The sequence below is a fragment of the Prenolepis imparis genome, unplaced genomic scaffold (genome assembly GCF_030444845.1).
Source record: "Prenolepis imparis isolate NDT839.2.m4 unplaced genomic scaffold, iyPreImpa1.0 SCAF_39, whole genome shotgun sequence".
Lineage (NCBI taxonomy): Eukaryota > Metazoa > Arthropoda > Insecta > Hymenoptera > Formicidae > Prenolepis > Prenolepis imparis.
The window spans coordinates 180,618-252,706 of record NW_028141197.1 but is presented as its reverse complement, the minus strand read 5'-3'; the positions used below and the strand labels follow the sequence as shown (position 1 = coordinate 252,706).

Sequence of the window (72,089 nt, the reverse complement as noted above, 5' to 3'; positions counted from 1 at the left end):
GACCCTTCCGGGGATGCAGGCCCGGGGGCTTCATTGCCCCGAGCCCTGAGCCTTTTGGCAACCCCGGCCAACTCAGCGCTAGACACCTCGTACGCCTCTTCCCACTCGACAGGTTCTTTTTCGTATAGATCCGGAACCCTGTCACACTGTGGGAAGAGGGTCGACAATATATTTTCGAGTACATCGGTGTCCAGCACCTCCGTCACGGGGGGCGTTCATCCCCGCAGTTTTTTTATTACCGCATTGTAGGGACGCCCCCAAGGGTCCGCATTGAGGTTCCTGAGTTGCTCATCCCAGGACCTCGCCTTAGCCTTCCTAATGGCAGCGCTCAAAGTGTTACGTGCTTCCCTGTAACCCTCGAGCGCTTCTGCCATGCCCTCGTCCTCATTGCCGAGGCCCCTCCTTCTTATTATCTTGAGGCGGCGCCTGGCCTGGACGGAGGCGCGTCTGAGATCCGCGATCTCCTCCGTCCACCAGTACGCCGCCCTCAGAGGCCTCGGCTTGGCTCGGGGCATAGAGATGTCACAAGCATCTCTCATTGTCTCCCCGAGCCATGCCACCTGATCCTCGATACCCATCGGTGCATTGTCTGCACCGGGCCAGGTAGCCGAGAGCATGGCAGCCACCAGTCTGTCGGAGTCTAGTTTTGCTAGAGCCCATCTTCCGGGCGGATTCCCCCCCTGGGCGCGGCTCAGCACCCCCCGGCAGGCGATGTTGACCCTCATTCTAATATAGAGATGGTCGGAGAGGGTCTCCTCTTCCATCACCCGCCAGTCCTGGATCCTGTCCGCCGCAGAGGGAGACGCCCATGTCAAATCGACAATGGACTCCCCCTGCGGCCTGACCAGGGTGCTGCTCGACCCCTGATTGATTATATAGAGGCCGAGAACCGCTGCGCAATCCTCCAAGACCATGCCTTTGCGGTTCGTTCGCCGGGAACCCCAATGCGCCGAATGGGCATTGAAGTCCCCAGCGACCACAATAGGTTCGGGGAGTCTCCTTTGCACGACGAGTGCAATTTCATCTAGGATATCCCCGAACGTGGCAGGGTCAATACTGGGGGGGATGTAACACCCTATCACCCACAGTGGGCCCCATTCTACGGCTGCATACGAACGCCCGCCTCCGATTTTGGTACACGGAGGCGAGCCCATCTCCTTTCTCCACGTGATCGCGACCGAGCCCGTATCGCTGCTTGCCCAACACGGATTATCCGGTGGGACGCGATACGGCTCGGCCGCGATCTCTACACCACATTTCCACTGCGCCAGGGTGTGCAAGAATAGGTCTTGCGCTCTGGCGCAGTGATTCAGGTTCGCCTGGAGGAGGCCTATTTTCTTCGCCATAATTGGCGATGTCTAGGCCCCCTCCATGACCACCTCCATCGGCTCATTCGCCTGAGCCGAGGGAGTGTCGGCTCCCGCCTTCTCCTGCTTGGAGGCGCCCCTTTCCCTTCTCCTTCTCTGGAGTTTGGGCGCCTCCTTTTGTGTACTTTGAGAAGGCCCGGGGGAGGTCAAACCATCCCCGGAGCCCCCATTGTTCACTCCTCCCTTCTCTTTCTGTGGGCCCTGGGCTGGCGCGGGGGAGGTTAAACCATCCCCGGAGCCCCCCTTGACCCCTCCACTCCTTTCTTTTTGGTCACTGCCCCCGGCAGTCTTCTTCCTCCCTTTCGCGTTGCAGCCCTTGCCGCCCACGCGGTGATTCGCCGGCTTTCCGGCTTCCGCGCACAATACACAGCGGGTGCCTTCTTTGCACCCGCTGGCCTTGTGGGCGGGTGAGCCACAGTTGTAGCAACAGCCACTACGATCTATAGGGCTGCTGCATTGTTCTTTTACGTGCCCTTTCTCCAGGCATCGGAAGCACTGGAGAGGGCGCGTTTCTAGTGGCTCCACACCGGCCACAACCCACCCGACTTTGATCTTGTCCGCCGCGGCCACCTTCACCGCAGCCGCGATAGGGCATTGCATCCATAGGGTGCCCATGGTCCCCTTATTAAATCGGATTTGTCCCGACTTAATTTCGGAGGCCTGGCACCCTCCTACCCTGGCCACCTCCGCCTTCACCTCATCTACGGTGGCCGACTCGTCCAACCCTCTGACCCTGATATCGCCCTTTTTACAAGGGCGGGCCATTCGGACTCCCTCTCTCCCTACGAAGGCCTCCCTCAGCTTTTGTGCAAATAGGTCTGCCTTTTGCACTTTTCCTTCGCCGGGGATCTCGTACAGGATGGCCCCAGTGGCTGTTCTACGGGCTCTGACATCTTTGATGTCGAGCTGTCCCAGGTCAACCTTCTGGCGAGCCAAGGAGATGGTCTCGCCGTACTGGCCTTCGGGGCACGATATTGTCACTGCCGCCGTCCGTGGGATCCTCCTGGTTCTCCTCGCGGAAGCTTTAGGAGCGGCCTTTCCCTCAACACTCTCCTTAGTGAGAGGGGGGGAGGCTTTGGCTCCACTTCCGTTTGCGGAGGAGGGCTTGTTGAACGCCGGTGGTTGCGCCCGGCTCTTCCTCGCCTCTTTCCTCCCTACGACCTTCGTCCAGGCTGGTTCCTGGGAGCTCGAAGGCCGTGGGAGCGAGGGAGGATTATGTGAAGGGGGATCCACTGTTTGGACCTTTGTCACTGGCTTAGGTCCATTCTTCTTCGGGTCTCCCTGGGGGGGGTTACCCTTCTGGGTATTGCCCTTTTTCCCTCCCTTTCTCCCGGCGCCTTCCTTGGCAGGGACCGGTGCCCTTTGTGGCTCAGCGTACTGCTGGTCGACGCCGGGGGGAGGGGCAGAGCGGAGGGAGTCCACCTTCTTTGGGGGAGGTTTTAACAGGGGTGCCTGGACACCCCTTTTCAAATCCTCTCTCTGGTTGAGAAGACTTTGGATGCCCTACGTTAGTTTGTCGTATCTCCTGCGGTCTTCCTCACCTCTAATCTCAGGAGGGTACTTTGAATCCTCCAACCTTTTGGAAACCCCTTTTATCGGGGGTCGCCTGATTGGAAGTTTGGGGTCCTCCTTTGCAATGTCCATCTCCACCTCCATCACCGTTGAAGTCGGTGATGGAAGTATGGGGATGTTCTGCTTCTCCGTGACCGGTTTTACGGTGCGTGGCATCGCTTTGGGGGTAGGTTGGGGTTTCTTCCCCAATATCTTCCCTCCACCCTCCTTGAGGTATTTAGCCTCATTTTTGAGAGTGAGGATTTCAGACCTCAGAATTCTATTTTGTTTCTGTAGGGCTTTTATCTCACTCTCTCCTTCTCGGGGTGCGACACTGGGCGAGGCCGCCATCGACATCGCGGCCAGAGCGGTTAGGGCTGCCTGTAGGTAACAGGCAGCCTCTGATACGTCCTTCTTGGCGGTGCCCTTCAGGTTTTTACTCAAGATTGCCCATTTTTTAAGAATGGTGACACTCTCAAGCCCCCTGGCAGTGACATCCGTTGCCGGAGATTCCACTATTTCCTCGGCGAATTCAGCCACCTTATGGTCCAGCCTACTCCACGCCTGGCTATTGCTCATTGGCAATGTGGGATCCAGCATATTTCTTTCTTCCCTCATCTCTCTTTCGGCCAATTGTTCTGCTTCCTTTTTGGCCTTGAGCCTCCCGTAGTCCCCGATGGTTTCGGGGCGCCCTTGCTTGCGCTTCTTGGGCAGAGACTCCATTTCCACGTCCGGAATATATACGTCGCCATCCGTGGAGACAACGTCTACCGATTCCCCTTCCTGCTCCTTGTCTGCAGTTTTGCAGACAGACTTCTTCGGGAGCTTGACCCGGACGATATTTTCCCTTCTTATCACGATGGAGAATGGTTTCATCTCCTTCATGATGGCTTTCGAGGACTTAGGTCCCGGTTTGGGTCTCTTGGCCTCGACCACCCCCTTAAAGTTATTGTTGGTGTTTATCTGTTCGCTCATCTTCATTGATCCCACTATCCCGCTGCGGCTCCGTCCCCCAGGGTATACCCCCACCGGCCAAGGGGTGTCCCAAAACGTGACCGGCCATACCCCAAGGCCGGGCCCCAAGTTCCCCCGGGGAGGGGACATACGTCAATGGACGGGGGGATACCGCACCCTGGCCAGACCCCGAGCCCCTTACTCCCCCATGAGGGGTTTGACTCCCCCATGGGGTTTCAGATTCCCACACCTCCGACTGTGCGGGCACCGTAGCGGGTGGCGCCACCCGAGAGGCCCCACGGACGCTTTGGACAGGGTCGCCGCTCCCCGGCTCTGCCCTACACGCCATGGCGACCAGCCGTCCCCCCGCCGGTTCGGAAGGGGAAACGGTCCCGACCGGCCAGTACGTACTCTCGCCGCTGGGCCCCGCCTCGGAAACGTCCGAGCGGCCCCAGCGGCAGACCCGCGTGGCACCCTCTGGGCAATGTCCCTTGGGTAACCCCTCCGGGCAAAGCCCCTCGGGTAACCACGCGTGGCCTTCTCCACCGCCCCGGCCCGAGCTCGGAATGTGTCCGAGTGGCCCGGGAACGGCAGCCCCAGGGATGCTGGGACGGGAACCCAGGCTACCCAGCCTGGAGACCCCCAACCAGCACCCTGGGGTTCTGCTCTCGTCGCCGGGCCCCGCCTCGGAAACGTCTGAGCGGCCCCGGCGACTGACCGCCGTGACTCCCTCCGGGCAATGCCCCTCGGGTAAACCCTCCGGGCAAGGCCCCTCGGGTAGTCACGGCTGGTCCCCTCCCCCTGCGGCCCCCGCCGCACAAAAAGCCCCACCCCGAGACCCCGGGGGGAACACCCCCGGGAATAACCCCCCCAGAGACACGGAATAGCACCCCGGCGGCCGAGGCCGCAGACTGCATGGTGGGAGGGCAAGCGCCGAAGTGCCGTGCAATGCCCTCTCCTAACGGTGCAATGCCACCGAGCGTTTGAATTCCGGGTCGCCATCCCTTACCACCTACGAGCCAAGGCTCTGACGGGGAAGTGGGCCCCGTTCCCCCAGACCGTGAGAAGACTCCCACGATCCAGGAGAAACCCCCCGGAAACTGGGGGAAGCCCCCCGGAACCGGGGGAGGGACAGGTGTGTCTCAAGATATGAGGCACTGTCCGCTCTTGGCACCCCTCGCAAGGCTATCCCCTTGCGAAGGGTGAGCTCCCCCACCACGCCAAGATGGCGGACAACGGGGGAGAAGACGGTCAGCCTCTCGTCTTCATTTGATGATAATGATGTTGATGGAATTTTTTTCGTCGAAAACAACGTCTCTGGATACTGAGACTTGCTTTGATTGTGGATCGTAGATCCGGTAGTTCTGTGATTCTCCCTGGTATCCGACCAAGAGCACCTTTCTTGCTTTTGAGTCAAACTTCGTTCTGTGTAATTTTGGAATATGTGCATAGGCTGTAGAGCCAAATACTCGTAGATGACTCAGATCGGGTTTCTTTCCCGTCCATTCTTCAAAGGGTGTGGAGCTTTGGTTCTTCGTGGTGATAGTTCGATTGAGTAGATAAACCGCTGTGTTTACCGCTTCTGCCCACAGGGATTTCGGCAGGTTTTTTCCTCGCAACATTGTTCTCGCACACTTCACTATAGTGCGATTGTCTCCTTCTGCAAGTCCATTTTGTTCTGGTGTGTACGGTGCAGTATTCTGAAATTGGATTCCTTTGGCTGCTTGATATGCTGTCATCTTCTTGTTACAATACTCTAAACCATTGTCGGTACGAAGCGTTCTGATGCTTCTTCCGAATTTGTTTTTGAACAGTGCTGCGTATTCTCTGAGACGATCAAATACATCAGCTTTGTGTTTGAGAATATATACGTGCCTGTAACCGGTAGCTTCGTCTTTGAAATTGACAAAGAATCTCGCTCCTCCGAGAGACTCCACCGACATAGGTCCGCACACGTCTAAGTGCACTAATTCACCGGGTTGTGTGACTGAATTGGAGTTTTGTTGTGCAAATTTGAGTCGATGAGCTTTGCCATATTGGCACGATTCACAAAAGAAATCATTCAGTTTTGACACTTTCAGTCCATTAACTACACCTTTCTTGGCCATTTCTTTGATTGTCCGTTTATTAAGGTGTCCCAGTTTTTCGTGCCAAGTGCATAGGTCTGTGACGTTCGGACGGCGGCGATCACGATCACATGCCCCGAGGGTCTATATGGTGAGATAATATCTTTGGCTCGCCAAAAGGTGGACCTTGAAGAGCTGGGCATCAAGGACGTGAAGGCCCGCAGAGCAGCCACCGGGGCTATTCTCTACGAGATCCCCGGTGAAGGCAAAGCGCAAAAGGCGGATCTCTTTGCGCAGAAGCTTAGAGAGGCGTTGGAAGGGAAAGAGGGGGTCCGTGTGACCCGCCCCTGCAAGAGGGGTGAAATAAGGTTACACGGACTCGACGAATCGGCCACCGTGGAAGAGGTGAAGGTGGAGGTGGCGAAGATAGAAGGGTGCCAGGCCTCCGAAATTAAGGCGGGACAAATCCGCTTTAACAAGGGGGCCATGGGCACACTCTGGCTTCAATGTTCAGTCGCGGCTGCGGTCAAGGTAGCCGCGGTGGGCAAGGTCAAAGTAGGGTGGGTAGTGGCCGGGGTGGAGCCCTTTAAAGCGCGCCCTCTCCAATGCTTCCGTTGCATGGAGAAAGGGTATGTTAAGGAGCAGTGCAGCAGCCCAATTGATAGAAGTGGCTGCTGCTACAACTGCGGCTCCCCCGGCCACAAGGCCAATGCATGCAAGGAAAAGACGCGATACGTCTTATGTGTAGAGGCTGGCTTGCCAGCTAATCATCGCGTTGGCAGCGAAAGCTGCCACGCGAAGAAGAGAGGAAAGGCTGCCAAGAGCAGCGGTCGGAAGGAAGAGAGAGGAGGAACCAGGGGGGCTCCGGGGATGGTTGGACCTCCCCCGGGACCGCTCAGTGTTCGCAGGGAGAAGAGAGAGGAGGAGCTAAGGGGGGTTCCTGGGATGGTCTGACCTCCCCGGGCTCACCCAAGGACTACTAAAAGAGGCGCCCAAACCCCAGCGAAAGCGAAGAGAAAGGGGCGCCTCTAAACAGGTGAAGAAGGTGGGAGTCGACACTCGCCCAGCTCATGAGAATGAGCTGGTGGAGGTGGTCATGGAGGAGGCCTAAACAAGTCTATAATGACGAAGAAAATAGGCCTCCTCCAGGCGAATCTCAACCACTGTGCCAGGGCTCAGGATCTTTTCCTGCACACCCTGGCGCAGTGGAAATGTGGGATTGGAATCGCGGCCGAGCCGTATCGGGTCCCACCGGACCATCCGTGTTGGGCAAGTAATGATACGGGCTCGGTCGCGATTACATGGAGGAGGGAGATAGACTACCCCCATGTATAAGAGTTGGAAGCGGGCGAGCGTATACAGCCGTGGAATGGGGCCCACTGTGGGTAGTAGGATGCTACATCCCCCCCAGCGTTGACTCTGCCACGTTCGGGGATATCCTCGATGAGATATCACTCATCGTACAGAGGAGACTCCCCGAACCCATTGTGGTCGCCGGGGACTTCAATGCCAAATCGACGCACTGGGGTTCCCGGCGAACGGACCATAAAGGCAGGGTCTTGGAGGATTGGGCAACGGTTCTCGGCCTCTGCATTGTCAACCATTGTCGAGCAGCACCCTAGTCAGGCCGCAGGGGGAGTCCATTATTGACTTAACATGGGCATCTCCCTCTGCGGCGGACAGGATTTGTGACTGGCAGGTGATGGACGAAGGACCCTCTCCGATCATTTATATATTCGGATGAGGGTGGACATCACCCGCCGAGGGGTGCTAAACCGCGCCCAAGGGGGGACCTACCTAAAAGGTGGGCCCTAGCCAAATTGGACTCCGACAGGCTGGTGGCAGCCATGCTCTCAGCCACCTGGCCCGGTGCAGAGGCACCGCAAGGGATTGAGGACCAGGTGGCATGGCTCGGGGAAACAGTAAGGGATGCTTGCGATATCTCAAGCCCCGAGCCAAGCCGAGGCCGCAGAGAGCGGTGAACTGGCGGACGGAGGAAATTGCGGATCTCAGATGCACCTCCATCCAAGCCAGACGTCGCTTTAAGAGAATGAGGAGGCGCGGCCTCGGCGATAACGACGAGGGCAGAGGCGCTCGAGCACTACAGGACATCATGTAATGCTCTGAGCGCCGCCATCAGAAAGTCAAAGGCGAGGTCCTGGGACGAGCAACTCCAGGACCTCAATGCGGACCCTTGGGGGCGTCCATACAAAGCAGTGATGAAGAAACTGCGAAGATGGACGTCCCCTGTGACGGAGGCACTGGACACAGATGTGTTAGATAACATATTGTCGACCCTCTTCCCACAGTGCGATAGGGTTCCCGAGTTATATATAAGAGAACCCGTCGCGTGGGAGGAGGAGTATGAGGTGTCCAGTGTCGAGTTGGCCGGGATTGCCAAGAGGCTCAGAGCCCGGGGTAACAAAGCCCCGGGGCCAGATGGCATTTCCGGGAGGGTCTGGCTATATGCCTTGACGCACCTGTCGGAGCCGATCAAGCGGCTGTATACGGACTGCTTAAAAGCAGGGGAGTTCCCTCCAGTCTGGGGTAAGGCCTATCTTGTTCTTATCCCTAAAGGGGGCAGAACGGACGGAGCGCCTTCCGCGTACAGGCCCATCTGCCTGCTCGATGAGGTCGGTAAGCTCTTTGAGCGAATTATTGCCGACTGACTCGTCAGGCAGATGAGGGAAGTGGGACACGAACCTCCACGAGGAACAGTTTTGATTCCGCGAGAACAGGTCAACAACGGACGCGATTTTACGCGTCCGCCATCTCGTGGAGTCCGAAACTAGCGTGGACAGGGTGGTGATAGCCATCGCGTTGGATATCACCAACGCGTTTAACACTCTGCCCTGGGGAAAGGTGAGGGGCGCCCTCATAGATCATGGCGCCCCTCCATACCTCGTGGAGGTCGTAAAGGCCTACTTCCGAGACAGAAGCCTGGAGTACCGGGATAAAACCGGTACTCAACGCGGAAGGACGGTGTCGTGTGGTGTCCCACAGGGGTCAGTTTTGGGCCCACTGCTGTGGGACATCACATACGACAGTGTGCTCCGTTCTGCCCTCCCCCCGGCTGTAGTGTCGTCTGCTATGCAGCAAGCGGCTAAGTGCCGCCGCTACCCCATTGGGTTTTACTGCCAGACGATCAAAATGGTCGCCAAAACGCCAAGTTCCGTCCAGCCAGAGTCCTAAGTATTTAATACTCTGTCCCAGCTGGACGGGGATGCCATCCACGATAACATGGGCCACCAGGGGCCTCCCCCGAGAACCATTATGAAAATAAATGGCCTCGGTTTTATGGGGAGCCACCTTAAGGCCCAAGCCCTTAATAGAGCGCACCACACAGGCCACCGCCAGGTCCGCCATTCTCTTCGCGTCCCCCCAGTTATTCCCCCCGGCCAGGACTATAATGTCGTCTGCATAGCAGACTTGAAGATTTCAGAATTGAAGAAGTAAAACTTCGAATAAACAAAATGAAAAAATGAAAAAAGCACACAACTGATTTCGACGAATATATGAATTCATATAAATCTGAAAACGAAAATATCGATAAAAAACAAATAAGACATAAAATTTTGGAATCGGAACAAAATGCAAATATACCAATCTTAAAAAATGACAGTTATCTGCGAGAAATAAAATTGACAGACAAATCGGTAAGAGTGATTAATACGTGTACATTTGACAGCTTATGTCAATCACTTTTGATTGCCTAGTAAGGAATAAAACAAATTCGGACTTTTATGAAAAACAAATGGAAGAGAAAAATATTTTATGTTAAAAAAATCACCGACACAATGTTGGCACCGACACAATTCCGAATATCAATTGATAATCAAGAAAATGTATTTGCAACAGTAATCAATTATAAAGGACCACATTATATTAAAATATATCTATTGGTCGTTTTAAAAAAATCATATTTATTTATTTATTAAATACTGACAAGTAACACTACCCAACTGATACTCACCGATTTGAATGAAACTTAACATACTTATTAAACACCGAAAAATATTAAATACGTGTTTTTTTGTTTCGGCTAAACACGCTATTTAGGGATAGAAAGCACCCCTCAACCCCTGGAGGTGGAAACAGTTATGGCTAATTATTTCTGAAACGATACATTTTCTGAAAAAAGTGCTTAGGACCAAAGTTGTAGAGTTCAAAGTGATGCACTTGATGGCGACCTTGAAGTCGACCTTGAGGTCGATTTTCAAGGTCATTTGAAAATCATTTCATGTTTTTCAAAGGGAGTAGTTTACTTTTCATCCCGAGAATCGATAGAGCGTAAAATTTTACATTCAGAACGTTGGTGATTTGTAAATAAAACAAGCCTCTGCAATTTAAAATTGATCCAACCAATTAAGGCAAGATCAGTCAATAATTCGATCAATAAAGGAATTAAAAGTTAATTATTCATTCAAATAAGGCAAGATGTGATCGAGATCTAGCCAGTGAAGGCAAGATGTGAGCGAAATCCAGCCAGTAAAGGCAAGATATGGTCGAGATCCAGCCAGTGAAGGCAGGATGTGAGCGAAAGCCAGCCAGTAAAGGCAAGATATGGTCGAGATCCAGCCAGTGAAGGCAAGATTTCATAATTTCTTTTCATAGTCTATGAGTATAAATTCCATGATAATTGGCATTATTCTTTATATTCATGGCAATAATGAGGAACAGCTTTATCTTCTATCGCAAAAAAATGCTCCATACACAGAGAGTTAGTACACCACGCACATTTTATTACTGCAATGTTATTGCAGATTTTGCAGACTGTACCGCAATTCTTTAAACAGAAATCAACAGGCGTTTCACATCTATCTGGTTTTTCTTCAATATATCCACTTTTCCACCAGGCATTTTTAATCATGTTTTGGAATCGGGGTGATGAGAATTGATTGTGGATTAATGATTGAATTTTGAGAATGTTATTCCTCAAATGTAGGTTAATATCATAGTTGTATAAGAGAATTAAGTCCGAAAATTGTTTCAGGAAGTTTTTCCACGGTCTGAATACGTAGACAATGGTTGAGTGAAGCCAGTTGTTCCCGCAGGAATTGTAAGGATTTTTACTTCTTTATTACCCTTGTCTATATTTTCAAATTTCTTTTCTGTTTGTCCTGACCAAGAGTCCAAACACAAAATAGACTTCTTGCCAGCATTAGGCAAGAAGACATCTTCAAACCATTTAATAACAATGTCGGATGTCAATTTTCCAGATTTTGTGGCAAAAACGAGGATATTATCTGCTTTGTACATTGACTTCTGTATTATCGGTCCGAAACGGCCACTTGTTTCTTGCAGAACTATTAATAAGGGGGATTTCAAGATACCATCGGCAGATAAAGGTTGTATTGTGTAACTGTGAGTCAAGGAATTCAAAGATTGAGCAAGACACTCCACTTTCAAAGAACCCTTTGAGGCTAATGTACGACCAGTATGTGTTTCCAAATTGAACCCTGATTGATCTGAATTGTAAACATTTGCTGTTCCTAGCAAGCCTATCTCTAGTTTAACTTGACTCACATAATTGGAAGATTGTTCCAATAGTTCTGCTTTATTTAAAATATGCGCTTGTGTCACGAATTTATTTATTTTTCTTGAAACAATACCATGTTGTATTTTAAAGTTGTGTATCCATTTTGATGAAGCCGTAAATAATTGAGAAGGCAAATGAACTACCTCTCTTGCTTTCAAGGCCCATCTCTTTAGATCTAAATCGTGAATGGGTAGATTTCGATCAGATGCACTGTTAAATTGTTCTAGAACGTATTGAGAGATATATAACAATTTATCAGTCCTTGACCCACCCTCAGCAACTTGTGCTTCCCATCGGTACAATTGTGTTACATTTATAACTTTCTTAAATCGGTTTTTAACTGATTCTATATTCCTTCTTTTCTTTTGTCCAGATCGCCAAAATTCAATTACTCTCTTCTTATAATCAATGTCTACAATTTCTCTGAATTTTGTATCGTCTTGCATAACTTCCGAAACATCTTCTGGATTGTCTTCAACTAAAACAGCATCAGGAATCATACTAGCATCAGTACAGTTCAAAGTATCATAAGTCTCTTTAAATATATCAAAATTGATAGCGTCTTTTATCAAATCTGCAAGTTGAGAAGCGAATGATCTTTCTTCATCTGTTATTCTAGATTCTATATTGTACACTGGGTCCTCGAAAGTGAGGCATAATAACTTTAAAATATTTTTTGGGTTTAATGACATTATGAAATTTTACAGATTAACAATGCTTTAATAATATTATAACAGAGATTCAAAGTAAATTCATAGAAAGCAGAGTTTATGATTGTAAGCCTAAATGAAATTAACACAAAAAATAGTCGTGGGAACAAATGATGGAAAAGTACTTGCAGTAAATACTTTCCGAAAGAATTTTGAAAACATTCACGAGAAACAGCAGTCGTAAGAACAATTGACGTAAAACTATAAACAATGAACACTCGCCCAACTACAGATGTGAAAATGATAATTGAAGGTATATTCGAACGAAATTCACGAGCAAGATAGCTCATAGCAAATAAGTGATCAAGAAGTAATTTTGGAAAATGCTTGCTCAACGACAGTCGGGAAAATAATAATTGATCATATGTCCGAATGAAATCCTAATACAAAATAAAGAGTAAAAGATATTGTGGATAACTCCAGAGTAGCAATAAAAATTTAAAAAAATTTGAAAATTTCTAATATAGCATGAAGGTAATGTTTAACTTATAATTAGAGTGAGACATTTTATGTTTTCTTATCTTTACTTCTATTCTGAAGTTACTTACAAAACTTTTTTCTCCTTCTTATTTTTTCTATAAATTTGCACCTATTTTCCCATTACGTTAGGTTTTTTTTCTTTTTTTAGCAAAATAACGCAACAAATCAATTCTGAAGACAGATTTAGAGTCAACGCATAAAATTACTGATAGATACAGGATGTGGTCAAAGTCCGGCAACGGCTAATTATTTCCAAATTTAATTGACCTTGAAAATTGACCTCAAGGTCGACTTCAAGGTCGCCATCAAGTGCATCACTTTGAACTCTACAACTTTGGTCCTAAGCACTTTTTTCAGAAAATGTATCGTTTCAGAAATAATTAGCCACAACTGTTTCCACCTCCAGGGGTTGAGGGGTGCTTTCTACCCCTAAATAGCGTGTTTAGCCGAAACAAAAAAACACGTATTTAATATTTTTCGGTGTTTAATAAATATGTTAAGTTTCATTCAAATCGGTGAGTATCAGTTGGGTAGTGTTACTTGTCAGAATCACGCTGCTCTTCTGCATGGCATCTCATGGGATAAACGCGACACGATGGCATATTTCCGAGATCAATTGTTCGACGAACACGAGGACGTCTACCAAGAAACGCTGGACTACATGGCCGAGTGTCTCGAGGATATCGAACCACCTGGGGACCCCCTTCAGTCGTCCAGTCGAATATCCAGCCAGGGTGAATGTACCTCTTCATTTTCTTTATCGCATTTGCCGCCAATTAAAATTCTCCCGTTTTGCGGAAACTACGACGAATGGGAAAGTTTTCGCGATCGATTCACGTCGTTAATTATTGCAAACAAAGATCTCACTTCGTTCGCACGTATGCATTTCTTAGCGTCCAGTTTAACCGGCCGCGCTCTTGAGTCAATTAAAACCATACCTATTACCGCTGATAATTTTGAAATCGCGTGGAAAACGCTAGTTTCGCGCTATGAAAATAAGCGGCGATTAATTGAAGTGCACGTCTGCGCCCTTCAGAATTTACCAAGCGTTTCACGCGAAAACGCAGTTGAACTCAACGAGCTACGTGATAAAACAAATCGCGCGATAGCGTCTCTCAAAAATTTAGGCCGATCTGCGGACGAAATTCTAAATGATATATTAATTTACCGGGTGTCTCAGCAATTGGATCATGCGACGCGAAAGGCATGGAAATTGAAAGGATGCGATGATGCGAAAATTCCGACATATGCAGAATTCGATAGCTTCCTAGCGTCACGCGTTCGCGCTCTCGAAGAATTATCCTCTTCCAACGGGAAAGCCGTTCGCTCGACAAAGGTCTCGAGTACCACTGTATCTACGAACAATGTTACATGTCCGTTGTGCAAAGCACCTCATTTTATAAATAAATGCGCTAAATTCGTAAAGAAAAGTCCGAGTCAGCGATTAGAAATAATCAAACAAGCGAATCGTTGTTTAAATTGTCTCAGTTCAAAACACGCGGTGCAATCTTGCATAAGTAAATATTCGTGCAGAATATGTCAGAAAAAACATCATTCTATGTTGCATCTCGACTCGACCTCAGCGTCTACCGGAAGTCTAACTGCAACGACATTGAGCTCTCCGTCGGAAAAATCCGATACTGCGGCTGTTACTTCGCTCTGTTCAACCGTTCCGTCGCGACCTTCCGTTTTGTTAGCAACGGCTCGCGTCAAGGTCAGCTCATCCGAGGGTCGCACGCTCGTCGTTAGAGCGCTGCTCGACCAAGGGTCAGAAATGACCTTTATCACCGCGAGACTCAGCCACGCCTTGAAACTGCAGCGCATTAAAATGCCCATCGCGATCTCTGGCGTCGGCGGCATCGATGCAGGAACTTGTTGGGCGGCGCACATTAAACTCACGCCGTTCAATAAGTCGCGTCTTTACGACTACCGCGTCTATTCTAACATCACTGACTAAATATTCACCGGCGCTTACCAGATCGAATATCGCGTGGACGCATCTCGCCGATCTCACTCCCCCCGATCCGTTAAGTTCCGAAGCGATTGATGTTCTTATCGGAGCCGACTTATACAGTGCTTCTTGATGAAATACGAAGAGGCACAAGCGGTCAACCGATCGCACAAAAAACAATTCTTGGTTGGGTTCTCTCAGGCCCTACATCGATTCTGTCGCCGTCACGTCAAAATATCACGGTTCAGCATAGCGCAACTTCTTTAGCGATCGATCAAGAACTTCGCCGATTTTGGGAGATCGAAGAAGTCCCTCGGATAACCTTGCTTACTCCAGAGGAGCAACAGTGCGAAAATCATTTTCGTTCAACCTATTCGCGCGACGACGACGGGCGTTATATCGTTCGTCTCCCTTTTAAAAAAGGACCTCCGATTGATATAGGCGAATCTTATAATCTCGCGGAAAAAATGCTTAAAACATTACTATGGCGGTTTACTACAAACCCCGCGCTCAAAGCCGAATACACCGATTTTCTAAATGAGTACGAAAAATGAGGACATATGAAAAAGATAACGCATACATTAGGAGAATCTCAATGCATTTACATTCCTCATCATCCAATAATTCGGGACCACAGTCTCACGACTCATTTAAGAGTTGTATTCAACGCGTCGAGTCGTACAACAAACGCGACTTCTCTAAACGATCACTTATTGATCGGCCCGAAATTACAAACTGATTTAGCGGCGGTGATTCTTCGGTGGCGACAGTATCGATACGTATATTCGGCAGACATCACGAAAATGTATCGTCAGATTAAAGTCGACTCTCGCGATAACGACTACCAGCGTATATTGTGGATCGAGGATAACACAAAATCAATACAAGCATATCAGCTGTTAACGGTTACATACGGTACAGCGTCAGCGCCATACTTAGCCTTGCGCGTCCTCCACCAACTTGTCGCGGACGAAGGGGACGAATTTCCCATGGCGTCTCACATTCTGCAACATCACATATACGTCGACGATGTGTATGTTTGTTCGGTGCCGACGATATTCCTCTCCTACGCCAAGCTCGCAATCAGGTGTGCGCGTTGCTGCATCGCGGTAAATTTGAACTCCGCAAATGGTCAAGTAATTCGTCTAAATTGCTCGAGGACATCGCGGTCGAAAATCATGGTTTAGCATGTAGTAAAGACTTGCGAGTTGACGAGCAATTAAAAATTCTCGGGATCGCGTGGAATCCCTCGTTAGATGTATTTCAATTTCGGGCCTCTCTCCCGACAACTCTTTCAAATACGAAACGATCGATTCTATCTACAGTCGCGAAATTATTTGATCCTTTAGGGTGGTGTACTCCCGTTACAATCTCAGCAAAAATATTTTTGCAACTTCTCTGGATGACTAAACTCGATTGGGATGCAATACTCTCGTCTCATTTATTAGATCAATGGAAAACGATTCAAACTTCCTTAATCGCTCTACACGATTTAAAGCTCGATCGCTGGACGTATCACGGGTCTGACACCGTGCAATGCGAGCTCCACGGGTTTTCCGACGCGTCCACCGCTGCCTATGCCGCCGCCGTATATCTTCGCCTGCGATCACTTTCCGGCGAAATTAAAGTGACGCTACTCGGCGGAAAATCCAGGGTCGCGCCCATAAAGTCTTTAAGCATCCCGCGATTAGAGTTAGCGGCCGCCGTGTTGCTATCCAAATTGATGGAATTTATGCGCACGTCATTGAATTTGACCTCCGCGTCGTGCTACTGTTGGACCGACTCGACGGTCGTATTAGCATGGATAGGACAACATCCCTCGAAATGGAAGACGTTCGTTTCCAATCGCGTGTCCGAGATCCAATCGCGACTTCCAGATGCGTCTTGGCGACATATTTCGACGGACGAAAATCCTGCGGACTGTGCGTCCCGCGGAATTTCGGGAGACCAGCTTTCAAGTCATTTATGGTGGCATGGCCCAACATGGTTGCGCCTCCCGGAGTCAGAATGGCCGGCACAATCCTCTGTCTGCGAGCTCGATGTCTCGATTGAACGAAATCCTCGCGTAACCACGCATCTAACACAACCCATCGAGCAATGGGATTTAGCATCGCGATATTCTTCATGGAAAAAATTAATCCGGGTCACCGCATACATACTCCGATATGTTTCGCGACTTCGCTCCCCGACTCACCGGCGCGCGAGTTTAGATAAAACTTCGATCGCTCTCTCCGCCGCCGAATGTCAAGCCGCGCTGAATTTCTGGTTAAAACAGATTCAAGAGCAAATTTTTCCTTCCGAACGGGCTGCGCTCTCACAAAACCACTCGATTCAATCAAAGAGTCCGATTCTCTCGCTCAACCCATTCCTCGGGGACGACGAATTAATTCGCGTCGGCGGGCGGTTATCAAACGCGCCGCTTCCGAATCAAATTAAACACCCCGTGATATTAGCAAACCACCCGTTAGTCACGATGATAATTCGAGATACTCATATGAACTCTTTGCACGCCGGTCCGGCAACTAACGCTGTCAACGCTGCGTCAAAATTTCTGGATTGTTCGGGCTTGCACTCTCGTGAGAACGGTCATTCATCGCTGTATAAAATGCACTCGCGAAAAGGCCGCGTTACCTTCATATCTGATGGGCAATTTACCCGCAGTACGCGTCTCCCCCCCTGCTCGCGCGTTCTTACATTGCGGCCTCGATTACGCCGGTCCCGTACAAATAAGATCTATGTCCGGTCGAGGGATCGCATCTCGAAAAGCATATATCGCTGCCTTCGTGTGTATGGCTACTCGCGCCGTGCACCTTGAAGTTGTGGAAGGCTATTCAACCTCCGCGTTCTTAGGAGCCTTCTCGCGATTTTGCGCCCGACGCGGACTACCGGCAACTGTATACTCCGACAACGGAACCACGTTTGTCGGTGCCGATCGCGAATTAACTTCGGCTTTTCGAGCTACTATAAAAGATCCGAATTTTCTCAATCACGCGGCTTCTCACAAAATCGAATGGAATTTCATCCCGCCATCTGCCCCTCATTTCGGCGGTTTGTGGGAGGCAGGCGTACGAAGCGTAAAATATCATGTGCGTCGTGTCATCGGATCCCATACGATGACGTTTGAAGAGTTCTCTACTCTTCTATGCAACATAGAAGCATGCCTGAACTCGAGGCCCCTCGCTCCGCTCACGGATTCAATCGACGATTGTGAACCGCTTACCCCGGGGCATTTTTTGATAGGCGCGCCTCTCTCCGCCACTCCCGAACCATCGCTATTAAACGTCCACGAAAATCGATTGTCTCGGTGGCAAATGGTGCGCCAAATGACCGAAAGATTTTGGAAACTATGGCAGAATGATTATTTAAACACGCTCCAACAAAGGGTCAAATGGCGGAAAGCGAACAAAACTCAGATTAAAATCGGTCAACTCGTTTTAGTTCGAAATTCACAGCTTCCGCCGTGTAAATGGGAATTGGGTCGCGTTATTAAATGTTACCCCGGTTCCGACGACATAGTACGAGTTGTAAATGTAAAGACCGCCGCATCCGAATATAAGCGTCCCGTCGTGAAGCTTTGTTTGATCCGATCGATATCGAGCAACAATAAATCTCGAATTAGTTGCATAAGTTTCTATAATTAACATATCCTCCGCCTCGAATCAACGTAATGTTTCTCTCTTTCTTCTTTAGTTGATTCGCCTTTCGAAACTATAGTTTCGTTTCTTCGTTCTGATTCGCCTTTCGAAACTATAGTTTCGAGGCGAGCGGTATGTTAAAGATAACAAAAAAAAGGCTTTGTATTAACTTTAATATTGTTAACTCTCTGTATCAATTTATATCGTCTTTCGTCCGGTTGTTGTTATTTCCGTAGTTCTTTCTGTTTCTATGCTTTCTCATATGACCTTTCGGTCGTCGCGTCATGTATTGTTTAATTCTTCCGAGCGAGCCTTCGACAACGAAAAGATCACAAATCTATCGAACCATCGTTTGTCATTTCCAGTATTCTGACTTATACCTATCGCGGGTTATTATTGTTTTGGTCTCGCAACGGTAGTCTAAATTTAAACCATATATGTAGTGTATTGCGCAGACCACGGAATCCCCGGCTCGATTCTGAGAAGCTTCCAGAAACTCGACAATATATATAAACACGCGAAATGCCCGGCTTTAGACTTGCTTATTTTGTCTGGCTGTTCACGAGAGTCAGTTCAAGCATCTAATCGAGCGATACGATCAGTTACTTTAATCATTTTAAGAAATTTCCGATAACGAGTTGCGAGTCTAGCGATTCATCGCTCAGTGTATATCTTTTAACTGCGATCATTAAAGATCTCATCAAATCTTCCAAATTACTTGATTACAATTTTCACTTCTTCTTTCCTTGACATTGATCCTTGTTCATTTCCGATCTCCTTCGTTCGATTCCCATCTCGCTTTCTCGCTCTCTTTCAGTTTACTGCTTCTTTCGCTCTTTCACTCTAGTTTTTCCTCTCTCTCACTCTCTCGCTGTCACACGCTCTCCATTCTTTCCCTCTTCCTCTCGCTCTCTCGGAGCAAGCCGGCATCCTCGATTTACACGCGACAAAATTTCGTTCGTGCGTAAACACAAAGGTTTCGTAATACGCCGACGGATCTAGATATTCGCGTCAGAAATCTCGTTACCGGAACGAGAACAAGAGGACCTTACGAAAATCGCGAAATTCTCGAACAATCTCGCGGCAGCTCAAATATTCTTACGCGAGGCTTAGCAAGGCTTAGCCTCGGCAACGAAATCTTATGTGGAGATCGATAATCGCCCTGTTCTCGTCCGCGATAAGTATGGGATACAAAGAGAAATGCTCGTTCGGCGCTCGATAGTCAATCACGTGTGAGCAGGTCGATACGAAATCGTACGCGCAAAAAAAGTCATCACGCAAAACTCTAGATGTTCTCAACATAACCGGATATCCACATAATTAGACTCGCGAATTAAATCCATACACAATTTTACTTTCAAAACACGCCGAAAACGAAATACAATGCGGTACACGTGGCGAGAGAACGAAGGTCACGCTCCGCGCACGTGACACGCGTCGCGTTCTCGCACACGAACAAAATACAGCAACTATACAAATAACACTCTCTTAGTATTAGACTCTAAATTATTATAAGTTCACATACTCCTCGAACACACACGCTAAATTACACGAAAGATTCTTAATTACGAGCTCACCGTTAACCAACACAAAAAATACAATATTCGCAAAATTATTCCACGGTAATATATAAGAGAGCTCGGACTGTCGGCGACTAATTACTAGGAGAGAGAGTACTCACGAACCATAGGAGAGAGTTCGGATGGACCGGCTTATACCACCCCGCCATTCGTGTCGTCGTGAAATCTTTACTTCACATACTAGAAATCGGCAATTAAAGACACGACGGCCTCGGAATCGTGGTACGGCCCATCCGAACCTCACTATCTTAACCCATCGGCTGGTGGATGACGACGTCGTCTCACCGGTGGTCCGGATCTCGGCTCCGTCCCGCACTCAGGGTCTCGCTCTCGGGGACCTCTGCCTCCCAAGCACGCTCGCCGTACAGTGACGATCGGAAGGCCCGCAGGAGTCACGCCGGTGGCTTAATCGTGAGATAGGCCACGTGTGGCGCTATCGGGGTCAGGGCCGTCGCGCGGCCTCGATGATCCTTCGGCCGTTGCGCCCGTATAAACTTTTGGGCCCTCTTAAATTCTCGCTCTGCTGTCTGTTCCTCTTAGGGCGCCGGTATTGAATTTCCTCGGCAGCGAACGGCGGGTCCGACCCGGGTTTTCCGTGACGCCGGATGTCCCCTTCGTCGGGTGATAAATCGACTTTCGGTCGCATCCGGGTTCGGGCACCGGGTTCGCCTCGGATCTCGCACCGTCACTCCATAACGGGGCTCCTACGCAACTTGTGTCCGGAGTGGCCTTCCCCTCTTGTGTCTCCTCGGCTCCTAGGGATTAAAATCTCGATACGAAAAGCGGCAGCATACGTTCGTTTAATTAATTCTCCATCGAAAATTTCGATCCTCTCACCTGGCGTGCTCCACTTCACGTGCGGCCTCCTCTCGTCCTGCGTCTCTCTCTCTCTCCGAGTCCACCACCGGATGAGGTTCCGCCGAACATCCACTTCGCCGCTACAAAACGCCAAAAAGTACGCTACAAGTTTACTAAAAAATAAACGCAAGTCGCGTACAACACAAAAAGCAGCGGGATCGCGTCCGACCCCGCGCTCGAGTCTCTCTCTTTCCTTACAAATTGGAAGAGCAGAGGCCCCCCAATCCTTCCCGGTCGGGCCATTCGGCCCTTGTGACGGACATTCTCAAAATGTCACTTCACAATACACAAAAAAAGTAAGCGCCGCACTGTCCGCCGTGATAATTTAATGATACGTAATATTTTAAAACACGCCAAATATTTTTTATTTACATATTTCGATAGTTTATTGTGTGGAGATTACATTTGTACCAAAAATATAGGAGTCTAAACACTTTTTTTATTAATAAACATAAAAAAAGTAAGCGCCGCATTGTGTCCGTCGAGATAATTTATGATACGTAATATTTTGAAACGCGCCAAATATTTTTTATTTACATATTTCGATAGTTTATTGTGTGGAGCTTACAATTGTATCAAAAATATAGGAGCTTAAACACTTTTTAATTAATATACATAAAAAAAGTAAGCGCCGCATTGTGTCTGCCGCGATAATTTAATGATACATAATATTTTAAATGACGCCAAATATTTTTTATTTACATATTTCGATAGTTTATTGTGGAAATTACATTTGTACCTAAAATATAGCAGCCTAAATACATTTAATTAATATACATAAAAAAAGTAAGCGCCGCATTTTGTCCGCCGCGATAATTTAATGATACGTAATATTTTAAACCACGCCAAAAATTTTTTATTTACATATTTTAACAGTTTATTGTGTGGAGATTACATTTGTACCAAAAATATAGCAACCTAAATACTTTTTAATTAATATACATAAAAAAATAAGCACCGCATTGTGTCCGCCGCGATAATTTGATGATATGTAATATTTTAAAACACGCCAACAATTTTATCTGTATATATTTCGATAGTTTATTGTGTGGAGATTACATTTGTACCAAAGATATCGCAGCCTAAACACTTTTTTAATAAATTAACATAAAAAAAGTAAGCGCTGCATTGTGTCCGCAATTTGTTGATATTTTACATTTTATGCTATATTATGCTATATTATGCTAAGATAATGTATTTTTAATTAATTATATATATATTTTTTATTTAGATGCAGATACTTGAAGATTGCATGTCAAATTTAATTTAAAAAAATTTAATTTTTAATGCCCCGACCCGGGCACGCCAAGTTTTTGTTCGTCATTTTAATTGTTTCAATACCGGGTCTAAATCGTTTTGACTGTGCAGATGCATCATTCTTAAAAATACAAAGATGATTCTGTGATAAATTTTATATCAGATCAGATAATAATCTGCAAAATACACATTTATATTTGGCTGAGTAACTTTTTTTAGATATTTAAAATAATAAAACAAATAAAGTTTTTATAAAACATAAATTTTTATTTATTTGGCGCAATTTTTTGATATCATTATTTTTTTTAGAAATATTAAGTTTTTTTACAATAATTTAAAAACCCTGTTTTTTGTATAACACTTTTTCACATGGCGTGTGGACTTGGCGCCCCTTTTTTACCTTTTTTACAAAGGTAAGTTTTTTTAATGATATCATTCTCATTTTTGTAGTATATATTTATTTATACATTTTAAAACAAAGAAGCAAAGAACCCACCACCGCCCCCGTCATATTTTATCAAAATACGACGATCCTCTTTGCTTACAGTAAATACCACAGATCCTTCTTTCTTTGCTTACTCTTATTGTAAGAATAACGAATAATTACAAATCAATATATCAGAAATATAGATTTATTATTCATAATCTATTCTTCTAAATTTATTGATTAATAATCGTTACTGCTTATTTAGTTTAATAAATATATAAATAAATTTAATACGTTGTATGTGTATGTGTATTACGTATTATATATAAAATAAAAAATTTCAAGGAGAAGCTATGATTTCCAGATACATTGCCAATACTAGAAACCTATAATTTATGTTACTTATATTTAGATTTTCTGTATTAGTGATGTATATATACATATATGGGAACATAGCCAGGATATATTGTGGTAAGGGGGCAGATAAATGATAAAGTAAGTTTTTATTCTATAATTAAAGAATTTGTGAAATAAAACGATATGTCATAATATTTAATATTGGAATAAATACGCATACCACATATATATGATATACTATATTTTTATTACGCTGCCATCCTATTATTTCTTCATAAGTATGAAATTGTTGAATATATAAAAAGTAATAAAATAAAAGCTAATAATATAGTAAGTAATGAAAAAAGTCATAAATAATATGTGTTTTTGATAGCTCAGAGCAATCATAATAGTGCTATGAGTTATTAAATTTTTATAACATTTTTCTTTACGTTATTTATCATCATTATTAGCTTTTATTCACTTTCTTATTTTATATTAATTACATACTTATATAAAGAAATAATAGAATGATAGCATAACAAGGAAAAGTGGTTCTTATTATGAAAGAAATATAGTATATCACACATATGTGGTATGTGTATTTATTCCAGTAACAAGAAAGTTATTTTTTTGTAGTATAATATTACAAAGTCCTGCTATTTCTTTCATAAATATATATTTATATAATAATTGCAATTACTATCTTCTAACGCTGCAATCCTACTAATTCTTTCTTCATAATTACTTTCTTCTTACGCTATCATCCTACTAACTTATCGACAATTATATACTTATGAAAGAAATAGTAGGATTAAATAATATTGCAAATATTATATAAATATATACATATATAAGAAGTAGCAGAATCTACATTTTGCAATACTATTACTACGTACATGTCATGCGAAACAATATCACATATAAAGGCTATCGCACACAAATTAATATAGATGCATATGCATAACATAAGACTGTCTGAACCAATGAGCATCGAACATAAAGTCGCCATATTGCTTTACATAATATAGCATAAACATAAGCATAAACATATGCATAGAAATGAAAAAATCCATAAGAACGAAATTTCTATGCATATGACACCTATGTATATGCATATTGTCTATGTACAGAATCAATTATCATATTTAATCGTTTTTTTTTATTTTCTTTGCATCATTGACATCTCTACGGACGACATTAAATTTGACACATGTCAATAGCATTTATAAAAATTATTAAAAATAAATAATTTGACATATGTCAAATTCAAATATTTCGCGGTTAAGGTGCTTTTACATTATGTCTATGAACATTTGTGTAAGTTGCATATCTTTCTCATGCTTATGCTATGTTATGTCTATGTTCTATGCATTTTGTGTGCGATAGCCTTAAGTGATACATATTTCTTTCATTACAATCACTTTTTTGTTACACTACCATCCTACTAATTTTTCATAAATATATAATTGATGTAAAATAAGGAAATGAATGAAAGCTAATAATATAATAAATAACGTAAAGAGAAAAGTCATAAAGAATATGCATTTTTAATAATTCATAGCACTCAATGCTATGAGTTATAAAATTCTTATGACTTTTTTATGTTATCTATTATATTATTATTAGCTTTTATATTTATTAATTTTCTCATTTTATATGAACAATTTTTCGTATACTATACAAGTAATTTTCTATTCTCTTTCAATCATCAAGCTAAACATCAAGTTAAACGTAACCTATGTACACGCACCAGCATAAATGGCCTTGTATACTAAAGATATTACAGAAGGTATTAAATATAACGTTAAAGTAATTCAATTTGCAGACGACATAGCGGTCTACGTGACAGGAAGCAAGGTAGTGGAGTTAGCAGAACAACTAGAAGAGGCGATAGCGACTATAAACGACAATTTAAATAACTTAGGTTTAGAACTTGAACCTGAAAAGACACAAATTATCGATTTTAACAGATCAGGTAAAATTGATAAAAGGATTCGAATCCAGATAAAAGATAGCTACATAAGTTGCGCTAAAAATGCTAAATTCCTAGAGATCTTATTTGATAACGAATTAAAATTTGATAAACAGGCAGATATGATTAAAGATAAAGCAAATAGAGCATGTAATATACTAAAATTCTTAAATGGAGTCTCTTGGGGTATGGAGACCAACACAGCTCTATTAATATACAAGAGTTATATTAGGTCGGTCATTGATTATAGTCTGTTCGTGTACTTTCCTAAAGACTGGAGAGGAAAAGAAAAAATTGAAAAACTACAGTATAAAGGAGTAAGAATAGCATTAGGCTATAGAAACAGCACATCCACTAACATAATGCTTACAGAGGCTAAAGTAATGCGAATGGAAGAACGAGCGGGTGTACTAGCAAGGAATTTCTGGATAAAGTTATATTAATATGGTAATAAGGAGTTAGTTGGACAAATGAATAGGCTAGAAATAATGGAATGTAGACATAGGCTTACTAATCCAAGAGGAAAAATTAACGTATTTACAGATTCATGGCGGAACTTTAGAAAATACTTACCTGAGTTAGATAGAGTAGGCAAATTCGAAATATATAATGACAATTATTGGCCATTAACTGAACAAGTGACGGTAAATACGGATATTGGTAAAGAAAGAAAGAAAAGTAAATTTAGCGATGCAGAATTATTGGATAGATTCAAGGAAAGATATAATTTAAGCAAGGATCATATGACTATATTTACTGATGGTTCCAAACAAAAAAACAAAAAAAGTACTGGGATTGGTATAGCGATAGAAAATAGCGAAATAGCGTATAAAATTAGTATTAGTAATAGATACTCTAACTATACTGCAGAAGTTTTAGCCTTAGAAAAAGCGGTAGGTTACTTACTGGATAATAATATTAAAAAAGACATATTAATATTAACGGATTCATTGAGTGCATGTAAGTCATTGCAGAATAACAAGTTAAACGCATATCAGAATAAATATGTATACAAAATGAAAGAAAAAATATACCTGTTAAAAAAAAATAATAATAACTTAAGTGAAGATGACAAAGAAATTAAAGTAGTAATAGGTTGGATTCCGAGCCATATAGGCATCTTAGGGAATGAGGTAGCAGATAAATTAGCTAAAGAAGCTACAGAGGAGGAAAGTGATAGCAGAATTAAAATACCAGTTAAAGATTGGATAGCAACGTTTAAAGAAGAAATGTTTAATAAAACCAAAAAAAGACTAGAACGAGAAGGCGAATTCAAAGGAATTAAGTTTTTCAATGAATATTATAATAAAGAAACAAGTCAAGTTTGGTTTAGGAGTATAAATGAACCACGTGGCCTAATCACCATGATTAATCGGTTAAGGGCTAATCACTACAACTTAAAAGAATCTCTAGCCAGGAAAACATATATAGAAGATGCAATGTGTGAATGTGAAAGAGAACCGCAAGATATATATCACTTCGTATTTCGATGTGATAGACTAGAGGAGGAAAGAAACACATTATATAGGACTTTAGAAAAACTAGAGGTTAAATATCCGTATAATATAGATGAATGGTTAAGGAACATTAACATAGAGCCATTAAAAGCAGTATGGATTTTCTTGAAAAAAAGCAGGAAAATAATCTAAGATTATAATCTAAGATTAAATAGGTGGGGGGGGGGGGAAAGGACTGGTTATAATTAATAAGACACTTACAAGAAATTAGAGATAACTGACAAGGAATAAAAGGAAATAAGTTTTGTGTCAATATAACCATAGACTGCTTCGGTTGAAGACACGTTAAACTCACCAAAAAAAAAAAAACCAGCATAAATGGTGTCCGGCGTTAGATGTGTGCGAATACGTGTATGACAGCCGAAAGTCATATACGTATGTCGCGTTACGTATGTGGGCGTATGACTTTCGGCTGTCATACACGTATTCGCACACATCTAACGCCGGACACCATTTATGCCGGTGCGTGTACATATGTCAAAACTGACAACATAATAACCTAACATCATGAAGTGACATGGAGTGACATTAACGCAATCTTATAGCGAATGCTTGAACTGGACATTTTCTCGCACATGCGCATTGAGAAGGTCGACGACATCGATGACCAAAACTTGAACCAACAATTTTTATATAAAACAAACTTTACATTATATCTCCGTTTATATAACACGTAGAGCAAAAATAAAAACATTTTCCTTATATAATTGAAACCCAAGCTATCGATTAGGCCTATCAAGAATTCGATCAGTCCAGCCGTTCTATGAGATATGATAATATGAGATACTCTCAAAAGTCCGACTCGCGTATAGATACACGGAGTGCCTCGCGGTCGCTGCGCATGGGCTCGCTACGCGTAGTCTTGGCGCGAGACACTACCGTGTCTCTTGATACCAAATATTTAAAACGAGCCAAATATTTTGTTATGTACATATTTCGATAGTTTATTGTGTGGAGATTACATTTGTAGCAAAAATATAGGAGCCAAACACTTTTTAATTAATATAATATACATAAAAAAAATTGATTACAATATGGATTACAATTTTATCTAATGGAATACCATTTTTATAAAGAATTTTTGTAGATACATGTAAATATAAATAGAAAGTTTTAAAAAATGTATATTAATATAATCAGCAACATGTACAAAATTTTAAAAAAGTTGAATTAATATTACAATAATAACAATAAAATTTTTTGGCATTTTATCTTCTATTGTGCAACTATGTATTTTTTCAAATTTTAAACTTAATTATATAAAATAAAATTAATATTTTATAATTAACTTTTCTAAAATTGTTATAATAAAATAATCTATATAAATATATCAATTGTTTTCAGAAAAAATATTACATTTTATTTAGCATGTAAATGCATTTTTTAAATAACTTAGAATAACACAAGTGCGCGTTACGCGCGTGTCATTCTTCGGTTTTATGTAAAAAAAATGATATTAAAAAAAAATAATATAAAGTTTGTTTAAACCCGATTAATATTTTTTTCACAAAAAAAAGCTGATTAAAGCGTTAATTTGCTAATTAAATTTAAAAATAATAATATGTTTAAAAATTAAAATAGTAATATATTATAAATAATATGTTATAACATCTTATTCTTGATTAATATTTTTTTGAAATCAGCTGTCAAAAATATTAATCGAGTTTAAAATTTGCTAATTAAATATTCTAGCTTATATATGAGTCATTCCACGTCAACCGGGCCACCTCTCTGCCCAGAACAGATTGCAACTAAAAAATTTTTTCACGAGTGCAAAATTTACTTAAAAATATACTCTTTCGAATACCGTGTGCTAAAAATTGTGATACATAATGGCGAAACCAATACGGCGAATTCAAGGTGTCCGTACGGACGCACATTTATAAAAATGAGATATATTGCACAGAAATATACTTAATGTCTTTCTAAAAATACAATTTAGTGTCTTCTAAGTAATTTTTAATAAAAATTGGACGGATTAAAGGTTGGTTGTTGACTTATTCGGACTTAGCATGTGTGATAAGTGTTAATGATATTTTTGGTTTTATTTAACTTTTTTTCTATAAAATTTCAATATTTTTGATTTTTTCATGCTAATCATATAAGAAAAGAAAACCTTCTGTTGCAGAAGAATATCTTTTTATTAGCAGATAAGAAAAGGTCTGCTATTTCATAGCAGATTCTCTGCGGCTAAGCCAGTACCAAAAATTCAGCAAAGTTATGCTTTCATTCCATTATCAGAAGGAAAACTAATAAAAAGAGACAGCGGAGCAACTGCGAGGGGTATACGAAATAAAAACATTTTTTTCTAAACTGCATTGTTTATGAGATATTCGACACACACATATGTATATACATAATTTGAATATTTTGTTTTCAGATCAATGTGCTGTGTACTACAACTCCGGCTATTATACGTAGCGGTGAGTGAGAAATTGTTTATTTTAAAACATTTCTATAGCGGTAATGGGGGTGTATATAATATGTTTGAAAATATTAAAATATTAATATGTTTTATATAATATGTTATAATATTTTATTCGTGATTAATATTTTTTGACAAAACTTAGGTGATAATTACCAAAAATATTTATCGAATTTAAAATATTATAACATCTCTTTCTAAAAAAGACATGTTAAGTCGATTCTCGCGAGTATTGTTGCATCTTTTCCGCGATGCTGATTGACTGTTTCGATTCGCATTGTGCGTTATATTCGTAGCATCGAGAGGCAAATTAAATAAAATAATGTTTGAAATAATATGTTATGATACTTTATCCGCGATTAATATTTTTTGACAGAAATCAGCTGATAACTGTCAAAAATATTAATCGAGTTTAAAGTATTATAACATTATTTAAAATTACACAGACAGAATTTTCTCTTAGAATTTACCCTGAAAATCATGGTAATCGTGGAACAATATGGTATAGAAAGAATTTGTTTAATATTTTAATTTGTTTGTGTTTTAATTTATCTAATATTTTAGATTGTCTTTCTTAAAAAAATTGTTGAAAAAGATTACTATTTAAGTAAATCTGTCTGAACGCACGGCAATTATTTGTCAAGTATTTAAAGTGAGTTTCTCGCGAGTGCTTTACGCTGATACAGTTAGTACCGCCATTGTTCCGCGAGATGGCTTCGCGGCGAACAGTCTTTCCGTAGAAGAAAACAGTGTAAGAAAGTATATAAGGCGATGAAACTACTTACATGACGTCTTGATGTTCAAGGCTTTTCAAGAGGATTATTGGTTACACTTTTTCGACACATTTGATTCGACACATTATTTTCGACGCATTGATTTAAAATTTCTATTCTCGTCAAAGTGAAAGTTATTCTATAAACATGTTATATTGTGTTTTTATTTAATATTAAAATTTAATCTTCATAAAATATCTTTAGTCAAACATATTTAGAGGATATTATTATATGTATTTATAAGCCGCTAAAGAACAGATTAAGTTATTTTGTAACTCGTGAAAAAGGGAGAGTAATAATAATAGATATAGAAAATAGTTTCTTAAATTTAATCTCCATTAAATTATTTTCTTTATGAATATCGTCTTATTTTATTGCAATTCTTTATGCATATCGTCTGCTATTTACTGAAATGAAATAACTCAATTTAGAAAATTTTTAATATATACATATAATTTAACCTATTTAACATATATACTGCGTTTGGCAATGCAAATTGATCATTGTTTTACTCGTAATGTAGCCAACGCTACAATAACAAATAATTTTATTTATTTTGCCTTGAACAGTTGAGGTAAATATATTTGATAAAATTTCAGCTCGCATTTTATATGTTGCCGATGTAATACCTGTGTGTAATATCTATGTACTAATTACTTTTACTGATTTGTCTTCTAATTTTATTTTTTGAGGGTTGCCATTTTTTAAGATGGGTACATTTTTTGGTTTTAAAATTTTATTTTTTATTCGTATTTCATTTGTATTTTCTTTTTCAAACTCATCTAAATTTATATTGTTGAAATCAGTTGTGTGCCTTCTTCTTTTTTGATCGTTTATTCGAAGTTTTGCTTCTTCAATTCTGAAATGTCCTGACTTGTGATAGGACACATTTTAATATAATGTGGTCCTTTATAATTGCTCTCCTCAACGACAACAATACATACACAATTATTAAAAGAGATCCTATAAAAAAATTAATTAACAATCTCCACGATTGACATGCGTAACAACGTCGTTTATAAAATTTCATATGAAAATTGTGATGCCTCATACGTAGGACAGACCAGCAGACTTCTAAAAACACGCATTTCTGAACACCATGAACATATAAACAGGAATACAACACAACGTTCGGTAATCATAGAACATAGATTAACAAATCATGATTTTGCATGGGATAAGAGGGAAATTTTGGATGAAGAACATATAAATTTGGAAAGCGTTTAATATCCGAAATGATTTTTATTAAAAGACAAAAAAATAGGTTAAACATGCAGAGCGATACTAAAGATTTACATGGCACTTTTTTAACAACGGTGGAGAGATTACCACAGATTTAATTTCCGCGATTTTTAGCATATTTCCCCACATCAATCTTACATACGAATACAGTGTTTCTTGTATTGTTTACACTCACAATGTCAAGCGACACCGAATCTTAGCATTTATTTTAATTTGATAGTTGGGTCTTGCCCACGGTCATTGACTGTTGCTCTTTTATCGAGATGGATGGGGTGAGTTTTTTGGCTTTTAATTAATTAATGAATCTACTATTCACCACTCTCATGGACATACAACTCTTTGTTGTTTTTTTTTTTTTTTAAGTTTTGCATCTCGCGTTTTTCTTTCCAAAGAACGTGTGATCTGTTGCTCTTTTGCGGTAGCAATCGGAGGAATTCTTATTGCTCCATCCGTTTACTAGTCAATGGCTATGGAGGATTGCGCACACCGAATATTCTTTTGTTCTTGTATGTATCTTTAATGTAAAGAAATGTGTGCTTTGTTAATTTCTTGTATTAACGGACTTCATATTTTGTTAATTCTTTTATTATTTTGTGTTTTTGACAGTTAACTGAAGAAGTTCCAAAACATGGACCGAAACGTCTGAAATATATTACTGGATATAAAAAATTTATATATTGCGCATCATTTACCGCGCTCGGCTCTTTACTAGCCTGCTTTTTTTCCATTGTTAGTTTAATCTAATAGAGCCTTCATTAATTATATCACTTTGTAGATCACACAGTTCTAATTGAAAATCTACACTCTGTTCAATTATTGAAATTGTTCGAGGATTTTCGTAAAGTAAAAGATCTTTCTTCAACTTTTTAAAATCACGAAATCGATGATCAAATTGTGCAATTAATTCATTGATAAGATGCACTTATTTTTTGAAGTCGCATTTCGTATCATATTTTTTAACGAGAATTTTGCAAGAAAGAAAGAAAAGAAAACTATTTTTTTCCAAATAATTTAAAAATATTTTTAATTTTGTGCGGAACGAATCGACATGACATTAACTCGGATACTGTTTGATTAGTCTGTTGTAGCTTTAAATTTAAAGTATTTAGGTGACAAGTTACATCTGTGATGAAAGCTAATTCCGAAAGTGATTCCACGTCTTCAAAAAATGATTTAAATGTTTTTAGTTTTGCTATGCACTTTTGTTGTATGAATAGATATATTTCTTTTCTTATAGAAAAAAATTTTTGCAAAGTTTTTCCGGCACTTAAGCATCGGACTTCACAGTAAAATGGTATGTCTATGTAAATTGTATCTCTTCGAGGAAATTTTGAAATTTGCGATGAAGCAGGGATTTGTTTTCACCTTTAATTGCATTTACAATTGCTGTTACGGTCTGCATAGTTTCATAGCTTTCCCGCATAAAGCTTTCTGATATATAATACAATGAAATATAGGAAATTTTAATTTCTTTGCTTTAATTGATCTAAAAGTTCTAATTTTGGATCTTACCATTGATTTAGCACTATCTGTCACTATACACGAATATTTTGCAAAATCGCAATTAAATTTGTTTAAAATAATCTCCCGTGCTTTGTAAATGTCAATACCGATTAGTGTAGCATGTAATGGCACGAAATCTAACATTTCTTTGGTACACGAAAAATCTTGCACAATTCGCGCAAGAAATGCTTAATTGGCTTACGTGTTGAACACCGTGCTCTCATCGAGGCACAATAAAAAACAAGTGCATGTATTTAATAATGATTTTAATTTTTGTTCTATAGAACTGGCTATCATAATAATTCTTGATCTTACCGTGTCACGAGAAAGTGGAACGTTATTAATTTTCTCAAGCGTCACAGTATTTCCAAATGTTGTCACTGCTGCAAGAATACACTCTTTTATGAAGACACCGTCGGTAAACGGTTTTGAATGTTTCGCAATTAGATATGAAATGGCATACGACGCACGAATTGTTTTATCTTGAATATCTTCATCTTCATTATCACAAATGTTCGAAATTGTACCAAAACGTTGTTGATACACTAATTTTAATGCTGCAATCACAGCAGATTTTTCGTGTCCTGCATATGCTGAATATTCGTTTAAATGTTTATGATTATGGATGCTTTCCAGCTACGGAATACAGTGAGACACTGTGTTACACAGTGTTACATAGTGTCGACTTGTAGCTGGAATGCTATTTAGCTATTTCATTTCACCACCAGAGTGCAGGGCAGTCACTTTACAATATTTGTCACTAAATTTACCGATGTATATGTACAATTATGTTTAACAATTTGTAATAATTAAAAATCGCAAGTTTTTTTCTATAATTATTTAAATTACATAATTATTTTTGTGCAAAAAGCGATTAAAAGAAAGAAACGCGCGTAAGCATCCATTCAATTTAAGAACTTTTAACTATATATCTCCTAACTATATGCTCTATTAATTTTCATTAATTATAAATAAAATAATTATTTCTTAAATTATATAACATGAGACTATATTTCTAAACTTGCTTAAACAATTTTTCAACGATTGCAATATTAATTTTTTTAAAATTATGTCTTTTAACTATATGCTTAATTAATTTTTATTAATTGTAAATAAAATAATTATTTTTTAAACTATAAGACTATATACCTAAACTTGCCCAAATAAATTTTCAACAATTGCATTAAAATTTTTAAAATTATATCTGCTAACTATACGCTCAATTAATTTAAATTAATTATAAATAAAATAATTATTTCTTAAACTATATGACTATATTCCTAAACTTGCCCAAACAATTTTTTAACGATTGCATAATAAATAAAAATAAATATTAAATTTGTCTGCTATGTATACAGAGATCACCTACGGATACCAATCCATAGAAAATAAAATAATGGTAACAAATATAGAAATGTTGGTAGCCATGGAGCGACGACACAGTCGTACATAGCATTTTAGCTATACAGGGTGTAACTAAACAAACGTATACGAAGCACACCATCAGGTGCAGGACTACAAACTAAATCGAAAAGTCCTGAGCCATTTTTTTATCTGAGCTTTATTTTTTACGCTATAAATTGTTAAAGTTTGCCAATCAGCGCGTGGCTACAACGGAAGGCAGCGTAGGCGCCGCCTACTGAGTGGGGAGCGCGGGATCGGAGAGTAGCGAGACAAAGTGGGGCGAAGCGAATGTAGCATGTCTCTGCTCTTTTTTGTACGTTTTGCGTAGCTCTTAAAATTTGATTATTCTCGATACTCTCGACAGTGTGGAATATTTCATTTTTCCATCTCGTTAGCTGTCTTTATATTTGTGTTTAGAAATACTTTTTCTTTGAAAAGAAAGGTTACATGAGTTGTAGTCCGGAGATCGAGAAGGCCACGGACTAGTACTGAATCCTTCCCATCCTTGAGGAAAATTTTTATCGAAGTAATGGCGGATGATACTTTTGAATAAGATTCATTGAAATTAATATTAAAAGTGGTTCCGATAATTGGACTTAAATATTAAATTTATTTTAAGCGCAAAGTATGTTTTTATTTTTAACATATTTAACAAAAAAAAAAAACTTTCTTGATGTATGAAAACATTATAATACATATGTATGTAGTAATGACTACTTTTATTAAGATTTTTAGTCTTGATGTGTGAACATGATATAAAAATTAAGCCCTGAGAGTAGAATACAGTATTGAAACTGAGATAGCGATCTTCACAATTTCGATAGATTCTATTAAACTACGCAATAAAATAATAATTATAAACATTTTTATAATAATAAAATAAAAATAAGTTATAATATAAATTATAATAAAATTAAACATATTTATAATAATAAAATATAAATAAATAATAATATAAATATAATAATAAAATAAAAATAAAGATTTAAAAATAAATATTTAATTTATAATAAATATAAATTTATAATAAAAAATTAATTTATAATAAAAATAAATATTTTCATAATAAAAATAATTCTTATGTGTTAACAAAATAATTATTTAACTAAAATTAAAGAAATTGTTCGAAATGAGTTCCTCCCACTTCGATACATATTTCTGCTCTTTTTTGTACGTAGCTTTTTGCATATGATGATTTTCAATTCTTTGAACAGTGGGGAATACCAATTCTTTCATTTCGTCTGTGGTTTCGATGTTGTTATTTAAAAACACTTTTTCTTTAATCGCTCCCCAAAGATAAAAATCATATGGGTTGAAGTCCGGAGATCGAGCAGGCCACGGAGTTATTGAACCTTTTCCAAACCATCCTTGTGGAAAATTTTCATTAAGATAACGGCGGACGATATCTTTGAATAAGATTCATTGATATGAATACTAAAAGTGATTCAATAGACAATTAGACTTAAATGCTAACTTCTAAGTGCAAAGTGTATGTTTTTACTTTTAACATATTTAATAAAACTTTCTTTATGAAAACAAATTATACACAATACACATGTATGTAATAAATACTGTTATTAAAATTTTTAATGTTGATAAAGCACGATATAAAAATTAACCTTTAAGGGTAGACTATAATATTGAATCTGAGATAGCAATCTTAACTAATTTTGATAGATTCTTCTAAACTGTATGCAATAAACATTTTTATAGTAAAAATTTCTTACGTGCAGAATGGGCAGGTGCGCCATCATGCATGAATATCATAGCTCGTCTATTTAATGCTACATCTTCCAAATTATTCTCTGCCGGAATTAATAAATCTGGCAGATTATTTCGCAAGAAATTGAGATATTCTGACATTTAAACGTTCTGATAGTATAAAAGGTCCAATCTAAGCTCAATTAATAAAGTTATATTAATAATAGGAACAATATTAGTAACAAAACAGTAGTATAATTAATAATTACAAATTAGAATTCTATGAAGAAAATGTTTATTGTATTGATTATAAATAAAAAAGATATGTCAAGATATGTCAGAGATATTAAAAAATAAGTTTCATTGAAAAAAAAGATTAAAAAGGACTGAATAAAAATAGTTTTAATTCAATTAATTTAAATTTCAATTAAATTATAATCTTAAAATACTTACAATTTGATCTCCCAGCAATCCACACCAAACATTTACGGAATATCGGTATTGAAAAGAACTTAACCTAGTGAGAAATGGATTTCCATGGCTCCAGTAATGATAATTGTGGGTATTAAACATTCCGTTTCTCGTAAATGCACATTCATCAGTATACAAACGACTTCCGTAATTAGGTCTCAAATTCATTTGATTTAAATAATATTCAGCAAAATTCACACGAAATGGATAATCTCGTGGAAGTAAATGTTGTACTTTTGTATAGTGATACGGGTGCCGCTCATTTTCTTTAACCACTCTATAAACACTCATATGCGATATATCAAACTGACGAGCAACAGATCTTGTACTTAATGTGGGATCATTGCGAAAGACAGCCATAACAGCATCTTCCATCACAAGATTGCGTATTTGACGTGGACCTCCGTTTCTATTATTCGGTAAAACATTGCCAGTTTCTCGTAGTCGTCGAACAGCACCAGCTATTACATTTGGACTTGGATGATGTCGATTCGGGTATAAATTAGCATATTGCACTGCGGCAGGTGCAGCCTGTTCTCCGTTTATAAAATACAAACGAATCATTTCGTAATAATCTTGTGCGTAATAAACGGGCATGATGAGGATTATTAAATGGTCTGTCACTTATAAAAGATCGTTCACTTATAAAAGCATAACAATGAATAATTGAAATGATCAGAAGATTTTGTTTATAAGAACCTTCGCGCTTGTGCTTCGTTTTCATACATACACAATACATAAAGATGAACATACATACATACGTATGAAAACAAAGCACTAGCGAAGATTCTTTATAAATAACAAAAATATTAAAGAAAGAAAAAATATAAATCTGATCTTTTTTTTTAACATTTCAATTATTCGTTGTTACGCCTTTATAAGACTATTTAATAATCTCATGCTCGTTTATTATACATAAGATTATTGCGATATGATTCGTTCATATTTTACAAGTGGAGAACAGGCTGCACCTGCGCTCTCTCTCTCTCTCTCTCTCTCTCTCTCTCTCTCTCTCTCTCTCTCTCTCTCTCTCTCTCTCTCTCTCTGCAGTAGAAAATGTTAATTTATATCCGAATTGACATCATCCAAATTTGAACGTAATAGTTGGTGCTGTTCGACGACTACGAGAAACTGGTAGCGTTTTACCGAATAACAGAGATGGAGGTACACAATCTTGTGATGGAAGATGCTATATAATTGTCTTCCGCAATAATCCCACATTAAATACAAGATCTTGCTCGTCAGTTTAGTATATCGTATATGAATGTTTACTGAATGCTTAAAGAAAATGAGCAGCATTCGTATTATTATACAAAAGTACAACATTTAGTTCCATGATATTATTAGCCTCGCGTGATTTTCGCTGAATATTATTTAAATCTAGTAAAAACCAAATTATAGAAGTCGGATTTTGTATGTCGATAAATGTACATTTACAAGAAACATTTTAGGAATGTTTAATATCTACATTCTCTTATTATCATTACTGCAGCCATTTGGAAATCTATTTCTTACTCGAGAGAGATCTTTTCAACATCGAATTCCGTAAATATTTGGTATGGATTGCCGAGAAATCAAATCGTAAGTAGGTATTTTAAACTGAAATAAAATTAAAATTTAATTGTAATTTAAATTAATTAAATTGAAACTATTTTTATTGTTTCCTTTTTAATCATTTCTCTAATATAACTTATTTTATTATCTTTCGTCTGTCTATCGATTTGAATTATTTTTTATTTAATCAATGCAATAAACATTTTCTTTCTAGAAAAATAATGTGTAATCGTTATATTACTGTTTACTTTTATTACTAGTATTGTTCCTATTGAATTATTTTTCCTATTGATATAAACTTATTGACAGGACTTAGATCGAACTTTTTATATTATCACTCTCAAAAGTAGTCTCGATTTCTTACAAAATGATCTGCCAGATTTGTTAGTTCCGGCAGAGAATAATTTAGAAGAGGTAACATTAAATACATGAGCTACGATATTCATGCACGATGACGCACTTGCCCATTCTGCACGTAAGAATTATTTTTATTATAAAAATATTTATTTTTAATATGTATAATATATCTTTACTCTTATTTTATTATTATTATATTTATATTATTTATTTTTATTTTATTATTATAAAAATGTTTATAATTATTATTTTATTGCGTAGTTTAATAGAATCTATCGAAATTGTGAAGATCGCTATCTCAGTTTCAATACTGTATTCTACTCTCAGGGCTTAATTTTTATATCATGTTCATACATCAAGACTAAAAATCTTAATAAAAGTAGTCATTACTACATACATATGTATTATAATGTTTTCATACATCAAGAAAGTTTTTTTTTGTTAAATATGTTAAAAATAAAAACATACTTTGCGCTTAAAATAAATTTAATATTTAAGTCCAATTATCGGAACCACTTTTAATATTAATTTCAATGAATCTTATTCAAAAGTATCATCCGCCATTACTTCGATAAAAATTTTCCTCAAGGATGGGAAGGATTCAGTACTAGTCCGTGGCCTTCTCGATCTCCGGACTACAACTCATGTAACCTATCTTTTCAAAGAAAAAGTATTTCTAAACACAAATATAGAGACAGCTAACGAGATGGAAAAATGAAATATTCCACACTGTCGAGAGTATCGAGAATAATCAAATTTTAAGAGCTACGCAAAACGTACAAAAAAGAGCAGAGACATGCTACATTCGCTTCGCCCCACTTTGTCTCGCTACTCTCCGATCCCGCGCTCCCCACCCAGTAGGCGGCGCCTACGCTGCCTTCCGTTGTAGCCACGCGCTGATTGGCAAACTTTAACAATTTATAGCGTAAAAAATAAAGCTCAGATAAAAAAATGGCTCAGGACTTTTCGATTTAGTTTGTTGTCCTGCACCTGATGGTGTGCTTCGTATACGTTTGTTTAGTTACACCCTGTATACGCTTGTGTCGTAGTTGAAAAGCACTGAGTCGTACACTGGGTGCATCCAGAAGCACAACCGCTCACTGAGCGCTCAGTGAGCGTTCACAAGTAGCCGCTCAGTGAGCTCTCTTTGATCTATTGGATATATGCTCAGTTTGCTAGCCGCCATTTATATGACGTAAATCCAAGTTAAGAGAGAACAAGCATATTTGTTTGAAATTATTTATTATAATAATGGAAAAACGTATAATCGGTATGATAATTTTAGAGAATGAAGATAACAGCGAAGATAACATCATACAAATTATTACACATTATTGTGAAAACAATTTATATGACGATGATTTATTAAATCATCGAAATTTTCATATTCGTATTGAAAATTATTTTGAAGTAACAATTCCACAATATTCTTTGTGTGATTTTCGTGCACATTTTCGAATGAAGCGTACGACAATGGAGGTAAGTTAATGAATAAATTTTAAATTTAGATTTAATTATATCGACAAAATTTGTTTTATTTAATGATTATAAATACTTATTACCCATGATAATTTGTTATATATCTAAATCAATAGATATTTAAAAAATTATAATAGATATTAGAAAATTATAATTTTTATTTTATTATATTTAAAAAATTATAACATATATATATATATATATAACGGGTGTCCCATTTTAAAGGACCCACTCAAATATCTCAGAAACACTGCGTTAAATCAAAAAATGTTTCCTACAAAAGTTGTAGGGTTTCGAGGGGGACATAACATAGTAATATTCATATGACCTTGGACGGCGTCTCCAAGGTCAAGTGAAGGTAAGAATAAATTTTTTAAATGGAAACCCATATTTTTTATTATAACATCTTTTTCTACTAATTAATTTGAACAACTTTTATCTGAAACATTTTTTTATTTTCTTCAAAATTCATTCTCACCTTCACTTCAGGTTAACCTTTACTAACCTTGGAGACGCCGCCCAAGGTCAAATGAATATTACTATGTTATGTCCCCCTCGAAACCCTACAACTTTTGTAGGAAACATTTTTCGATTTAACGCAGTGTTTCTGACAATGAGATATTTGAGTGGGTCCTTTAAAATGGGACACCTGGTATATATATATAGCAACTTGTAAATATTATTGGAGAACATATGAATAGAAGGGAATACTATGTAATTCCTTTGCAAAAGCAAGTGGCATTAACTGTATGGATTTTGGCAAAATCGGAGTCACATCTAGCAGTTGGAGACAGATTCGGCATGTCCGCTAGTTCAGCACACTATTGTTTTCAGAATATAATAAGAACATTGGCTTCATTGATAGGCACATACATTAAATGGCCAAATGCTGCGAATATAGAGAATATTGCATGTGTAGGTAATAATATTATATTATTTTGAAGAATTATAAAAATAAATATAGATAACAAAATAAAACAATTATTTTGTATTTAAACATATTTTGTATTTAAACATATTTTGTATTTGAACATAAGAAACTATATTTTTTAATTTAACATGAATTATATTCTAAAACAAAATATATTTTTGAATCAAATTTTAAATAAAAACAAATATTGAGCAAGCAAATACATGAAAAAACAAATATTTTTAACATAAATAAACTATAATTAATATTATACTATATAACTAATATTGTACATATACTATAACTAATATTTAAGATAAATAAACTAAACATAAAAAACCTTAGCTATGCAAAAATTTCCTTTAGAAAAAAAAACATACATTAAGAAACAAATAAATATCTAAAATAAAAATGTGAAAAAAAATAAATCTGTTACATCCAGACTCGAGGAAGGGTGAGTCAAAGGAAGAACTACTTAAATCTCAATACACGCGACGGGACGAGTGTTCGAGTCGAACGAATGCGGTAGGCCTGAAACAGGTCAACGACCCCAAAGGCCGCTCTTACTCTGTTTAAGGGACTATTCGTTCGTTGGTCCCTTTTCGGCAAGAGAATTTAATCTCTTTTGCACGGGATGGGACCTAGTGCGATTTTTGATCAGGAGAGAGTAATGGGTACTTGAATAACTTACTAATTAACAAAAAATTGTCATTTATATTTATATATATATATATTCGTGTTCACATAAATAAATGATATTTGTCAATTATCATTTATTTATGTGAACACGAATATATATATATATATATATATATATATTAAAGTACTGGTATGTGTCTGATTGTGTGTGTGTGTGTAGATACAATTAATTTTATCGTTATGGTTCATGTGTGAGATCTATGAGGGAAGGAGGTGAGGGAGGAGAGTCGTCAATAATTATGACGGGAGGGGTAAGAGAACTGGACGGATATCGTTCCCGAAAGGATCTAGGAGGAGATTGGTAGTATACAGGGTCATCATAGTTATTGGAATAGGTGAAAATAGAGAGGGGGAGTAGGATGGTCTTGAGTCGGGGGACGAAGGACCGGACAAAAAGAAAAAGGAGAGACAAGTACAGGTGGTTGGGGAAATACACGATAGAGAGGGAGAGGGAGAACGTGGAATGTACGTGTATTTGGTTATTAAATTAAATTCTTCGTTAAGGCGGTAGTATTGTGCTACTAATCGTTCCGCTCGCAGCGGAGTACGGCCGAAATCGTTGCGCTTCCGCTTATGGGCGCGCTTGATCGCATTACAGGCGACGGAATTCACTGAGAATTATGTTGATTTTAGTCGCGTTGTTGGACTTTATTTGTTTTTGCGGGATTACGTTTGAATGAGTGTACTTACTATTTGATGTGATCTAGTTGCTGAACGGCGCTGACAAATCGGCTGGTTCTCAGGATTACTGGGTTCTCTCGAGTTCTCGAATGTATCGATGAAGACGCTGGGTGGTTGTTAAATATTGCTGAGTCCGATCGTTACAGTAATGGTTATTATGATTGTGTACTACGAGGTACGTGGATGGTACGTTGTAAGCGGAATTAATGAGCGCGTTCTTGGAAGATTCGCTGCTTTCATACTATTCGTCTGCCCTTCTTATAGGGCAAAGGGCGTCTTCTTTTCTTGTGACTCATACGTTCGGTGTTTTAATCCCTTTTGCGCAACGTATTGCTCTCTTGTATGAAGTGTTTTTTCCTAATTCTGATCTTTGGTCCGCTGATAGCGTGTGTCGATCGTGATATTTCAACATTACTTATGACTTATTGATCAAAGTGTAGGTTTCGTAATCTCACCGGTCGAGTTGTTTCACAATCACTGTCTTTCTCCGTTTAATTCTTATAACTAATTTCGGTCTTATAATTAATATGTTCGCGGAACGCGAATCTGCGTAAATCGGGGAGGAGAAAAGAATCGTGCAGTCCACAGGACGTAACAAATCCAAAAGTATTAAAATTCATTTGTTGATTTCTTATAAAAAATGTCTTATAAATAAGTTTTAATATTATTCTGAGATCCTTTTTTTAAATATTCTGATATGTCCGCTAAAATTTTATTGCGTTCTTTTTGGATTTGTACCATATCATTTAATGATTTTTGTAAATTTTTAGATTCTTGTAGTTTTTCTTTTTCTATTTCTATTTTATCTTTTTGATATACATAATTTCGTTTAATAATTTTCTTTTTATCTTTTTTAATAGTTCCACTAGCTTCATTATTATTATTGTCAGTTTCATTATTTGATATTGGGTTTATCTATATTGATTGATGTGTCAGAAGTTTCTGAATAATTGGGAAACTGAGTAGATAAATCCAAAGGTGGTAAATTTAATACTTCTGGATTTATAGTGTTATCATTATCTGTTATTACTGCCATACTACTGAATGTATTATTCATAGAAATCGCTTTGTCGTTATCAAATATTTTACAAAAATTATCATAATATTGCCATGTAACGGTATCTCCTCCAGTACTTGTCTTCTTATTATTATCATGTATTTTTAAATAAGTTTTTTTTAAGTTTCTAAATTTTTTATCTAATGCCTGTACTTATAGTGTAATTATATTTTATAAATTCTGCTTTTATTTCGGACCATAACAATTTTTTTTATAGTTGGACTTCTAAACTTTTCTTTTCTTTTTTCATATTCATCCACAAGTAATTGAATGGTATTATGCGTCCATTGGAATGTATCTGAAACAGAAGATATTAAATGTTACATTAATTAATAATTTTTTATTTTTTCAGGATTTTGAAATTCGTTCTGGTGGAATATCAGGTGTAATTTGTGCCATTGATGGTTGCCATATTCCTATGATGCAGCCACATAATGCAGTCGATTATTATAACAGAAAAGGTTTCCACAGTGTCGTTTTACAAGGTGAATGTGATAATCAAAAAAGGTTTATAGATGTACACATAGGTGTGCCAGGAAGAGTGCATGATGCACGCGTTTTTCGAAACAGTCCACTTTATCAAAATATTATGTATCATAATTTAATTTCACCTACTACTCACTTAATCGGAGATAGTGCTTATCCATTAAGCAGATTTTTATTAGTACCATACAAAGATAATGGTCATTTAACAAGATAGCAAATGCGATATAATCAAAAACTTAGTTCCATTCGATCTACAATCGAAAGATCATTTGGTTTATTAAAAGGAAAATTTAGAAAATTGAAATTCTTAGAAATGTATAATTTGACTTTGATTAATTATGCAATTGCATCTGCATGCATCTTGCATAATTTTATTTTAATGAAAGAGGGTGACGATGATGATAAAATTATAAATGATGAAATACAAGATGAAGAAAACGACACTGAGAATGAAATAGATGATAATGGAAATGATAATAACAGTGGCCATGACAAAAGAAATGCTATTGTACAAGCATTACAATAAATAAAAATGGACAAACATAAACGTATGTACAGGCATACGCATTTATAGAATTTATATAAGTCAAAGTTAAATATTTTATCAAAAAATATTAATATTCTTAGGCCCTGCGCACAATACAAGAATAAGAATTAAATATTAAATATTATAGAAAGAGAGAAAGAGAACAGTTTCTTTTTCTTTCTCTTTTTCAATAATATTTAATATTTAATTCTTATTCTTCTATCGTGCGCAGGGCCCTATACAATTTATATTCTTATAATTTTTTTTTTATTCATTATAATAATTTATTATTGTAACTGTTTACGCACGAACGAAATTTTGTCGCGTGTAAATCGAGGATGCCGGCTTGCTCCGAGAGAGCGAGAGGAAGAGGGAAAGAATGGAGAGCGTGTGATAGCGAGAGAGTGAGAGAGAGGAAAAACTAGAGTGAAAGAGCGAAAGAAGCAGTACACTGAAAGAGAGCGAGAAAGCGAGATGGGAATCGAACGAAGGAGATCGGAAATGAACAAGGATCAATGTCAATGAAAGAAGAAGTGAAAATTGTTACCAAGTAATTTTGGAAGATTTGATGAGATCTTTAATGATCGCAGTTAAAAGATATACACTGAGCGATGAATCGCTAGACTCGCAACTCGTTATCGGAAATTTCTTAAAATGATTGAAGTAACTGATCGTCTCGCTCGATTAAATGCTTGAATTGACTGTCGTGAACAGCCAGACAAAATAAGCAAGTCTCAAAGTCGCCGGGCATTTCGCGTGTTTATATATATTGTCGAGTTTCTGGAAGCTTCTCAGAATCGAGCCGGGGATTCCGTGGTCTGCGCAATACACTACATATATGGTTTAAATTTAGACTACCGTTGCGAGACCAAAACAATAATAACCCGCGATAGGTATAAGTCAGAATACTGGAAATGACAAACGATGGTTCGATAGATTTGTGATCTTTTCGTTGTCGAAGGCTCGCTCGGAAGAATTAAACAATACATGACGCGACGACCGAAAGGTCATATGAGAAAGCATAGAAACAGAAATAATTACGGAGATAATAACAACCGGACGAAAGACGATATAAATTGATACAGAGAGTTAACAATATTAAATTTAATACAAAGCCTTTTTTTTTGTTATCTTTAACATACCGCCCGCCTCGAAACTATAGTTTCGAAAGGCGAATCAGAACGAAGAAACGAATCAACTAAAGAAGAAAGAGAGAAACATTACGTTGATTCGAGGCGGAGGATATGTTAATTACAGAAACTTATGCAACTAATTCGAGATTTATTGTTGCTCGATATCGATAGGAAGCAAACAAAGCTTCACGACGGGACGCTTATATTCGGATGCGGCGGTCTTTACATTTACAACTCGTACTATGTCGTCGGAACCGGGGTAACATTTAATAACGCGACCCAATTCCCATTTACACGGCGGAAGCTGTGAATTTCGAACTAAAACGAGTTGACCGATTTTAATCTGAGTTTTGTTCGCTTTCCGCCATTTGACCCTTTGTTGGAGCGTGTTTAAATAATCACTCTGCCATAGTTTCCAAAATCTTTCGGTCATTTGGCGCACCATTTGCCACCGAGACAATCGATTTTCGTGGACGTCTAATAGCGATGGTTCGGGAGTGACGGAGAGAGGCGCGCCTATCAAAAAATGCCCCGGGGTAAGCGGTTCACAATCATCGATTGAATCCGTGAGCGGAGCGAGGGGCCTCGAGTTCAGGCATGCTTCTATGTTGCATAGAAGAGTAGAGAACTCTTCAAACGTCATCGTATGGGATCCGATGACACGACGCACATGATATTTTACGCTTCGTACGCCTGCCTCCCACAAACCGCCGAAATGAGGGGCAGATGGCGGGATAAAATTCCATTCGATTTTTTGAGAAGCCGCGTGATTGAGAAAATTCGGATCTTTTATAGTAGCTCGAAAAGCCGAAGTTAATTCGCGATCGGCACCGACAAACGTGGTTCCGTTGTCGGAGTATACAGTTGCCGGTAGTCCGCGTCGGGCGCAAAATCGCGAGAAGGCTCCTAAGAACGCGGAGGTTGAATAGCCTTCCACTACTTCAAGGTGCACGGCGCGAGTAGCCATACACACGAAGACAGCGATATATGCTTTTCGAGATGCGATTCCTCGACCGGATATAGATCTTATTTGTACGGGACCGGCGTAATCGAGGCCGCAATGTAAGAACGCGCGAGCAGGGGGGGAGACGCGTACTGCGGGTAAATTGCCCATCAGATATGAAGGTACCGCGGCCTTTTCGCGAGTGCATTTTATACAGCGATGAATGACCGTTCTCACGAGAGTGCGAGCCCGAACAATCCAGAAATTTTGACGCAGCGTTGACAGCGTTAGTTGCGGACCGGCGTGCAAAGAGTTCAAATGAGTATCTCGAATTATCATCGTGACTAACGGGTGGTTTGCTAATATCACGGGGTGTTTAATTTGATCCGGAAGCGGCGCGTTTGATAACCGCCCGCCGACGCGAATTAATTCGTCGTCCCCGAGGAATGGGTTGAGCGAGAGAATCGGACTCTTTGATTGAATCGAGTGGTTTTGTGAGAGCGCAGCCCGTTCGGAAGAAAAAATTTGCTCTTGAATCTGTTTTAACCAGAAATTCAGCGCGGCTTGACATTCGGCGGCGGAGAGAGCGATCGAAGTTTTATCTAAACTCGCGCGCCGATGAGTCGGGGAGCGAAGTCGCGAAACATATCGGAGTATGTATGCGGTGACCCGGATTAATTTTTTCCATGAAGAATATCGCGATGCTAAATCCCATTGCTCGATGGGTTGTGTGAGATGCGTGGTTACGCGAGGATTTCGTTCAATCGAGACGTCGAGCTCGCAGACAGAGGATTGTGCCGGCCATTCTGACTCCGGGAGGCGCAACCATGTTGGGCCATGCCACCATAAATGATGACTTGAAAGCTGGTCTCCCGAAATTCCGCGGGACGCACAGTCCGCAGGATTTTCGTCCGTCGAAATATGTCGCCAAGACGCATCTGGAAGTCGCGATTGGATCTCGGACACGCGATTGGAAACGAACGTCTTCCATTTCGAGGGATGTTGTCCTATCCATGCTAATACGACCGTCGAGTCGGTCCAACAGTAGCACGACGCGGAGGTCAAATTCAATGACGTGCGCATAAATTCCATCAATTTGGATAGCAACACGGCAGCCGCTAATTCTAATCGCGGGATGCTTAAAGACTTTATGGGCGCGACCCTGGATTTTCCGCCGAGTAGCGTCACTTTAATTTCGCCAGAAAGTGATCGTAGGCGAAGATATACGGCGGCGGCATAGGCAGCGGTGGACGCGTCGGAAAACCCATGGAACTCGCATTGCACGGTGTCAGACCCGTGATACGTCCAGCGATCGAGTTTTAAATCGTGTAGAGCGATTAAGGAAGTTTGAATCGTTTTCCATTGGTCTAATAAATGAGACGAGAGTAGTGCATCCCAATCGAGTTTAGTCATCCAGAGAAGTTGCAAAAATATTTTTGCTGAGATTGTGACGGGAGTACACCACCCTAACGGATCAAATAATTTCGCGACTGTAGATAGAATCGATCGTTTCGTATTTGAAAGAGTTGTCGGGAGAGAGGCCCGAAATTGAAATACATCTAACGAGGGATTCCACGCGATCCCGAGAATTTTTAATTGCTCGTCAACTCGCAAGTCTTTACTACATGCTAAACCATGATTTTCGACCGCGATGTCCTCGAGCAATTTAGACGAATTACTTGACCATTTGCGGAGTTCAAATTTACCGCGATGCAGCAACGCGCACACCTGATTGCGAGCTTGGCGTAGAAGAGGAATATCGTCGGCACCGAACAACACATCGTCGACGTATATGTGATGTTGCAGAATGTGAGACGCCATGGGAAATTCGTCCCCTTCGTCCGCGACAAGTTGGTGGAGGACGCGCAAGGCTAAGTACGGCGCTGACGCTGTACCGTATGTAACCGTTAACAGCTGATATGCTTGTATTGATTTTGTGTTATCCTCGATCCACAATATACGCTGGTAGTCGTCATCGCGAGAGTCGACTTTAATCTGACGATACATTTTCGTGATGTCTGCCGAATATACGTATCGATACTGTCGCCACCGAAGAATCACCGCCGCTAAATCAGTTTGTAATTTCGGGCCGATCAATAAGTGATCGTTTAGAGAAGTCGCGTTTGTTGTACGACTCGACGCGTTGAATACAACTCTTAAATGAGTCGTGAGACTGTGGTCCCGAATTATTGGATGATGAGGAATGTAAATGCATTGAGATTCTCCTAATGTATGCGTTACCTTTTTCATATGTCCTAATTTTTCGTACTCATTTAGAAAATCGGTGTATTCGGCTTTGAGCGCGGGGTTTGTAGTGAACCGCCGTAGTAATGTTTTAAGCATTTTTTCCGCGAGATTATAAGATTCGCCTATATCAATCGGAGGTCCTTTTTTAAAAGGGAGGCGAACGATATAACGCCCGTCGTCGTCGCGCGAATAGGTTGAACGAAAATGATTTTCGCACTGTTGCTCCTCTGGAGTAAGCAAGGTTACCCGAGGGACTTCTTCGATCTCCCAAAATCGGCGAAGTTCTTGATCGATCGCTAAAGAAGTTGCGCTATGCTGAACCGTGATAGTTTGACGCGACGGCGACAGAATCGATGTAGGGCCTGAGAGGACCCAACCAAGAATTGTTTTTTGTGCGATCGGTTGACCGCTTGTGCTTCTTCGTATTCCATCAAGAAGCAATTCACCGTATAAGTCGGCTCCGATAAGAACATCAATCGCTTCGGAACTTAACGGATCGGGATCGGCGAGAGTGAGATCGGCGAGATGCGTCCATGCGATATTCGATCTGGTAAGCGCCGGTGAATATTTAGTCAGTGATGTTAGAATAGACGCGGTAGTCGTAAAAACGGGACGCGATTTATTGAACGGCGAGAGTTTAATGTGCGCCGCCCAACGACAAGTTCCTGCATCGATGCCGCCGACGCCAGAGATCTCGATGGGCATTTTAATGCGCTGCAGTTTCAAAGCGTGGCTGAGTCTCGCGGTGATAAAGGTCATTTCTGACCCTTGGTCGAGCAGCGCTCTAACGACGAGTGTGCGACCCTCGGATGAGCTGACCTTGACGCGAGCCGTTGCTAACAAAACAGAAGGTCGCGACGGAACGGTTGAACAGAGCGAAGTAACAGCTTTAGTATCGGACGCTTCCGACGGAGAGCTCGACATCGTTGCAGTAAGACTTCCGGTAGACGCTGAAGTCAAGTCGAGATGCAACATAGAATGATGTTTTTTCTGACATATTCTGCACGAATATTTACTTATGCACGATTGCACCGCGTGTTTCGAACTGAGACAATTTAAACAACGATTCGCTTGTTTGATTATTTCTAATCGCTGACTCGGACTTTTCTTTACGAATTTAGCGCATTTATTTATAAAATGAGGTGCTTTGCACAACGGACATGTAATATTGTTCGTAGATACAGTGGTACTCGAGACCTTTGTCGAGCGAACAGCTTTCCCGTTGGAAGAGGTTAATTCTTCGAGAGCGCGAGCGCGTGACGCTAGGAAGCTATCGAATTCTGCATATGTCGGAATTTTCGCATCATCGCATCCTTTTAATTTCCATGCTTTTCGCGTCGCATGATCCAATTGCTGAGACACCCGGTAAATTAATACATCATTTAGAATTTCGTCCGCAGATCGGCCTAAATTTTTGAGAGACGCTATCGCGCGATTTGCTTTATCACGTAGCTCGTTGAGTTCAACTGCGTTTTCGCGTGAAACGCTTGGTAAATTATGAAGGGCACAGACGTGCACTTCAATTAATCGCCGCTTATTTTCATAGCGCGAAACTAGCGTTTTCCAAGCGATTTCAAAATTATCAGCGGTAATAGGTATTGTTTTAATTGACTCAAGAGCGCGGCCGGTTAAACTGGACGCTAAGAAATGCATACGTGCGAACGAAGTGAGATCCTTGTTTGCAATAATTAACGACGTGAATCGATCGCGAAAACTTTCCCATTCGTCGTAGTTTCCGCAAAATGGGGGAATTTTAATTGGCGGCAAATGCGATAAAGAAAATGAAGAGGTACATTCACCCTGGCTGGATATTCGACTGGACGACTGAAGGGGGTCCCCAGGTGGTTCGATATCCTCGAGACACTCGGCCATGTAGTCCAGCGTCTCTTGGTAGACGTCCTCGTGTTCGTCGAACAATTGATCTCGGAAATATGCCATCGTGTCGCGTTTATCCCGTGAGATGCCATGCAGAAGAGCAGCGTGATTCTGAGTACATTGCGTCCAGGTCTCCTTCAACGAGGTCACTCGCGATCGGATTTTAGCGGCCGTGTAATTTTTCTTTCCGATCTTTTTGAAATTGTCGAGCGAACGTGATACCGTATGGAATAGCGATGATTGATGTTGGTACAGTTCGTCCATTTCTGCTGATTAGACTATCACTTTGGTCACACGGCACTCCGCTTTGATTCCGTACAGATTACCTCAGTAGAATCCGGCTCGAAGGACCAAATTATGTTTACGCACGAACGAAATTTTGTCGCGTGTAAATCGAGGATGCCGGCTTGCTCCGAGAGAGCGAGAGGAAGAGGGAAAGAATGGAGAGCGTGTGATAGCGAGAGAGTGAGAGAGAGGAAAAACTAGAGTGAAAGAGCGAAAGAAGCAGTACACTGAAAGAGAGCGAGAAAGCGAGATGGGAATCGAACGAAGGAGATCGGAAATGAACAAGGATCAATGTCAATGAAAGAAGAAGTGAAAATTGTTACCAAGTAATTTTGGAAGATTTGATGAGATCTTTAATGATCGCAGTTAAAAGATATACACTGAGCGATGAATCGCTAGACTCGCAACTCGTTATCGGAAATTTCTTAAAATGATTGAAGTAACTGATCGTCTCGCTCGATTAAATGCTTGAATTGACTGTCGTGAACAGCCAGACAAAATAAGCAAGTCTCAAAGTCGCCGGGCATTTCGCGTGTTTATATATATTGTCGAGTTTCTGGAAGCTTCTCAGAATCGAGCCGGGGATTCCGTGGTCTGCGCAATACACTACATATATGGTTTAAATTTAGACTACCGTTGCGAGACCAAAACAATAATAACCCGCGATAGGTATAAGTCAGAATACTGGAAATGACAAACGATGGTTCGATAGATTTGTGATCTTTTCGTTGTCGAAGGCTCGCTCGGAAGAATTAAACAATACATGACGCGACGACCGAAAGGTCATATGAGAAAGCATAGAAACAGAAATAATTACGGAGATAATAACAACCGGACGAAAGACGATATAAATTGATACAGAGAGTTAACAATATTAAATTTAATACAAAGCCTTTTTTTTTGTTATCTTTAACAGTAACATATATATGTTTGTTTTACTAACCATTTTCATTTTCTGTTGCAGTTTGTACTTGAGTTTGTACTTGAAATTCTAACTGCGAGGAATTATCACGCACATATGTTGATGCAAACTTTGGATCTGTAATAAAAATTATATACATATATACAGGGTGACCCATTTTAACTTAGGCAGCCAAATAACTCGAAAAATAAGCACACTACGAAAAAATGTTTAGAATCAAAATTTTGTCATTTCGAGGGGGACGTACAATGACGTTAAAATGAGCCCCCCCACCCTTCCCCCTGGGCGGTGAGGGGGGCAAGTTTGAAATCTTAAATGGGAACCCCTATTTTTTATTGCATATTCGGAATCTTTGGCTAAAAACACATACAATTTGTCTGAAACATTTTTCTCGATTCATGATAGATGGCGCTGTAATCGACGAAATTCAATTTCTTCGATTTCTCTTACTGAGAACCCATGCTTACGATTCTGCAATAAATTAACAATAAAAATACCACGTTTTCATTGTTAATACTCGAAATTAGTCTTAAAACAAACTTCTCATTATTTTTTATTACTCATTAATTACTTCTCAAGAAACTGCTTTTAGCGTAACCCAGGAACAACGTCGTGGACGTAGCAGTTTTCTGTTCCCTTCGGGGTGCTTGATTAACGTGAGTCCCCTCGCCTCTCACAATTCGGGGTGCTTGAACGTGTGGTAACCCAGCCAGTGAAGGCAAGGTCGTGTGGTGATCCAGCCAGTGAAGGCAAGGTCGTGTGGTGACCCAACCAGTTAAGGCAAGGTCAAGTAGTGACCCAGCCAGTGAAGGCAAGGTCGTGTGGTGACCCAACCAGTTAAGGCAAGGTCAAGTAGTGACCCAGCCAGTGAAGGCAAGGTCGTGTGGTGACCCAACCAGTTAAGGCAAGATTGCATTGTTATCAGCTCTCTCCGCATGGAGGAGATGCTCAAAGTGTGCACCATTATTTTCTAAGGATAACAGTAATCGACAGCGAAAGTTACGTTGTACATTTTCTAGCATTAAAGGAGTTATAGCTTCACAAGCTCTTCTTATTCTTTCCATCATATTCAATCTTGTCGTTGGAGCTTTACTATACACTGCATCTTTAACGTATCCCCATAAAAAGAAATCAAGGGGGTTCAAATCCGGTGATCTCGGAGGCCACAGAACTGGTCCACCCCGCCCTATCCACCGATTTGGGAACCTTTGATTCAAAAACATCCGTACAATACGAGCATAATGAGCAGGAGCACCATCTTGTTGATACCATAAATTTAGTCTAACTGCAAGGGGAACATTCTCTAGGTATGCTGGCAAATCATTTTCGAGGAATTCTAAATACATTGGACTATTAATTGGACGTTCAAAAAAATGAGGTCCAATGACTTGGCCATTGCAAATGCCTACCCATACATATAAACTCCAACGATGTTGATTAAGCACCTCACGATACCAATGTGGATTTTCTGGTGACCAATAGTGGCAATTATGCCTATTGAGACTACCATTGCTGATGAATGTTGCTTCATCACTGAAACAAACATTACTAAAAAAATCTGGATTCTGATCTAACATCTCAAGAGCCCATCTACAAAATTGTACTCTGAGTACGTAGTCGGCCTCACTTAATTCCTGTACCAGAGTAATATGATACGGATGGTAATTGACTGATCGTAACAATCTATGTGCCGTAGTTTGAGGGATTCCCAGTTCTCGTTCTATTTGACGGGTACTAATATGGGGATTTTGATGAACCATAGCCAAAACTGCGAGCAATCTAGGGTCATTATTATTATGAAGTCTATTCCTTCGCCTTTCGCGATGAAGTGGATTATTACGAGATCTCCTTTCAATGTTTATAATTTGTTGATCAGTAGGATGGCGGCGATTTGGGAATCGCTCCGCATAAGTACGGGCAGTAAGTCTGTAATTTCTACCACATTCGCCAAAGGTTATAAGAATATCGACTACTTCTGTAGGCGTATAATTTGCCATTTTACCAGAATTTTATCAGAGTACAAATGTTAAAAAAATACATAAACACTTGTGACTTTGGCACTAAATGGACAAAATTTTGGAGGGATACTTAGAGGAACTCCATCAGATGGAAAGTCCAAAATGTCTCGGTACTTTGGACCATTCAAGTTGCCTAAAGGGCAGGTTACGCTAAAAGCAGTTTCTTGAGAAGTAATTAATGAGTAATAAAAAATAATGAGAAGTTTGTTTTAAGACTAATTTCGAGTATTAACAATGAAAACGTGGTATTTTTATTGTTAATTTATTGCAGAATCGTAAGCATGGGTTCTCAGTAAGAGAAATCGAAGAAATTGAATTTCGTCGATTACAGCGCCATCTATCATGAATCGAGAAAAATGTTTCAGACAAATTGTATGTGTTTTTAGCCAAAGATTCCGAATATGCAATAAAAAATAGGGGTTCCCATTTAAGATTTCAAACTTGCCCCCCCTCACCGCCCAGGGGGAGGGGTGGGGGGGCTCATTTTAACGTCATTGTACGTCCCCCTCGAAATGACAAAATTTTGATTCTAAACATTTTTTCGTAGTGTGCTTATTTTTCGAGTTATTTGGCTGCCTAAGTTAAAATGGGTCACCCTGTATATAAAGTTTCATATATACATATATATATAACTTTATATCGATTCTCAAAAATTAAAAAAGAAAAAATTTGCGCGAGTGATTAACAATACCCTTCTTTCTTGAAAATAGATACTTTATTGAAAGCGTACTGGCCAAGCATGCGCGAAAAACCCGGCCCATATCGCCACAGTGCCTTGACCACATGTCCCTATTCACCGAGGGAGCGTCATTCACGGAAGCCCCTCCGTGCTACCTCCCACACTACAGGGTACTCTGAAAACACCACTCTAAAAACTTATCTTTTTAAAAAGGTAAAAAAATGCGCCAAGTATATGCACGCCAGTAACAAATTAAAGTTGCAAACCCATATAGAGTCGTACTAAGAAAGTAAAAAGTAATGATATTTAATAAAATTACGAGTGAAAATAGAAACATGTACTAGTAAAACATTAAAGTTCCAAACTCACATATATTTATAGACCTTGCTCCCGAAACACCCGGTTATATAGCTGAACCTCCTTTTGCGTTGTCCTTTTGAAAGTTGCAAACCTATGTAGAATCATATAATTATAGATCTCCTTTCATGCTAGAAGTTGCAAACATATATAGAATCGTATAATTATAAAACTCCCTTCACGCTGGAAGTTGCAAACCCGTGCAGAGAGAGAATTGTAATAAAAAAAGATAATACAAAACATAAAAAAACAAAATTTAAAATAAAAATTTAAAATTAAAAATTAATACAAATAAAAAAAATTAAAAAATGTTGGCGCTGCTAAATTAAACAATATACTACAGTTAATTTTAAAATTTAGCTACGCCAAGTTTTTTTAATTAAAATTTTTTAATTTTTTTTTTATGTTGCGAATTGTGTGATCGAGTAAAAGTGTATGGTCCATATTCTCAACCTTCTTTTATCAATAAAAGCGCGACAGTCAAGAGGCTCGCGCTGCTCTATTCGTGCGCCAATCCTCACCCGCGCTCTCTCGATCTCACGTCGCATCGCGAGCCTTGCGCGCACATCTTGAGGGTCGAAAAGTCGCAGTTGTTCGAACGCTTACGAGCAACTGTCCCGTGAGCAAACAAAAATTAGAAACAAACAATTTTGCCTGCGAGATGATCTCATTTCGCGGAACTTTCTAGAAGGTCGAAGGTATAAATCGAACCGCCCGGAGCCGCAGTTTGTCACTTTGTTCGTAGTTACTCGCTTAAGCACGTACTCGCTTTATTGTCGGACTTGTAAAAGACTTCCAAGCTTCTTTCGGACACGGAACCTTTATCCCGGAAGCATTGCTCGTCGAAGTTACGCTGTTTAATTCGTATTCTGCGCGTTTATCCGTTTTGCACTCACTTTTATTGTCGGACGGAGCATTATATACATAGCAAATACATAGTGTAAATAACTGTGAAATACGAGGCGCGTTTTTAAAATAAGTTCCGTTTTAAAATACAAAAAAGTTCTTAACATATAAAAATTATTTATTATAGTAAAAAAACTTCTACAACTATACTTTATTTTTCTACATAATCACCATTGACTTCTACGCATTTTTGGTATCGCTTTAACAGCTTCCTAATTCCGTTGTTGTAGAAGTCCGACGCCTGTGACTTGAACCAATTAGTAACGCCGTTCTTTAATTCGTCGTCATTTTCAAACCGCTGCAATGCGAGCCATTTCTTTAAATGCATGAATAAGTGATAATCAGATGGTGCGAGATCGAAGCTATAAGGCAGGTGATCAAAAATTTCCCAGCCAAATCGTTCCAACAACTGAGTAGTTTGAGCTGCTGTGTGTGGTCGAGCGTTATCGTGCAAAAATATGATTTCATTGGATAACAAGCCACGTCTTTTGTGTTTAATAGCCTGTTTAAGTAGCAGTAGGGTTTCACAATACGTGGCAGCATTGACAGTCTTTCCGTGTTCCAGAAAATCAATCAACAAAATGCCTTTCTTATCCCAGAAAACAGTGGCCATGATTTTTTTTACAGTAGGTGTATGCTTAAACTTTTTTGCTTTTGGAGATGATGAGTGTCGCCATTGCATTGGTTATTGTTTTATTCGACATTTGTCTAAGAAATCCAGGTTTCATTTCCAGTGACGATGTATTCAAATAGCCCATCCCCTTCATTTTTAAAATGCTGGAAAAATTTTTGAGCTGAAGCCAGACGTTTCTGCTTGTGTGCATTGGTCAACATTTTCGGTACCCATCTGGCACACAATTTTTTGTAACCAAGTTTCTTTGTTACAATGTCAAATTACTGAGCGTGAAACGTTAGGAAATTGAGTAGATAGTTCAGAAATTGTAAACCGCCGATTTTCACGAATTTTTTCATTTACTTTTTCTACTAAATCATCTGTTATCACTGTCGGGCGACCGCTACGCTCTTTGTCATGAACATTTATTCGTCCTTGTTTAAACAAGCGACACCATTGTCTAACTTTACTATCACTTACAATATTTGGACCATAAACAAAGTTGCCTGTGAATTTCAGCAACACTATTGTTTTTTGCTAACAAAAAACATATTACAGCGCGAACCTCACAGTTGGCGGGATTATCTATCGTGGCGCTCATTTTGAATTGTTTACACACTACAACAATCACGTATATAATGTTGATTGAATGGTTAATAGTTAGCTATTACGTCACATTTAAACATGGCGCATGTGCGATTCCGTTTCCTAGCAACGATCAACAGTAACTTTAAAACGGACCTTATTTTAAAAACGCGCCTTGTATAATCTAGTGTTCGTTAATCACTGTTCATTTTTTTCGTCGCACTCGCCCTCCCTTTCACGCACAGTCGCACATTATTTGCGAACTTCGGATTTGCACATTTTATTTGTATTAATTATTTATTCTTGGTTAATTTTTAATTTTTGCACAAATTTTTAATTTTTAATTTTTAATATTTTTGTTAATTTTTTATTTTCTTTTTTATGTTTTGTATTATTTTTTTTAAGCTGACTAAGTCGCTTATTAATCTAATCGACAAATATAAATGATCTGGCAAAGATTCATTTATTGACCTGATATTTATGATCTCGATTCTCTAGAACCCGTTAAACCGATTGTGAATGCGTTTTCGTAAACAATGCGATTATTCAGAATTTCTTTGTTGAGATTGTCATAATAGAAATTATTATTTACTTGAGAGCTTTCCTGCGCCAATTCTCTATAACCAGGAAGTTTGAATCAAGGTAAGATTCAATATCGTTCGATAGCATTTCAATAAAATTCGAAACATCGTTAATGTTGAAATCCAAATAATAATCGAGTTTATTTATTTCAAATTTTTCTCGCCAATTTTTAGTAGCAAGCAATCCATATCACAAGAGTAATCTTCGATGTTGTTCGTTAAAGGAGGATGGATAAAATCACCGGATTTTGGCCCAAGCGATGGAACCTTTTTTATGCATGTTTTCTTATATTTTTGGATGTGTTGAATTCAAATCAAACGTTATTTTCAAGGTGCACCGATGGGAAAATATTGAAAATCGCATTTAAATTGAAGTTCTCCTCTTAGCATGACCCTTCGTCGTACTTATTTGGAATTGTGCTTTGAACAGCTTGAGTTTGGTCACGATGAGATTTTCTGTAACATATTACGTATTCAAACATATTATCACTTACATGACGATATGATGATCTTGCTTTTTTAGCTAAGCTCACGCCACAAATGTTACAATCTTATCCATTCCAATCAAAAAAAAATGAAGAAATATATTATAACACCGCGCCGGAGTAATTATTGCCGGAAAATATGAAAAGATAAATCTAAGCGCTCTAATAAAAATAATTTTTTTTTTTAATAGAGCCGAATTTGACTGTAAGTCAGTCTAAATGTGAGAATAAAACTAATTTTTTCTGAAATATCCCAATAGTATCTTGTGTGGCAAGTGTGGAAAACAATGAATTACGTCGCGCGTGAAGTTGTAGCACAAGCCGAAGGCACGAGTACGAGTGTGAATGTATCTGTATCATAAGCTGAGGCGAATGCGACAACTTCAAGCGCGACGTAATTCGTTGTCTTCCGCACATGCCACATACAATATTTTTTGTAATGCTTGACTTTTAACACACACACACACACACGAGATGAGATAGCCGCCACGTTCACTTCAATGATCTTGGGTCATGCTAAGAACAGATCTGCAATTTAAATGCGATTTTCAATATTTTCCCATTGGTGTACCTTGAAAATAACGTTTGATTTGAATTCAGCAGATCCAAAAATATAAGAAAACATGCATAACAAAGGTTCCATCGCTTGGGCCAAAATCCGATGATTTTACCCATCCTCCTTTATCCGGACATTATATGTCTTCAGTATGTTCGTATTTCATCTTTAATTAATAGATTGCTCGGATGACGTCCAAATTGTCTCGCTTGTTGCTTGATGATAATCAACTAAAGTGTGTTTTCTCTTCATTGTTCGGTTCGATGGTAGATGCCAACTAAGGTTGGCAAATGGGTCACGTAAATTCTTCATTTTATTTTCATTGTTGTTTTAAACTGATTCATCGAAGCACTTTTTTTCGTTGTTCATCTTCGTCTTTAGTCCAACAACATCATTGGAGCAAGTCATTGAATTTTCGTTGGTTCTCATTCGTTGATTTTAATCGATTGATTCTAATTGGTTCTTTTTGGTATTTTTCGGAGTAAAATGTAGTTTAAGAGATCGCTTATAAGATTTGTTGATTTTCTTTTGACTTTCTCGTTCTGACTTTCTTCTTTTTTCCATTGGACCGGTGTTCTGTACACATCGTTTAGCGTTGAAATTTATCATACCCAATGAGAAAAGCAAAGTTGCACCGTAGATGTCATGTGCATGCTTTATTAAGAATTTATCGACTTGCATCGGCCCGGTTTTCAAAATTTGGATTTTAATGTTGTTAAAATAACCTTCTACGTAACTTGAAGTTGCGTGTGATGTACTATAATCCATCCCAACGCTGGTCCACAGGGGGAATTCTTTAGCATGCAACAAAAGTATATTGACGACTTCTAATAAAAAAATGGATTCAACTCTTTTCCATAACGTTGTATTTTTTTGGTCTTTGCAACTTGTTCATCGATCCAATCACCGATCTTACTGCTGTTTTGGTCCAATTCGTTACATTCGGTCATAACTTGAGCTTTTGGATGTTCAAGATCGTCAGCAATACCTTGTACGTCAAAATTCACTTTTATACCATAAATGAGTCTCTCCTTCTAGTTTTTTCTTGCATTCGTTGTTGTTAATACCTCCGAATAATCAATTTCTACATCTTAATGAGTTTGCAAACCCACAACACAGGTCAAATAAAAAATTTTCTAAAAATCGGAAAACGTTATACATTTTATCAATGCGATACAGTGAACATAAAATATTTTAATACAAATGTGACAAATAGACTTCAAGCAATTCCAACGGCACACGCAGCGATTAAATGAGCTGCGTCGACTCGAATTATCGGTTCTGATCTTTTTCTGACTTTAAAAGGTCTTAATATTGCGTTGAATGAATCATCAACGTACGATTTAATAGTTTGGTTATTGAAGGCAAGACCAATGCCACATAAAAGTGCACACAGAAGATCACAGACAACCTGCTTGGGCTTGGAGGCACCTATTGCTTCAGCCAAAGCTTAATGAACTCCGTGATATATTTCTTTGAGAGCATTTGATACACAGATATTGTAGTATTGTCGAAATTGATTACAGTCACACTATAAGAAGATATGACCAGACTTCTGATCGTTTCAATTTAGTCTTTGTACGACACTTCCTGTCAAATCGAGACTTATAAGTAGGGCCCGGATGTTTGGACGATTTCTCGGGTCGCGCGCGGAGCACCACTGCGTGCAGGAGACCCGACGCCCGCCGACCGCATCCGAATTGATGGTCGGCGGGCCTCGTGTCTCCTCGAGAAATGTTGCTACCTCACTTGCACACAGCGGTGCTCCGCGCGCAACCCGAGAAATCGCCCGAACATCCGGGCCCTACTTATAAGTGACTTCTTGTTTAACAGCTTGTTTATTCTTTATATGAATGGAATTGAGTTTGAATACTGCTTGAACAAATATGAAATGGTAGAGATCCGATATCGTGTATTAATCCAATATACTTGGGTATCAATAACATTTCCTTTGTCATTCGAACGAGATCTCGGCCATTTTCTTTTATTCCGAGCTCTGTGTTAACTCCCTTTTTATGTGCTTGCCAAAGTACATCGCCACTGGCAAAATGAGTGGTTCGGTTTCATTAGGCCACATGATCTCCCTTACCTTTTTCGCCACTCACAAGTAACACTACCCAACTGATACTCACCGATTTGAATGAAACTTAACATACTTATTAAACACCGAAAAATATTAAATACGTGTTTTTTTGTTTCGGCTAAACACGCTTTTTAGGGGTAGAAAGCACCCCTCAACCCCTGGAGGTGGAAACAGTTATGGCTAATTATTTCTGAAACGATACATTTTCTGAAAAAAATGCTTAGGACCAAAGTTGTAGAGTTCAAAGTGATGCACTTGATGGCGACCTTGAAGTCGACCTTGAGATCGATTTTCAAGATCATTTGAAAATCATTTCATGTTTTTCAAAGGGAGTAGTTTACTTTTCATCCCGAGAATCGATAGAGCGTAAAATTTTACATTCAGAACGTTGGTGATTTGTAAATAAAACAAGCCTCTGCAATTTAAAATTGTTCATTGATCCAACCAATTAAGGCAAGATCAGTCAATAATTCGATCAATAAAGGAATTAAAAGTTAATTATTCATTCAAATAAGGCAAGATGTGATCGAGATCCAGCCAGTGAAGGCAAGATGTGAGCGAAATCCAGTCAGTAAAGGCAAAATATGGTCGAGATCCAGCCAGTGAAGGCAAGATGTGAGCGAAATCCAGCCAGTGAAGGCAAGATTTCATAATTTCTTTTCATAGTCTATGAGTATAAATTCCATGATAATTGGCATTATTCTTTATATTCATGGCAATAATGAGGAATAGCTTTATCTTCTATCGCAAAAAATGCTCCATACACAGAGAGTTAGTATACCACGCACATTTTATTACTGCAATGTTATTGCTGATTTTGCAGATAACCGCAATTGTTTAAACAGAAATCAACAGGCGTTTCACATCTATCTGGTTTTTCTTCAATATATCCACTTTTCCACCAGGCATATTTAATCATGTTTTGGAATCGGGGTGATGAGAATTGATTGTGGATTAATGATTGAATTTTGAGAATGTTATTCCTCAAATGTAGGTTAATATCATAGTTGTATAAGAGAATTAAGTCCGAAAATTGTTTCAGGAAGTTTTTCCACGGTCTAAATACGTAGACATCCAATGGTTGAGTGAAGCCAGTTGTTCCCGCAGGAATTGTAAGGATTTTTACTTCTTTATTACCCTTGTCTATATTTTCAAATTTCTTTTCTGTTTGTCCTGACCAAGAGTCCAAACACAAAATAGACTTCTTGCCAGCATTAGGCAAGAAGACATCTTCAAACCATTTAATAACAATGTCGGATGTCAATTTTCCAGATTTTGTGGCAAAAACGAGGATATTATCTGCTTTGTACATTGACTTCTGTATTATCGGTCCGAAACGGCCACTTGTTTCTTGCAGAATTATTAATAAGGGGGATTTCAAGATACCATCGGCAGATATTAAAGGTTGTATTGTGGAACTGTGAGTCAAGGAATTCAAAGATTGAGCAAGACACTCCACTTTCAAAGAACCCTTTGAGGCTAATATACGACCAGCATGTGTTTCCAAATTGAACCCTGATTGATATGAATTGTAAACGTTTGCTGTTCCTAGCAAGCCTATGTCTAGTTTAACTTGACTCACATAATTGGAAGATTGTTCCAATAGTTCTGCTTTATTTAAAATATGCGCTTGTGTCACGAATTTATTTATTTTTCTTGAAACAATACCATGTTGTATTTTAAAGTTGTGTATCCATTTTGATGAAGCCGTAAATAATTGAGAAGGCAAATGAACTACCTCTCTTGCTTTCAAGGCCCATCTCTTTAGATCTAAATCGTGAATGGGTAGATTTCGATCAGATGCACTGTTAAATTGTTCTAGAACGTATTGAGAGATATATAACAATTTATCGGTCCTTGACCCACCCTCAGCAACTTGTGCTTCCCATCGGTACAATTGTGTTACATTTATAACTTTCTTAAATCGGTTTTTAACTGATTCTATATTCCTTCTTTTCTTTTGTCCAGATCGCCAAAATTCAATTACTCTCTTCTTATAATCAATGTCTACAATTTCTCTGAATTTTGTATCGTCTTGCATAACTTCCGAAACATCTTCTGGGTTGCCTTCAACTAAAACAGCATCAGGAATCACACTAGCATCAGTACAGTTCAAAGTATCATAAGTCTCTTTAAATATATCAAAATTGATAGCGTCTTTTATCAAATCTGCAAGTTGAGAAGCGAATGATCTTTCTTTATCTGTTATTCTAGATTCTATATTGTACACTGGGTCCTCGAAAGTGAGGCATAATAACTTTAAAATATTTTTTGGGTTTAATGACATTATGAAATTTTACAGATTAACAATGCTTTAACAATATTATAACAGAGATTCAAAGTAAATTCATAGAAAGCAGAGTTTATGATTGTAAACCTAAATGAAATTAACACAAAAAATAGTCGTGGGAACAAATGATGGAAAAGTACTTGCAGTAAATTCCGAAAGAATTTTGAAAACATTCACGAGAAATAGCAGTCGTAAGAACAATTGACGTAAAACTATAAACAATGAACACTCGCCCAAGTACAGATGTGAAAATGATAATTGAAGGTATATTCGAACGAAATTCACGAGCAAGATAGCTCATAGCAAATAAGTGATCAAGAAGTAATTTTGGAAAATGCTTGCTCAACGACAGTCGGGAAAATAATAATTGATCATATGTCCGAATGAAATCCTAATACAAAATAAAGAGTAAAAGATATTGTGGATAACTCCAGAGTAGCAATAAAAATTTTAAAAAATTTGAAAATTTCTAATATAGCATGAAGGTAATGTTTAACTTATAATTAGAGTGACATTTTATGTTTTCTTATCTTTACTTCTATTCTGAAGTTACTTACAAAACTTTTTTCTCCTTATTTTTCCTATAAATTTGCGCCTATTTTCCCATTACGTCAGGTTTTTTTTCTTTTTTTAGGAAAATAACGCAACAAATCAATTCTGAAGACAGATTTAGAGTCAACGCATAAAATTACTGATTATAGATACAGGATGTGGTCAAAGTCCGGCAACGGCTAATTATTTCCAAATTTAATTGACCTTGAAAATCGACCTCAAGGTCGACTTCAAGGTCGCCATCAAGTGCATCACTTTGAACTCTACAACTTTGGTCCTAAGCATTTTTTTCAGAAAATGTATCGTTTCAGAAATAATTAGCCATAACTGTTTCCACCTCCAGGGGTTGAGTGGTGCTTTCTACCCCTAAAAAGCGTGTTTAGCCGAAACAAAAAAACACGTATTTAATATTTTTCGGTGTTTAATAAGTATGTTAAGTTTCATTCAAATCGGTGAGTATCAGTTGGGTAGTGTTACATGTCAGAAGACCCTTCTGCTTTGAGTTTCTTTTATACTTTTTTTCGTCGTTTGCTTCAAAGGTCGTTTGACTGCTTCGTGATTTTCAGTATCTTGTGTTGTAATTTGAATTCTTAAATTCTCTCTCTCAACTCCAAATTGTTTTTAGCATATCTCCAAAAAATGTTACAGTACTTCTTGGATTTACACGATCATTATTTTGATTATATATAGTATATACATATATCGTTCTGAGATAAAATTTCTTCAGCTCGTTTAAACACGAATGCGCACGGAAGTAGATATTGTTTAAAAAATAAAATGGCAATTTTGTTTGTCCATATTTTTTACTTTAATTTTGCTTTCAAACTGCTCTCAATAATATCAGGCTTAATGTCATTCCACTGTTGCTCAGTTAGGCTCAAATCAAACGTATCCAACAAACGATTTTCATTATTACTCAATTCAGAGTATGACTCGTCGCTATCAAACTTTCCAGATCTCATATAGATTTTTCTATGTTTGAATTATTGTTCTGGTCTAATTTTGACAGTATGGGCTTCTGCATACAGGATGCGGAAACGCTTGCCGCGCGGCAAGAAGTGAGGCGGTAATAAACTTACAGCTCTTACTAATCGTTAAAAAGCGGTACGTTGATTGGCTACCGCGTCGCCTCTTGTCGCGTGGCAAACGTTTTCACGTCCTGTGTGCAGAAGACACATGAACACACCAATTTCCCGTCTGGCTATACTGAGGATGGAGTTCCGATCGCTGCACACATTTGTATAACAAGTTGCGGAACTCCATTTTCTGCCTAACGCAACAGATATTTCCCTCCATACTTTCGCTGACCAGGCCGGGAGGGGGGTGGGGGGTAAGTGTTCAATTTGAAAGTGTTGCATACATTTTTTGACAACTGGGATGCTCTCTTCTGGTGGCACGGCAATCCTGCGTGGCATATTGTCATATCTGTAAAGCAAAGCATTTATTTTTATTGTACTTATATAAAATATTATATATTTTACATGAAAACAAAGTAACATTAGGAGACACGGCAGTGTCTCGCGCCAAATTTACGCACAGTGACAGCGAGGCACTCCGTATCTATACGCGAGTCAGACATTGAGATTATTTTCATATCATCAGATTTCATATATTTGGTGATCATGCTTTATCACGTACTTAGGTTTTTATTAGCGTGCAATTTATCTTTAACCGTTTCGCGATCTTCCAAAATCATTTGTTACCATTGAATAAGCATATGATAAAACATGATTGCCAAATACTTTTTTTAACTTCTATCGTTATTTTTGTGGCGTTTTCTTTCAATTTAACACAAAATTTATTCGCATATTTTTATTCAATATTTTGTTGCCTCATAACGAAAACTATGACGAGGTTTATTAATATACACTTATAAATAATATTATAATGACACATGAATCTTACCGAACGAATCAAAACATATACTAATTTTAAAGGAAGGATTTATATTATACTTTACATTTTGTGTGATTACGATGTTTTACTGTTGCCACCTTATGTGCTATATTAATTAATCTGAATACTATTCTGACCATGTATACTACAAAATAGATTCGTAACTACTTATTTGTTATGCTACTATTTTACTATTTGTTTCATAATAATAACTACTTCTTGTTACGCTGTCATTCTACTATTTCTTTTATAAATTGTGACGGAATTTTCTCTTAATAATAAAAGAAACGAAGCAAAGGAAGCAAAGGAGTTGCCGTCAGCAAAAAAGGAGTTTGATGAACGTGCGTAAGAAATTAGGATGTAGGTTGTTCCGCGCGTGCCGCAGCAGAACACCAGCCGAGAGATACGCGAAATTTCTGTGCGCCAGACGCGGTCTTTCACGCGTCAATCCGCGAGAAACCAATCAAACGCAAAATTTTGGCCGAGAATTCAGCTACGGGCCGATTAGCTTTCTTAATGGTAAAGGGACAGGGTGGAGTTGCCGCGAAATTATTCTAACCAAAAATATTAAAAAGCGCGAGAGAAGACAAGAACAAGACCGATAATTTTACGTAACGAGACACTTAGATCAAATAAAAAACGCGAGGTAAAGTTAACAAAATGATAATAGAAAATTACAAAAATAGAATAAAGAAAATTAGTTGAACAATAGAATCAATAATAGAACAGAAACCAATAAAGAAAAGTAAAGTAACATAAAAATTGTTATCCGTAATTACAATTAAAATATATAAAAAAAAATACCGTAATAACGCTAATCAATATTAAACTGGCAAATAGATTAGCACTTAAAGAACGACAACAGCTGCGGGATTGCAAACAACAATAGCGAATAATATTAGGTTGCCGGGATGTACGACAACGACACTCTAAAATATACTCTTGCTCCGTGCGAGTCGGATGCAAAAACGAGAAAGATTTTCGCCAATACAAAATACGCAATTAGAAAGAGCGACGCTATCGCGAAAATGATTTTACATAAAACACAGCGCGACGGGGAAGCCGCATGCGCGATCTATGTTGGCGAAATCGATATCCGACTGGCGGACAAAGGTACCGCGTGTACTTTCTCTCTCGCTCTCGCGCTTGCCAGTGGTCGCGAGTTACGCATGTTCTTTTTAACAATGGGATTATCGCAACTTGTACTCACATTCGCGCTCACACGACAAACGACACTTTACTCACGCAAGTAATACATGCCGGCTATGGCCGGTTACAACGACGACAATATTAACAAGACGGAAGACGCAATCACACAACTACGCAATAACGCGAAATTGCGACACGCAATATCCGGAGAGACGATAGTGGTACATAATAGAATTAACGGACTGACGGTCTCGAAAGCTCGCGTCGCTTAAGGGAATCCAAAACGTGGTCGAAATTTTCCAGTTTCTTCCAAGTTTTATGAAATTTTCCAGAGTTTCGTCCGAGTTGTCTGAAATTTTCCAGAGTTTCTTCTAAGTTTCTCGAAATCATCGAAGTTTCGTCCAAGAGTTTTCTCGAAATTTTTCAGTCTCGTCCAAGTTTCGAGAAAATTTCAAGAATGGTTGATATATCATCGAAAGATGATAGGGGATGAGAAGTGGGAAGTGGAGGGTTAATGGGGTCGCAATCCGAGTCGATGCCACCGACCCCCACTCCCCTCTCATCTAAGGTTTGGAAGTTACGGTGAGTCGAAGTTTCGATTTTTGCGAGGACCCGGGGAACGGTCGGAGAACGGGGCGGAGATACCCCCGGTACCATCTTCCCTCTTCTTCGATCCCCTGAAAGTCGCGAACATCCGTAAAACCCGGATACGAGCGGGCCGGGCGCGGCCGGGGGTCCAGAGAGGCAAAACCCCTCGGTGGGGGGTTGGGGCGAAGCCCCCCACTCTCGCGTTGTACTTAAGAAATTTTAAAATCAAACTACTCGAAGACGGCGCAAGATTCCAACACTTTGCAAACACTATGGTAAATGGGGCGCCGAGTCCTCGAAATAATGATAATAACACTTGGTTCCCGGACGTACCGTCTACGAGATACGGACTGTTGAAAATTCAGAAAAGCGTTAATCGATAGCACGGCGAAACCAGAGAATCCCGAGAGGCTCTTTACGTCACCCCCGACTCGACACAACCGGCAATCATCATCCCGATCCATCCATCCATCCATCCATGCCGCGCGACTCTGAGAAATTGGGAAAATTGTCGACACGTATCTTTGTCTTTGAAACGATTCAAGTTTCAGAGGTGTCGGCGACTCGGATGATTTACGGAAATTAGATAGACTGGAGAATCGAGACCGACGGAGAAGAACACATACGTACTCTCGCTCGACACAACCTAACCATCCGACACTCGTATCTTAATAATTTAAAGATTTACAAAGTCACGCGCAAACTATTCGCAACACCACGGGGGGATTCGGGGGGGCAAAGCCCCCAGTCCACGGGCGCAAGGCAGGGATGGGGATGTAGGAGGAAATAGCGGACTCCCTTCCCCCGCCTATGACGTAGCAACTCGGGAGAATATAAAAGTAGAAGCGGTATTATTATCTTAATCAAATTTTCGAAACGTTATACTCCCTCGGTTGCAAAGTAGAATCTAGAGTTTTGCGAACTCAACCACCAAGTACTAGTACCACCACCTTACCAACAACACCAACTAGAACAACACGAACGTCACCGCCGCGAGAGAAACTTGTACCAGCAACATGATTCCTACATATATATCCGTGCGATCGATCGGACGATTCCCCCTTTGAGAGTTTCAACAGGCATAATTACATATATCTCCAGCTACAACTGTGTACGCGATATGTATGAAATTGTTGCCGCGGGCTAAAGAGTATGTGTCTGTCTGTCTGTCTGTCTGTCTGTTACTCTCGACGGCAAAGTTTTATAGAATTATAATTTGTCGTTTTTCGCGTTATAACTACTACCGATATCGGGGACGTAACATTATTATGAAATACCTGTACGATTGTTGGACTTAGCAACTCGGGAGAATATCGGCAGAGTGGATGCTGCAGCAGCGGCGGCAGCGGTATTATCTCGATCAAAATATCTAAACATATTATACTCCTCGCTCGCAAAGTATAATCTAAAGTTTCGCGAATTCTAATAACCAACCGGATAATTTTTATAACAATACATGCGCTATAACGCTAGATGAATCAGAAACATATCGATACACAATTATTATTAATCTACTTGATATGATATATATATATATATCGTTTGACTCGTATATCAATATATACGTCGGGATTGTCTTAAAAAGTCAAATATGAATCTTTCAATGTCATAGATTATATAACTAGTTGCGCAGGATCTAGACGCAATTCTATATCCGCTCCAATCGATACAAGGCCGTATACAAACAACAGCAGCTCAAGAACCTCGTTATAACATCTCTAAATTTCAATATTTTTTCTAAAAAAGTCAAAAATAAATCTCTCAATATTATAAATTATATAACTAGTGGCGCAGGATATATACGCAACTATATATCCGCTCCAATCGATACAAGGCCGTGTACAGACAAACAGCTTCTCAAGAATCTCTTAACTCTTAACCTGCCGGCATTTTTTCATTAAAATAGTGGTTTTTTCCTAAAAGTTTATATGTACAAATGTTTCGTATTATGATAGTTGATTATCAGAAACTGGAGTGATTTGTAAGGAACTGGTGATGTCGGGTTGTTCGAGATAGGAAGCAAAGCGAGTTATTTCTTATCAAGATAAATTTAGATGAGCGATCTTTATTACAAGTCGGTTGAGTACACTCTGTCGTCGGCAAGCACATCGAGAGATGTTCGAGGAACCGCGTCTGTTTTGATTTCGAGAGAGGGGACCTTTTTCCGTCGGTGAATGAGAGTACAGGTGTGTGAATGTTTGTGTTTTTGAGCGAGATAAACTAAAGGCTAAGGCGACAATGTGTTGCCGGCGACGGTTGATAATGCATAGTAAAATATAGGAAGTTACAGAATATGTACGAGGGGTGTATGATAAGTACCCGTGTTAGGGAAGAAAACGCATTTAAAAAAATTTTTTTTTATTTATTTTTCAACATAGTCTCCTTTTAGTTCAATACATTTAGTCCAGCGATATTCCAACTTTTTTAAGCCATTCAAAAAATATGATTTTTCGAACTCCGCAAAATAGGCCTCTGTTTCCGCGATAACTTCTTCGTTTGACGTGAACCGCTTTCCGCCAAGCCATTTTTTCATGTTTGGAAACAAAAAAAAGTCACAGGGGGCCAAATCGGGGGAATATGGAGGATGAGGTAGCAATTCATAGCGTAATTCGACCAGTTTTGCTGTAGCGATTGCGGACGAGTGAGCTGGTGCGTTGTCGTGGTGAAAGAGCACTTTCTTCTTCGCCAAATGGGGCCGTTTTCTTCTCAATTCAGCGTCGAATCGGCCCAATAAATCAGCATAGTACTGCCCCGTAATTGTCCTTCCCTTCTCCAAATAGTCGGTGAAGATGATGCCTCGCGAATCCCAAAAAACGGTGGCCATGACCTTTCCGGCCGATGGAACCGTTTTTGCCTTCTTTAGAGCAGGTTCGCCGGGTGAAGTCCACTGTTTAGACCGTTCTTTCGATTCTGGCGTGAAGTGATGGATCCATGTTTCGTCAATAGTTATGAAACGCCGCAGAAACTCTTTCGGATTGCGCTTAAACATGTCCAAACAGTACTCTGAAGTTGTCATGCGGTTCCGTTTTTGTTCCACTGTGAGCAAACGCGGCACCCATCTCGCCGATAGCTTTCTCATGCCTAATTTTTCGTGTAAGATATTTTGTACGCGTTCAATTGAGATGCCTACAATGTTAGCAATCTCTCTGATCTTCACTCGGCGGTCTGTTAACACGATATCATGGATTTTGTTGACCATATCCTCCGTAGTCACCACAATCGGACGGCCTGGGCGCTCTTCATCAAAAACGGATGTTCGGCCTCGCTTGAATTCATTAAACCAATATCTGATGGTAGTCATCGAAGGTGCATGATCCTTATAAACGGCATGCAACTGCATTTTGATTTCCTCACACGTCTTCCCATCCAAAAAAAGGAATCGAATCACTGACCGATATTGCTCTTTTTCCATGATTGCAAACAAATACAAACTTGCCCACTTTCAACAGCTTTAAAACAAAATCTATTCGATAAATATGTCTGAAATTTTGACAGGCGACAGTTGAAAGATGAAATTAAACAATAGTATACAGATTTTGAGTCAGTGGCGCTATCAGTCGTTAAACACGGGTACTTATCATACACCCCTCGTATATATAAGAGAAACTCAAAAACAGAGTGAAATCGAATAAAATTAGAGTCATTACAGTTTTGTCGAAACAACAAATAACATACACATCGTGTAGAATTTTGAGATTTCTTCAGAGCCACAAAAGTGGCTTTCCCGGCAGGGAATAGACAGCCATATATAAATTTCTTTTTCTCAAAAATAAGTGTATCTGAGGGTTTTCGGTGTCGCTATGATTTTAATTCTGAACATAGATTTATGAAATTTTGAGTCTAGAAATAACAATGAATAGTAATAACAACATATTTGAATATAAACGTATACGCTCATGCAGAGAACTTTTCATTAGTATTACTCAGAGCAAACGTGGACGTAGAAAGTTTGTAGCTCCTTTTTGGTTTTTTGTTTGTTTTTAATTTTTTAAATTTTTTTACTTATTTTATAATTAAAAAAAAATTTTTTGTGTTTTTTAATATTTATATTTTTTTATAAACATTTTATGATATTAATTTTGTTATTTTGAATTTTATTAATAAATTTAACATTAAAAATATCATAAACTTATTAGCACATTTAAGAGCCACAAAAGTGGCTTTCCCGGCAGTCTAAGAGTTAATAATATCTCTAAATTTAAATATTTTGCCTTAAAAAGTCAAAATTGAAACTTTACATATTGAATATTATATAACTAGTTGCGCAGGATCTATACGCAACTATATATCTACTCTAATAGATACAAGGCCGTAGGAATTGAGAATGGCCGCCGAGGTAGTGACAGGCGGAACGTAGTGCTCCGTGTTGGGATGGGAAAATGGTGGTTGTTGGGTGAGAGGGAGGAGAAGGAAATAAGAGGCGGATAGAGGAACACAGGAGGAGTTGAGGGAGTTGTTGGAGAGCTTGAGAACGAAGAAGAAAGGATTCTGTGGAAGGTGGAAAAATATGGAGCAGCGTGAAGAAAGGACGAGGAGACGTGATGTGGAAGAAGAGAAAGAAGAGATGAGAGAGAGGGCGCTGGACAGCACGGAGAGGCTTAGATGAGAGAAAGGATAGATGGAGAGGGCGCCACGGAGGTTGCTGCAGGAAGAGAGTGGGTCGAGCGGTTTAGATGGAGACAGCGAAGGAAGAGGGATACGAGAGAGGAAGTTGGTTGTGAAAGAGGGCGCCACGGTATGATCGACACGTGCAGGGTCGATAGCGATCCAGCTGACAAATACGTCGGAAGATTGGAAGAAGGTTAGAAAGCCGGGGAAAGTGTGAGATAAGGGAAATAAAGAGGAAAGGACGCTGACAAGGTGGATAAAGATAAGGAAGGAAATGGAGGCGAAGGAGGGGATAAAGGAGTTAAAGGAATTGAAGGAGTTAGTGATAAGGATAGTGGAGATTTTGGAAGAATAGTCAGGAAGGAGGTTAGAAGGGTGGAGAGAGAAGCAAGGAGCTGCGGAGAGAAGGGAAGAGGAGAGAAAGAATAGGACATATGTAGAAAGGGAAGGAGAGGCGGAAGGAAGGAAGGAAGTACAGGGAGAGAGGACAGAGAAGACAGAAGAGATACAGAAAGCGGAGAGGGAGATGGAGAAGGGAAAAGAGAAGAAAGTGGCTGACGAGGACGAGGAGAGGGATAGGAGGAAGGAAGACAGGCGGAGAGAGGACAAGAGGATGGAAGAGCAGAAGTTGGAAAGAGAGGGGGAGAGATACAAGGCAGAGTGATGATGAGAAGAGGGGAGAGCGAGAGGCGTTAAAGGAGAAACCACTGGATGGAGACCATATGAAGAAAGATGAGGAAGAAAAGGAGGAAAGTTTAAGTAATTGGGGCACGAAGGCTGAGGATACAATTGAGGAAGGATCAAGTCATGAAAGAAGGAAAGTGAAGAAAGAAGATGAAGGCAAGAGGGAAGGAAGAAAGAAGGCGGGTGAGGCCGAAGAGAGAGAGGAAGACGTGGAACTAAGGGGATGCGATGATGGGGAGTTAGAGAGCAGGGAAGGGAAAGAAGGAAGAAAGTGAAGAGGAGGAGAAGAGGAGAGCGAGGAAGAGGAATGGTGGAAGATAGTAAAAAAAGAGGAGGACAAGAAAGCGCCAGGGAGGAATGCATACGGAATGAGAAGAAAGGAAGCGAAAGAGAGGGAGGTCTGCAGCAAGAGGAGGGGAGTAGGAGAGAAGAGGAGAGAAAAAGGAGGATAAAGAGAAAGAGAAAGGAGGCGGCAAGAACAGCGAGATGACGATGACAGGAGGAAGGGAGAGGTTAAGGAGAAGGAGAGAAGATGATGCAGAGGGAGAGGTATAATACAAGGAGAATGATAATGTTTCTGTTT

General features: G+C 39.4%; 3 protein-coding genes across 3 annotated transcripts; 2 read left to right on the top strand and 1 right to left on the bottom strand.

Annotated features, from left to right (window-relative positions):
• Nucleotides 1-13,262: 13,262 nt before the first annotated feature.
• LOC145947050 (uncharacterized) lies at nt 13,263-14,624 on the top strand. Its single transcript, XM_083056826.1, has one exon. The coding sequence runs from the start codon at nt 13,263-13,265 to the stop codon at nt 14,622-14,624; it is 1,362 nt and encodes a 453-aa protein (XP_082912952.1).
• Nucleotides 14,625-15,178: 554 nt separating this feature from the next.
• On the top strand, nt 15,179-24,816 carry LOC145947049 (uncharacterized). Its single transcript, XM_083056825.1, has 4 exons — nt 15,179-15,754; nt 16,117-16,540; nt 24,540-24,689; nt 24,803-24,816. The coding sequence occupies exons 1-4, from the start codon at nt 15,179-15,181 to the stop codon at nt 24,814-24,816; spliced, it is 1,164 nt and encodes a 387-aa protein (XP_082912951.1).
• A 19,936-nt stretch (nt 24,817-44,752) lies between these two features.
• Nucleotides 44,753-49,933, bottom strand: LOC145947048 (uncharacterized). Its single transcript, XM_083056824.1, has one exon. It carries the CDS (start codon nt 49,931-49,933, stop codon nt 44,753-44,755), a length of 5,181 nt encoding a protein of 1,726 aa, XP_082912950.1.
• Between the last annotated feature and the right edge of the window lie 22,156 nt (nt 49,934-72,089).

Coding starts and splice junctions, on each gene's coding strand:
- LOC145947050 (XM_083056826.1), top strand. CDS start 13,263: ATGGCATATTTCCGAGATCAATTGTTCGACGAACACGAGGACGTCTAC.
- LOC145947049 (XM_083056825.1), top strand. CDS start 15,179: ATGAAAAAGATAACGCATACATTAGGAGAATCTCAATGCATTTACATT. Junction 15,755..16,116: donor TGAACTCCGCAAATGGTCAA/GTAATTCGTCTA, acceptor CACGATTTAAAG/CTCGATCGCTGGACGTATCA. Junction 16,541..24,539: donor GGACGAAAATCCTGCGGACT/GTGCGTCCCGCG, acceptor TTCAATTTGCAG/ACGACATAGCGGTCTACGTG.
- LOC145947048 (XM_083056824.1), bottom strand. CDS start 49,933: ATGGACGAACTGTACCAACATCAATCATCGCTATTCCATACGGTATCA.